This window comes from Saccostrea echinata, unplaced genomic scaffold, assembly GCF_033153115.1.
Source record: "Saccostrea echinata isolate AGI-Se365-2 ecotype Australia unplaced genomic scaffold, CSIRO_AGI_Sech_v1 ptg000029l, whole genome shotgun sequence".
Classification (NCBI taxonomy): domain Eukaryota; kingdom Metazoa; phylum Mollusca; class Bivalvia; order Ostreida; family Ostreidae; genus Saccostrea; species Saccostrea echinata.
Genome location: NW_026889778.1, coordinates 1,162,322 through 1,234,410, shown reverse-complemented (window position 1 = coordinate 1,234,410; position 72,089 = coordinate 1,162,322). Strand labels below are relative to the sequence as shown.

The 72,089-nt window shown below is 34.8% G+C and overlaps 3 protein-coding genes across 4 annotated transcripts in view; 1 reads left to right on the top strand and 2 right to left on the bottom strand.

The window, feature by feature from the left end:
- Positions 1-24,844: 24,844 nt before the first annotated feature.
- Positions 24,845-28,352, bottom strand: LOC133195443 (serine/threonine-protein kinase pim-3-like). Its single transcript, XM_061331286.1, has 5 exons — positions 28,117-28,352; positions 27,897-28,003; positions 27,357-27,768; positions 26,381-26,557; positions 24,845-26,267 (listed from the first exon to the last, which is right to left on the bottom strand). The coding sequence occupies exons 1-5, from the start codon at positions 28,187-28,189 to the stop codon at positions 26,068-26,070; spliced, it is 969 nt and encodes a 322-aa protein (XP_061187270.1). The 5' UTR covers positions 28,190-28,352; the 3' UTR covers positions 24,845-26,067.
- An 11,193-nt stretch (positions 28,353-39,545) lies between these two features.
- LOC133195442 (inner nuclear membrane protein Man1-like) lies at positions 39,546-57,056 on the top strand. Of its 2 annotated transcripts, none has more exons than XM_061331285.1 (14): positions 39,546-40,452; positions 41,183-41,226; positions 41,488-41,542; positions 43,878-43,936; positions 44,286-44,338; positions 47,120-47,277; positions 49,464-49,565; positions 50,181-50,283; positions 51,792-51,912; positions 52,093-52,129; positions 54,320-54,416; positions 54,586-54,691; positions 55,194-55,272; positions 56,406-57,056. In XM_061331285.1, exons 1-14 carry the CDS (start codon positions 39,561-39,563, stop codon positions 56,555-56,557), a joined length of 2,058 nt encoding a protein of 685 aa, XP_061187269.1. In that variant the 5' UTR covers positions 39,546-39,560; the 3' UTR covers positions 56,558-57,056. The 2 variants fall into 2 exon arrangements, with proteins under 2 accessions (XP_061187269.1, XP_061187268.1); XM_061331284.1 differs by having other exon boundaries at positions 41,180-41,226; positions 56,406-57,055.
- Positions 57,057-66,539: 9,483 nt separating this feature from the next.
- LOC133195441 (uncharacterized) overlaps positions 66,540-72,089 on the bottom strand; it is a 20,629-nt gene continuing 15,079 nt past the window's right edge. Inside the window, exons 10-13 of the mRNA XM_061331283.1 lie at positions 70,941-72,089; positions 70,487-70,695; positions 68,589-68,734; positions 66,540-68,468 (exon numbers count right to left, since the gene is read on the bottom strand). The exon at positions 70,941-72,089 is cut by the window's right edge and continues 70 nt beyond it. Of these exons, the coding sequence (XP_061187267.1) occupies positions 68,347-68,468; positions 68,589-68,734; positions 70,487-70,695; positions 70,941-72,089 (1,626 nt within the window). The 3' untranslated portion in view covers positions 66,540-68,346. The remainder of the gene's footprint in view (positions 68,469-68,588; positions 68,735-70,486; positions 70,696-70,940) is intronic.

The following is a 72,089-nucleotide window of genomic DNA, read 5'->3' as shown; positions in this document are numbered from 1 at the left end:
TTGAAATGGCGCTTTTGGCATATAAGAGAGTAATTGTAGCCTTAATGACCTCGTATGTAACAAGATTTATAGACATTGTCAAATTTTGTTCCTTGTTTGATAACAAAACTTGGTCGCCTCATCTCGTTCTCCGAAAAACGGCGGAAATTCACCCGCGAAGATAAGCACCAGGTCACCTGCGATAAAGGTCACGTACAGGAAAAAGCATTCGGTTTTTTGTAAATAATTGGACACAAATATAATAATCTTCTAACTATATATTGAAAACCTTAATCGTAATCTGAGGTTATCTGAGAAGAGTTAGAACTAAGCGACGATCAAATACAAATAGTGGGATTCCCTGCATAACGTCGTAACGAAGTGTTTTTTTTTTAAATCAATTTTATTCAGTTTTGTTTAATTATATGTACGTAATGTTATTTAATTTGATACATCTAATAAACACATATATTGATTTTTCAAATGTGTTATATTTGATTCCCTATTATCTTTTACTACCTCTTTCTATGACATTCCGAACCAGTGGAGTAAGTGTTGTAGATGTATAATTTTACTGTGTTTGTGATTAACTATAAACCGGTATCGTAATAAGTAGTTAACAGGTTGGGAACAAGACAGATTTTTTTTTTTTTGGTGAACCTCACTCGCAGTTCTAGTATACGTGTCCCAGACTGTCATCCAAATTATCCCAATCCGAACGAAAATTAATGTTAATGTTGTTGTTGTCTGTAATTGACTAGGCCACAGGTGCGCAGGACGGTCACCTTCAGGGCACTATCGGGGGTCAGGGACAGAAGGGGCGGGCATTCCGAAGACCTTCTACCTCAGAGAAATTAATACAAAATCCATATACGACAAAATAAAGATGCTGGCGTATATATAAGGCAAAGAATTTAATAAACAAATTAAAGTGGTTGTATTAATTAAGAATTGACTTATAGTATTTTCTTTATCTGATTAAATATGGTACATTTTTTGTACTACCGTAATTACAAATCGAGGTGAAAGCTTAGATACAAATAAAGGAATAGCCATCTTTACAAATTAAAGATTGGTGAGAGAGAGAGAGAGAGAGGAGGGGGGGGGGGTGTTGAGCATAAGTATAGTGAGGAAAATCCGTAAGAGAAAAGGCATAAAATCCGGTTTTAGTTTCGTCATCCGCTTTATACAAGTTACAAAGGAAAAAAACCCTACACATTACTAGGTTCTACCTGTCTGTTAAAGACAAACCCCGGGGCATCTGTTGTAAAACATCTAAACATGGGATGGGTTTGCTGTGTTAATGCTCACGGTACAGATAACAAAATCTAAATTCAGCAACAGATTTTCAAAAACGGCACAGTTGAATTCTTTGTGATATTAGTCATTGTTTTGGCGGAACTTTGTATCAATTCCAAAAATAAACTGCCCATGTTTCGGTCAGTGGTGTATACGACATTTTTAGGACCCAAGTCATTTGACGACAATTAACGATTCTATTTTGGGACGACAGGTCTATAAACAACCTCTGGTATGTAGGACAAATAAGTAATTAAGGGCATTGTTAATAATGCATATAATTATTAATGCTACATTTGGATTCCAATTTTATTAAGCTAATTATACGGAATTTAGAATCTGTGTTTTTATTGGATAAGTATACGTGTGAAACTAAGGTTGTTCCTTGAAATGGGAATTTTGTGTCGTGAAACGTGCGGAGAAGCTAAGCAAACCATTCACGTAGATCTAGAAAACAAAGAAGTATTTCAACGAGTCCTAAAAATGTAATTTACACATAAGTTCAGGTCTCAGCCCCCTCCCCTTTTATTTTTCTTTTATAATATTATATAATAGAACAAAATAAAATAAATATTTAATACAGCTACGTTGGAGAAATAAACAAAGGTAATTTGAACAAAATTACCAATTTATTATATCTTGCTTTTTCAAACTATGAAATTTGTGAATATACATAAAATACATGTATATACAAACCCAATACCTATGAGTCGCCAACACCCGCCATGGATGTAGAAGTTCGTGTTATAAAATCTTCACATCAAACAAAAGTACACAAAAGGGGCTATGTTCATTGTTTTCAACGATCCACCGAGAAGCTAGAACAAGAGGGCGCTGAAATTTACAGACACCAAGTGACCCCCGTTCGTCGATTTTTATAAAAGTACAGCAGGCACGCGATGTTTGATGGGTAACCGCCGTGGGATCCAATGATACTTCATGTGGCACGATTATGCATATTGATTAACTTATTAAATTTGCAATTAAAGTGAAAATCTCACACAAAATCTCACGAGATTTAGGAATTCAGTCACGGAGCCCAGACTTTGAACACTACACCTCTGCATTAGGGCCTAAAGCACTGACACAATTAAAGTGAAAATCTCACACAAAATCTCACGAGATTTAGGAATTCAGTCACGGAGCCCCGACTTTGAACACCTCTGCATTAGGACCTAAAGCACTGACACAATTTCTGAAAGGTGCAAACCAATTATAAATGCACCTAATGTCTGATTGATCAGCTTTAATTACGGATATCTGTGATTGAGTGGCTCTTTACTCTAAAAAGCGTTTGAAATGGTTTCCCTTACAAGTATCCATTAATAAAGTCTCACCGATGAAGACTGATACTGTACCACGGTAAACAGAAAACCTTATCAGTAACAACGAGAGATACAAGTATAGTATTACACTGTATTTTAGTGTACAGTACTAGTTGTACAGTAACTTTCTACCAGCACAAGTTGTACAGGAACTTTCTACCAGCACAAGTTGTATAGTAACTTTCTACCAGTACTAGTTGTACAGTAACTTTCTACCAGCACTAGTTGTACAGGAACTTTCTACCAGCACAAGTTGTATAGTAACTTTCTACCAGCACAAGTTGTACAGGTAACTTTCTACCAGCACTAGTTGTACAGTAACTTTCTACCAACACTACTTGTACAGGTAACTTTCTACGTACTAATTGTACAAGTAACTTTCTACCAGCACTAGTTGTACAGTAACTTTCTACCAACCCTAGCTGTACAGGTAACTTTCTACCAGCACTAGTTGTACAGTAACTTTCTACCAGTACTAGTTGTATAGTAACTTTCTACCAGTACTAGTTGTACAGTAACTTTCTACCAGCACATGTAATACAGTAACTTTCTACCAGCATTATAGTTGTACAATAACTTTCTACCAGCACAAGTTGTACAGTAACTTTCTACCAGCATTAGTTGTACAAAAACTTTCTACCAGTACTAGTTGTACAGTAACTTTCTACCAGCACTAGTTGTACAGTAACTTTCTACCAGCACATGTAATACAGTAACTTTCTACCAGCATTATAGTTGTACAATAACTTTCTACCAGCACAAGTTGTACAGTAACTTTCTACCAGCATTAGTTGTACAAAAACTTTCTACCAGTACTAGTTGTACAGTAACTTTCTACCAGCACTAGTTGTACAGTAACTTTCTACCAGCACTAGTTGTATAGTAACTTTCTACCAGCACTAGTTGTACAGTAACTTTCTACCAGCACTAGTTGTACAGGAACTTTCTACAAGTACTAGTTGTACAGTAACTTTCTACCAGCATTAGTTTACAGAAACTTTCTACCAGTACTAGTTGTACAGTAACTTTCTACCAGTACTAGTTGTACAGTAACTTTCTACCAGTACTAGTTGTACAGTAACTTTCTACCAGTACTAGTTGTACAGTAACTTTCTACCAGTACTAGTTGTACAGCAACTTTCTACCAGCACTAGTTGTACAGTAACTTTCTACCAGTACTAGTTGTACAGTAACTTTCTACCAGTACTAGTTGTACAGTAACTTTCTACCAGCACTAGTTGTACAGTAACTTTCTACCAGCACTAGTTGTATAGTAACTTTCTACCAGCACTAGTTGTACAGTAACTTTCTACCAGTACTAGTTGTATAGTAACTTTCTACCAGTACTAGCTGTACAGGTCCCTTTCTACCAGTACTAGCTGTACAGGTAACTTTCTACCAGTACTAGTTGTACAGTAACTTTCTACCAGTACTACTTGTACAGTAACTTTCTACCAGTACTAGTTGTACAGTAACTTTCTACCAGCACTAGTTGTACAGTAACTTTCTACCAGCACTAGTTGTACAGTAACTTTCTACCAGTACTAGTTGTATAGTAACTTTCTACCACCACTAGTTGTACAGTAACTTTCTACCAGCATTAGTTGTACAGTTACTTTTTACCAGCACAAGTAACTTTCTACCACCACTACTTGTACAGTAGAATCACTGTTTGTCCAGTATATTCATGATAATAACTACTTGTACAGTAGAATCACTGTTCGTCCAGTATATTCATGATAATAACTACTTGTACAATTTAATTACAGTAACTACAAATCCAGGCTGCTCTTTATAACTATACAGGTACATTATGTCACCAGTCACTGCATGTATACAAGGCACTGTTCTAAAGACTATCGCCATTATATAGTTAGATAGTATCTTATATACATGTACTTACCCGATCACTGAATTACTTATACAAACAAACTACCCGATTTTATTCAGTACAATTACGCTAAGCTGTCAACATTTGTGAACTATATCAGTTTATATTTGGAAGTTGATGAATGTGTTCGTATTGTTGCAAAAATTGAAATGCCATCTATATATTGGGCAGTGATTTAGAATTATTCCTTGGTTTTGTAACTTTTATTAATAACAAAATAAGGTATGAAGAAAATTGACGAATCAATATCAATAAAATGTTGCACAACTGATGTTTATTTTTCTCTCTGATCATTTAACATAATGTTAATCAGACTCTGGTCCCTATAGAGTGGATTAAAAAAAAAAACTCTGTATACGTATCCAAATAAAGTAACAATTGTATCAATCAGTCCATACAGCTTGTTTTGATTTATTTAAAAGTTACGTTGGTCTGTTTTTTTTATATAATTCGCTTAAACCAAATACTGGGAATAATGGTTTGATCGTATAACTAGATGAGATACACATCTCCTGTTTATGTATGTTTTACACAGAAAAATGGGAGAAGGTCAAAAACATCAACACATTAGTAAAGACATAAGTAAAATACTTAGAAATGTTTGTTAGACACATACAACAGTTGAAAGTAGCCGTGCAGTAAAATTGTGGAAAGGGACACAGATAATCAAAAATTTCTTTGCAACTGTTTCTCTCTCTCTCTCTCTCTCTGTTTCTCTTTCTCCCTGAAAAATTGAGCTAACTGCGACCAATTAGTACAAAAAGAAGAGAAAAAAAAAACACTATGACAAACTTTAAACAGTGAAAGTTTAAAGTCCTTGGATGGTTACGCGATCTTTTTTTTTTTTAACCGGGGGCAGTAAACACAGATCTATCAAGATGTACAAAAAATGTTCAAAATTCCACATCGTCTGTCTGAAGTGTAGGTAAAAAATGTTAGCCAGTTATTAATGATTCTTTGTCTATAATTAATCACCGTTTTATTTTCTCCGTAAAATAAAATGCGCTTTTCATTTCACAGCCAGAATTTCCTGGTTGTGTCACATAAACAAATACCAGACAGCGTGAAATCTTTTGATCGCTTGCATGCATTATTGACGATTGTTTACTTCCGCGTATACAACAAAACAAAAAGGGAATTCTTATACTCAGACAATGTGTTTAGAAGTAAACAGAGTTTTATGTGCATTCCTTGACATTCAACATCAATAAGGGAGATTACTCATTGGCTATACAGTCATTGACCTCCCTTGATACCGGGTCGCGCTATTTACGCTCTAGAACCATAAAAACCACTGACCAGCGCGTTCACCAGGTATAACACTCTCTGAATGATGGTTCTTTATTGCGTTTAGATAAGACAAAACAATAAAATATCTGCGCATTTGAGATGATTGAAACACATGTTCAATGACATTTCTCTGCAGAAAAATAAATGTTCTATAAGGTTGATTCATACGATGTTTTTTTTTCTTTTATGACAAATTCATTATTTGTTAATTTACACCTATAGGAAGTCGTAAGTTCGAGTATCGGGTATTAAAGTACATACACCTTAAAATGTTTCCGAGCATATCATCATGTATTCCCGGCTAAATACATGTATTTGTGAAAAAAAAACAACTCCTGGATTCAGTACAAAGGTACTACATATCTGTACTGCATGATAAACAACCAAAGAGTAAACATTAACTTTGTGATCATGTTGTTATCAATTACAAGTTATTAAATAAAAAAAATGGCTGCCTTGTTCATGTTTTAGAGGTTAGCCGCGCAGATTCCTCGTGAACAGGAGTGATGTCCCTTTGACCTGCGCCGTGAATGCTTAGATAGGTGATAGAATCGGGCCACAGTTGATTTATGGTCACTGGTCACTTTCGGTCAGAGATTCCCGGAATGAGGTCAGGGGGCCAGGTAAGCCATGATACGGTTGTCACTCCCCTTTGTAACAGGAATGTAGTGGACAAAAATGTCTGCATATCGAGAGCCTGGCCCGGGCGAATCCTGTTGAACAGAAAATGAGCTTGGTGTAATGTTTCTGGTAATAAATCAGGTATATCAAAACGAAGCAAGGTAACAGTAATACGTCCATGCATTTTCAAATTCCTGCAATCCAGTAGCGTACAAGTCTTATATATAATTATCTACGTATGAAGGGGACATTCATTTTACGTAATCAAAGAGTACAAAATAAAAGGACGATCCACAATATTTTGTTATTGTAACTTATTACAAAGGAAACAATGCGTGTAATTGCAAAATTTTAACAAAAGCAACAAAATTGAAGCAAAGCACTGAATTTGGTTTGAGAGAATATTTCACTCATATTGGGGTGCCATCAATTGCATCTACTGCGACACCGAACGTTGTGAAATTGCGCCAAAGAATTAAAACATATAACCTCTTATTTTCTATCTACGCAGTCTGTCAGAAAATCCGATAACCCCATTTAATGCTAAAAGACCAACGAAATAGACTCTCTCACGCAGAGCTACAGAACTGGGTTTATGGACCAGGATCGCGCCACAGAGTGATCCAATCCGAGAACACGGTGTACTTGATGTAAGAGACTGATCGATCCAACACTACAGACTTCGGACTCCTACAATAATGCAATCAAACGCACCACTAATTGACTTCGTTTTACGCAACAACAGAAATAAACGACATCCGGAACATTCTACAACGGGATTTAAGATAGAGTATTTCGAACAAAAGTAAACAAAACTGTCTTTTATTCTCTAAATTCTTTCATCAACTGACATTTTGAATGGACAGCCTTGACATACTGATCGAGCAATCTATTTAGGAGAAAGCACTTCATGGTGTATTTATGAAAACTTATTCAATTTTCTAATATATGTAAATTCTAGATGCCTTCCGGGGAATTTTTTCTCTCTTCCGGTTACGTCGTATGGGTGTTTCGTTAGATAACCCATTCGCACGTCTGTCTATGCCTTGTAATTGATGGGCGATCGAGGCTTACGGGTTCATTCATTCTGGACGAGAGTCGTGCTTTCCCAGCTCCGTCATTACTCTGTATTATACAGCGTTTTCACTGCTGGTATTTCATTACCCACCCATTGACAGAGAGACTATGGACACGATTTTAGCGCGTCTCCACCTGTCTTTGGCCGTAACTAGCATGAACAAGTGCGCAGAGGTTGACCAGTAGTTGTCATAAATCTACCGTTATCAGTAGGTGAGTGGAGGACAGGGGTCCTCTGTCTCAATTATAAGACCATTGAACAATTGAATGGTCACGTACTTCTAATGCAAGGTACTTACAGTGAGTGCGCTAAGGTTTCTCAGGGAGCCGGAAATAGGGATGCTGAGGCTGCGCGTGAGAAGTCGAGGTTATTGCGTGATTACATGGAAAACAAATGAATAAAATGAAAATACATTCAAGTAAATAATCAAATACAGATAAAAGTATACTATGTATATGGGGAATCAAGTCCTCTTTTCCTAAGTGTGGGTCAGTTTTATCTTTAATGGCCAGATAAATTTCTGTAGATAAAAAAGCGGCTCTGTGTCAAATTATTTTAATCTAGAAAGGTCAGAGGGGTGTATATATTTAGACCTATCTGGGAAAGTTTTCTTCAGGACGTCACTGTCGTCCTTTCTCTTTTAGATAAACACAAAACAAGGACGGGTCATTAAATCGCCACGCTCACTAAGTATGGCCGTGCTTCCAGGTTCCATGTTTTGGTATTTTCTGTGACCATTAAGAGGTTTGTCTAAAAATAACAATTTATTTGTTTATTCGGTTTTGTCGCCAACAAACATACGGACAATCCTTGATAGGTGTCAGGACCTTTTGTGGTCCCAGAGAACTTCTCCAAACATTACTGACCCCCTATAAGCTGGACTTAAGAGGTCGCGACCATTATTTGACATCATAAGAAGTAAATTCACGCCTATCCTACACTTAATTCTTGATCTGTGTCCTGTCCAAGTTATGTGTGGAATGTATAAGAATCCATCCATATGATTGAATGACCAAGGCAAGAACAAAAATCATATATATTTTATCTATTTATCTGTATATATAAATACAAATATGAACATGTACTGTTACAAATAGACAGAACACATACAACCCTTATCACCCCCACGCCTTATCTCTACATACGGTTTTATAACACTAGGTCGATTCTGATTTCCTTGCATGAAAGACATTCTAAATAGTTTAAGGGAACTGATTAAATGAATAAGGACATCGCACGTGATGAGAATTGGATGTAGACATTTTCTATTATTGGGCGTAAAGTGAAATGATTTCACATTGATTGATAACGCAGCAGTCCTAGTTTATCCGTAAGGAACTTCTCCAGTCAATTCGATATATACTGTGTGCATGTATATGGGCTTAAATTTTCCTAGGAGTGTTTAGTCAGAAATTTAAATCACACGTGAAAAGTTGTTTAAACAGAGAATTACATTTTTTTGTTCACCTATCATCACCTTAATGTATGTGTTAAGAAAATAAATATATAAGGAGATATTTAAACTAAATCGTGTTAAATGAAAAATATTAGAATCCAAACACAGGGTATGCGGCTAATCCGGAATTTCCACCGACCCGGTCCGGAATTTAAGCTATTGTCAGGTGTGGATTTTTTACATTCTGTAGAGCTACTCGTCCGTTGATGGCATTTTTCTGCTTTAATTTCAGATGACACCGAGATAATGGCGTAAATAAACTCCTATTGCATTTTGAAATCTTGATAAGAAGGTGAAAAAGAAGCTCAGAAGTAAACCCATAGCACAGACGAAAGCCCGGAGCATATTCAGACGAAAGTCCAGAACAGATGATAACCCAGATGAAACCCATAGCACAGGCGAAAGCCAGGAGCACAAACGAAAACCCATAGCACAGGCGAAAGCCCATAGCACAGACGAAAGCCCATAGCACAGGCGAAAGCCAGGAGCACAGACGAAAACCCATAGCACAGGCGAAAGCCAGGAGCACAGACGAAAGCCCAGAACACAAACAAGGTCAGATGAAAACGCAGATGAAAGCCCCAAACACAGGCGAAAGCCCAGAACAGATGAAAGCCCTGAGCACAGACGAAAGCCTAGAACAGATGAAAGCCCGCAGCGAGTGAATTTGTATAGAACTGAATGTTTCTCTCAACATTCAAGACCTGGTCCTCATCGCGTGTATTTGTTTTTATCTTTAATTCATGAACTTTCCGATAAAATGCTTTTCGTGGTGTTTAAATCGACAGTTTAGTGCTATTCATATTTTCCGAATTGTTAATAATAAAACTTTGAAACGATGCTTATCTTAGATATGCTCAAATTTTGCGTAAACGTCAAATTTCAGGGTGTTTTATTTCTGAGCTGATCGCATTACACCTGAAAAGCTGGTGAACGTGTCATTATGAACAATTTTGGAATTTTTCTTTTGTCCTAGAATTTCTGTGACATCTAAACATGACTCGGTCAATTAGCTTGCTTCAACATTGTTAGCCCACATTTTAAACCTTTTGTTTACATAACTTAAATATTTCGTCACCATTTTCGATTTTCTGGGGCAGGTGCGCACGCTCGATACGGAGTCAATGGATGTGATGTAACAAACATTACTCTCGCTATTTTTTCCTATAAATCAAGGAGAAAAAAGACCCATTACATCAGTGCAAACAATATAGCGCAAATTGATCAGCTGTTGGTACGGCTATTTAAAGTCGGGATTGATTTTTAATTAAATAAATCGGGATCGTTCTACACCCACAACATGTCGGAAACGTCACAAGAAGTAAACTGCGTTTTTGTTTTTTTTGTTTTCATTTTTTAAATAGAAATGTTATAGTTATCAAACACGAACATTTAAAAAATATATATATATATTTGCAGGGGAATATGCCCCACTGAGAGTGACGTTTATGAAAGCACCACCGCACCCCCCCTCCCCTTCCAAAAAAAAAAGTGTCGTAATACTCAAACTATTGTCGTATTTTTGAGACATCTTAAAACATGTAACAAAGAAAGTTTTAAGAAATGAAACTTATTTGAGCACTTCACTGGTCCTAAAATTCCTTTAATCGAGGAATTTAGCTCTATGTATTTGTTAACTCTCCTGCATTGTGGATACATCGAGGTCTGGTATATGTATATACAAAGGGACATTTTTTTTGGGGGGGGGGGGTTACCTCTTACAGACTTGAGTACATGTATAGTGTTTCAAAAATAATCTTACTTATATTTTATTTTTAATCTATGAAATGTAAAATAATTTGTTGACCAGGAAATTACCGATTCCAAGCTGGCATGCATGTGATTATCCATCATGTACGATATTTGTAAAAATTAAAATAAGTACTGGACTATAAATTATAATCGTGTTCTAAAATTTCGATTTAAAAATAATCAGTCCTTAAACGAGACGTGTACCTGTGATTTGATTATACTGATATAAAGGAAACAAGGCGGGATCGTGTTTGCATGGCGAAGATGGGTTCCCAAATATTTCAGGGAATGTTCCACATTTTAATTTATTTACCGTGTAAATAGGCACTGTTTGATAAAGAGGCGAAAGTCTCGGGTCATACCCCTCCAGGGTCTAAATTTAGGGGTCACTCATTCAGAGTTCCACGAAATAAGGTCTTGTTTACACACGTATACAATGTATAGTACACGTGTCCTATAATGTCGTTCAATATCCCACATTTTTAAATATCTATCAATGAATAAATAAAAAAAAATATCCAATGGCATCTTTTAAAATGAGAGTGTAAATAACCTTATCTCTAATAGTTCGTTTCAAGTGAACGATTAATTAAAACACAAAAATTAATGAAAATGTTCTGATTCATAAATCATATACACGCGCAGCTCTAGGAGGGGTCCACATCAGCTCTTACAAATGTCAGACTCATAAATTTTTTGACAAAAACAGGAAAGAAAAAAAACTTGCTAAAACCTAAAAAAAAAAATTATTTGGTGGAAAGGGGGGATATAGACACTTTCCTTAGTCAATCTTACACATGACTCTTCTTTCCATTTTAAGAGGGGTCAAATAACCTGGAGGGGGTATTTTTTTTATTATTATTATTTTATACACAGAAATTTAACTCTTAAATTTTAGGGGGCGGACTCCTCCCCTCCCCCACCTCGATTCGTGATGTATGAAGAAGCCAGTCAGCTATCTGGCTTCGTTTACCTCAAACGACAACATGAATCTATATCTATCACTAAAAGACCCTGTCATCAAAATATGCAGCTTTAAAGTAATATACAACTCCTGTATATTAACAGTATTAGTGCCCGAAATTAGAATTAAGTACACTGTGCATGTGTACACGAATATAAATAGTTTCCAGAAAAACGATGGGCGGATCGCACCGGGTGGTTTGTGTGTGTGTGTGTGTGTGTGTAAACAAGATAAAATATTATTATTACTATACAGTTTTTTGATTGCTCTTCGTTTCACCTTTATTTCGGGATAAGAGAACAGAGATTTTGATTGAATAGAGCTCAATTTTAATACTCCATTAACCAGTTACCGTGGGTAAAGCGTATCAAATCACGGAATCAGGTTCAATTTCTAATGAAACTCAGTGGAGCATATCCTACACCTTTCTTAAGCTTTTTGTTTACAAACTTTTATCAAGAACTTCACAACAACAATAAAGCCTGCTGTTTCCCGCCATGTGGACCGGAAACATGTACCCTTAAGACAAAGGGCAGGAAAGCAGTAGTGACGCGCGGGGCTGTCAAAAACACGAAAAACCGGAAAATAAATAAACAGTATTTCGTCAAGACAGTCCAATTATGTGACCCATTGTTCATCAGCTCGTGTAGCTAGATTTTGATTAAAGTCGGAGAAAGTGCTGGGCAGCTTTTGACGTCGATTAAGATATTTGAGTCCTATTTATTAAAGAAGATTAACAAATGGCTTGTAAACAAATCTTGTGGTTATGACCGTAAATCTCCATAATACATCCTGCTGTTACAGAATGATCCCGGATATCACTTATTGTTTCAGAAAACGTGTATCTTCGTCATACGTGTTTACAAATGGACGTAGAATTTTTCAGATAATCTTTCAACACTTGATAAAAAGATATGAGTGATTGTTAAATATTTTTTAATGATTGCAAAATGTACCGTTTCTAATTTCTTTAAACCAGGTTTTATTCTTTTGATAATGGACAACTTCTCTCTCTCTTTCTTCCTCTTCTCTTTGAAGTCTCTCTCCCACTCCTTTCTCTCTCTCTCTCTCTTTGAGGTCTCTCCCTCCTTTCTTTCTCTTTCTCTTTGAAGTCTCTCTCCCTCCTTTCTCTCTCTCTTTCTTTTTGAGGTCTCTCTCCCTCCTTTCTCTCTCTCTCTTTCTCTTTGAAGTCTCTCTCCCTCCTTTCTCTCTCTCTCTCTTTCTCTTTGAAGTCTCTCTCCCCTCCTCTCTCTCTCTCTCTCTTTCTCTTTGAAGTCTCTCTCCCCTCCTCTCTCTCTCTCTCTTTCTTTTTGAGGTCTCTCTCCCTCCTTTCTCTCTCTCTTTCTCTTTGAAGTCTCTCTCCCCCTCCTTTCTCTCTCTCTCTTTCTTTTTGAGGTCTCTCTCCCTCCTTTCTTTCTCTCTCTCTCTCTCTCTCTCTCTCTCTCTCTCTCTCTCTGACCCCCCCCCCCTGTGTGTGTGTTACAGACATGAGATTAACTAGTTATGAATAATACCCAGGACATCCGATCTGTGATACACTGATATGTCAAACAAAGTACTAACCATGTGTGTATACAGCCATAATTAATCTATAGTAGCATATTGCTCTCCATCGTCTCAGGAGGGGGGGGAGAGAACATACTGGGGGGGTTACTCAGGCGCCCTCCTTCGTTAACTCAATTATCACAAGACAAAGATACACGTATCTTGTTATAATTAACCTATTATTAACCACGATCAGCGGGTCACATGTTATTTGGTATGCATGATTAAACGTCATTCTGGGTGAAAGGGAAGTGATATACTGAAATAACGTTTACATATCACAGTATTCTTCTTATTTATACAATTAGTATATACTTGTGTATAAAACTATCAGTGTCACGCCATTGACCATTATCCCGACCCCCTGCGAACACCAGCTGGTCTGCACGTGCCAGCAGTATATATGTATACATGTACATAACTCACTCATTAGTGACATGCCTTTTCAATTAACATGCATGTACCGCACGTGTACGTACTACAGATTGGTTGTGTTATCCTAATTGAGAGTGTCATCCCCCCCCCCCCCCCCACCGACACATACAGACTTGTGTCCAACAGGTGCGTGACTCGGACCTAGTACAGGTCGGAGAAGTCCCATGTCTCAAGATTTGTGAAGCCAAATGCAGTATTTCTTTATATACATGTATAAATAGTATGCACTCAGGAAAACTTTCCTTGTTTGTTTGGGGTTTTATATTTTATATGTTGTTTTCAAAAACCAGGAATGTTTATGTTCAAACAATTGTCAATTCATCCAATGAAAATACCATATCCTCGATAGTATAGGAATTCTGATAATGGAATCAACATAGCAATACATACGGTATCGTGTGATTTGTTAAGAAATCCAGGACAATATTAACTAAGAAAGATATAGGCCCATTATAATTTCGGACGGACGGTAAAGTCGACGATAGAACTATGTTTGTAATTATAGACATTTTACAAATTAGCCACTCTGTATTGTCAACACACGGTGTGACGGATTGGACATCATAAGCTATAGATACAGAGGGTTGACTTAGAAGAAGCTATCATTTGCCCCATCCCCCACCCCCATCCCCAATCTCCCCTTCCCAATTGTACTTTGAAGGCTTTATGTATATATTCACTTTGACATTGATAAAGGGAGAGGGTTTAAATAAATTATACCTACTGCCCAATCCCGTTCACATCGTTTAGATAAAATATTGTTGAATTAAATTATATGTAAATTAAATTGATTGATTCATATCTCCCTTTAAGTTCAATTTATCAGCAGGGCATGCCACCTGTATATCGCAGTGTGAACATAAAATAGTTTACAAAATAGTTCCCTATACAGACTGGAATTCCCCGTGTTAGTTCAATGTCCTTATTTCACACACAATAAGGCGGAAGTTAGCGCTTAAATACGGATGTTTTGACCTACTCCAAAATAAAAACATCTCTTATATTTATACAATATTATGGGAGCTTCTAATGTTATCTGTTTTATACGAAGGAAGTGTACCAAATTGTCAGTATATTTTCGAAATTTTGCGCATGTTTATCACTTCAGTATTTCAAGTCGTGAAAATAATTTTATAAAAAATCGGAAGAAAGCATTTTGCATGTAAATAGGGGCGTACATAGACAGTGTTCTGTACCTAGGGGGGCGTGCATAGACAGTACTCTGTATGTAGGGGGCGTGCATAGACAGTATTCTGTACATATAGGAGTGTGCATAGACGACGTTTTGTACCTAGGGGGCGTGCAGAAATAACGTTCTGTACATAGGGGGTCGTGCATACACAATGTTCTGTACATATAGGGGCGTGCATAGACAACGTTTTGTACCAAGGGGGCGAGAGGAAATAACATTTCGTACACAGAGGGCGTGTCGAGACAACGTTCTGTACATATAGGGGCGCGCGTAGACAACGTTTTGTACCTAGGGGGCGTGCAGAGGCAACGTTCTGCACATAGAGACATGCAAAGACAATGTTCTGTACATTGGGAGCTGCAGAGACAATGTTCTCTACATTGGGGTAGAGAATATTCTGTACATAGGGGCCTGTATAGACAACGTTCTGTACAAAGGGGGCTTGCATAGAGAATGTTCTGTACGTAGGGGGCGTGTAAAGACAACGCTCGGTAAATAGGGGGCTGCATAGACAATGTTCTGTACAAAGGGGCGTGCATAGACAACGTTCTGTACATTGGGGGCTGCATAGACAATGTTCTGTACATTGGGGGCGGCATAGAGAATGTTCTGTACAAAGGGGCGTGCATAGACAAAGTCCTGTATATTTGGGGTGTGCATAGACAAAATTCTGTATATGCGAGGCATGCATATAGTGTTTGTATACAACTGTATTTTGGAATTAAAACAATTTTATGATTTTCTTTATTTTATTTTACAATATTGCAAGTTGAAATAAAATGTTCAAATTTTATTTCTATGCATTAAATGCATATCTGTCTTTTTTTCGAACTGAGGCTAAATTTTATGTACAAGTTAAAAAATTCATATTAATTTAAAACTAAAAGTAAACAAACTGTTGATAGACATGTAGATATAAAGGAAAAACAATATGTAACTATATACATGGTAGAATAATTATCACCTATGTAGTATCTCCAGAATGTCAATAGGCCATGGTCGTCAATAATGCGAAGCTCGCGGGATAACATATAATTTGAACACAGACTTTGCACTGTTGATCTGTGAGCACTATGAATTACTAAGTTTTATCTACAAGTTATGTAATGTACACCAAATATCTATCATTATATAGCAAAGTACACTCTAGTATACTTGTGGTTAAAATATGGAGGAAAAACAAGTGACATTAAGTGTGGTATTATATACCTTTGGAACGTATGAACTATGTTATGTTGAAATTGAAATATCGGTGTAAACAAGACGAGGGAGCCACACCATGCAAGAGAAATATTCAAATGTTTAATATTGGCCATTATTTATATATAAATTTATGTAGGTATTTTACCCTGGTCAGGACTTGTTCCGTCTAATAAACTATAAAATGTCGATGAAAAATAACCACTAAGGAGCAAAAGGGAGTAAAATGTATGATGAAGTCATGACTTTTAGGCGAATTTTTTGTCCAGTTTTATGTAGTAATTTGGATATAAAAGATACCGAATGTAATATAGCAAACGCGGATTAGTTTCCTCAATAAAAAAAATTCCAAGAAGTGAGAATTATCCGTTACACGGACCTGTGTTTCCTTATATATCGGCCGTGTTGTGTTAATTTTGACACAGTCTGCAACTAAAATATACACTTCCAGCTATTTACATAATAAACACTACCAACTATTTGCATAGCTTCCTCGTGAATACTTGGAAAAAATACAAAAATAAGCAACACACACCAATTAACCTGGTGTGAAAGTTTGACAATATATGTCATTAATTTAAATAAAATTTTAAAAATTCGAAAACAAAAGGACGATTCTATGTCAGCCTTTACTGCAAAGATATTTCATTGTGAAAGAAAAAAGACTTTAATTGCGTTTCGTGTGAAAACTCTAAACATGCTTCAGAAAACCCTCCTCAAAATGTCCCATAAAAGTCTTCCTCTTCCTCATTCTCTCGACCAATCAGATTTCTCCTTACATTGACACGCTTATTTACTATGTCAAGTGTTAATTATACTCCAAATAGAACAAACTAATTGATTTTATCTATTTATGGGAAGTTGTCCTTAAATTTTTATTTACGTTTGTTTTATTCATTATAAAATTATTTTTACTGTATGTTTTTCAACATTTATCGTGCATTAATAGAGCAACTATATATTAGCATGTAAAATGACCATATAGGCCCATTTACACAGGCTTTGGTTTCTAAATTGAAATAAAAAATGGCATCATTGAAGTGCATTAATGTGTCAAGAAAGTGATGAAAGAAAAGAAAATTAAAATACATCCTGCAGATAAAGCTGTCGGCAGGAGTTTGTGGTCAGAGTAGGACCCTCTGACGTCATCCATTAAGGGGGAGTTTCCGCAGTTAATCTGGAGGCCACTTTCAACAACAACATTTACGTAACTTTTATCATTGGACAAAGTAAGTTTACCGCGGGGTAATTATTCATGTGTCTCGTCATTCTCCTCTCCTGTTTTGCATATGGGGGTTGGGTTGGGGTGGGGGTTAAATGCTTACTGTTGAGTGAAATCAGATGTGCATTTTGATATGCATTTCCTATCCTGCAGATAGATCATTTATCTTTGTCTTCCTCCATTTTGGGATGGGTGGGTCGTGGTGGGGGGTGGAAATGCCTATTGTTGAGTTAAATCAGACGTGCATTTTGATATGCATTTCAAATCCTGCAGACAGATCATTTATGCAACAGACAGGGAGAAATCGGTCAGCTGGATTTAACACGCCCAGTTTCTGTAACTTTTGGCCGCACTGTGACCCTGATGTTCATAAACAACGATTACATCTGGCCTTCTAATGACAGTGGTGGGTAGCAGCGGTCAACTGTACCGGCGTATATAAATAACTACAATAAGACAACAATTATTCACATCTGGTTAGCGGATTGTAAAGCACAAAGAATCGTTCTAGAGGGCCATATGTACATGTACATATATAAGTCATCCCCTATACCTCTAGTCTTACAAAATGGAATTTGTTACAATAAAGAAATATATATAGTGATGAACTGAATGCATGAATAGGAGACCGGAATCCTGTATATTTAGGAGTAAGATTAATAAAATTGTGGCATGTCAATGTTTAGAAGCTTTAGTCATAACTTACACATTAATTATCCCCTCCATCTTTCTACAGACGGAGAAAACAAACGTGAAAACATCAATTTGTGTAACAAAACTTCAAACAGACGCTGAACTTTGTGTATCATTTCGCCAGCAGGTATGTTTGTATACTCTTACGCCCCCAAATCTGATTCACGATTCGCGGGGCCACGCCCCTGTTAACTTTCAGAGTTTATGTTGTTTACGCCCGTTCATTCACAGATATCCTCTTCTTTCCCACCGCGTTTGTTTTTGAAATCCGATTTTTTTTTTCAACTATCTGAGATCAAATGTACATGTAGCTATTTACAAACCTGTTGGAGGATGGATCGATTTAAAAATCTGAATACAACCGGCATTTTTTGAAAGGGGATCTGCGTGTTTAGGGAAGTTGTTTTAACCAGCTAAAATGAACGCATGTTATCTCTACATTTGAAGAATTCTTACATGCATGTGAATACTTATTTTTTAACAACTAAAAAGTTGGACAATGCGCCAAAATGAAATAAATATAAAATGAAATAACATAATTATGTTGTAATATTACAATTTAATGATACAATAATTTAAGATGTAATAATACAACAATGTAATAAGATATAATAATACAACAATGTAATAATTTTACAATGTTCCACATGTAAACTTTATTTTGAAATATAGGGTGTTTATACGTATGATCTGAACCTTATTATATTGTTATTAATAATTTGAACATTTTAGTACATAATCCTGTTTTTTATAACTTTAGCTAAGTCTTATCTTGTGCAAGTTAATATTACTGTCTTTATACATACATTTAGATTTATTTTAATCCAAAGGCCAATTCAAGTGGTTTAAAATTTAAAGAACGTGAAGAGAAAACACCCTTTTATTTCTATGGTTTACTAAATACATGTACTGATGCTGTGACGACCTGGTAAACACATGGAATTCCAACAATTCTCTCTTCCCCTCCCAAGCAAATCTAAGTGTGTGCGTGGGAGGAGTGGGGTGCATGGGGGGGGGATTAAGTCTAATTTTGATATACCGGGTCTTACAGTGAATATTGGGTATCGCTAGAAATGTCTGGTCAAAATGTTGCTGAAAAACTTAGTATGAGAATTCGCGAAACATTACAGATGTCATTTAATTGTCTGATAGTAAACATACGGAAGGCCACGCAAGAATGGCCGACTGTCCGCGTGTATAAAGCCGGACTTTTGATTGTCCACCCTCTTACTCTTGTGCAGATAAAAATTAAATGACACAAGATATCATTCAAAATCTCACACGTATGTTTATTTTTTCTTCTTGGAGATTGATTGCAAAATGACTTTCTGTTCTCGTGTTAATCTGTTTATTAATCCCAAACCGTGGGACTTAATATTTAAACAAACATTCACTGAAGCATTTTCTCCAAAGCAAATATTTCTAAAAACATTCCAGCTTTTTGTAATAAATTGTCACGAGGTGTTGCGTGCGAAAATCTGCACAGAAACCTGAGGGAGGCCATTTGAATCTATACGATCGTGTCATGACGTCGACACGAGGTTGTGCTTGGTATTTTTAATGCTTTTTTTTACGTTCTAACATTGTGTACATTTTCCAATGATCAGAAAATGGGGGTCATGGCGCAGTTAGTTCCAGACCGACAGCTGCTACTGTTTATAGTTCATAAAACATTAAAAGAGTAGCCTCACGCTCTTACTTCTGATTTCAACATTTATCAAAAAGACGATCGTATATATGAAAATATTTACATTTCCAAATATTTTTCCTTTAGATTCTTTGCAAATTAGAAGACTGTTCATTTTCTCATGAACTATAGCATGGATGAGCATGAATATCTCCATTGTTACGTCATAATACCGCACTCGACGTCAAAACTATAGTGCAAACGGTTTTGCTTAAAAAAAATGATAGATGAATAGCGTAATTTATGGTGACTCATCAGAAAAATAATGTTAATATAAGAAATGAATTTAATTTTTGAAGATTCATGAGGTACATGAACTACAACGTTTCACGCCGGCATATTTGTCATGAAGCGCTAACGCGCTTCATTAAATATGCCGTCGTGAAGTGTCGTAGTTCATGTCCTCATGAATCTTCAAAAATTAAATTCATTTCTTAAATATATATCTTAAGAGAGAGAGAATTCAGAAGAGGAGAAATCTCGCGCGCCCCGCTCATGCAGTCTTCTTGTAATTTTGCACGGCATGCAATCCGCGAAACTGAAACTGCCATACACTAGCTAAAGACGGATATGCTCTCAGGATAGGAAACAAATCCTTACAATGTAAACAAAACGATGATATCTACTTCCGGTATTGTCGATATGGTGACCTCTGATTGGCGGAAGCTTCCTGTAGCGGAGCAATTTGAATGGCGAGGCAAAAGGTCACGTGACCAGAGGAGGAAATACTGTGAAGATAGCAACAATGTAAAACAATATTAAGTCATTAAAAAAACATAATAATAAGCGAGTACTCTTGTACCCAGAGAGCGGTCAATCACTTAGCATAAAGTTCTATAGGAAACTCCTCAACGTTGCGTTATCAGCGACGATTCATTCTATGACGTCATAATTTCTAGATAATGATTAATTAATGAAAATGTTATATACTGCTACTTAGTGTTATAACACTTACAAAGTTACTTAATTCTTTACTCTGTGGTGCAGTGTATTTAACTGAGTGTCTTTGCAGTTCAGTGAAGAGTTCTTAGTTTTCTTGTGATTTGTTAAACCTTGATTTAAAAGCATCGTTCTGGTAAATTCATTTTTTTTTTCTTCAGTATACATCTTTGTCATCTTAATGCATCCACTAAATCCAGTGTAATTCGAATTGTCCCACGTGCTATGAAGTTGTTTATAAAGTCCTCGGGGTAACGTTCTAGAAGGCCATCTCTAGAGGGGTTTTTAACCTGAAGTAGACATGCAGGCTTAATATATTCGTCATCTGCGGGGTCTTCGTTAGATAGATAAGAACATACATTATCAGTTTTCAAAGGAAATCATTTTGAAAAACACATTCCTCGAACTTAAACCATACTCTCCCATCAGGAGTCAATGAACATGTTGTGTCCCTCTGTAAAGGCTGAACTGTGACCGAGGACACGCGCTACACTGGTCCGCTATCAAAGAATGCTTCGATGATCGCGCGGGAAGACTCTACAGAATGCATTCTCATCAGCGTGTATAGGTAAACTGTCATTCATTAAAAACCTGTTCCTGCAGTTCAGTGCATCAATATGATTTAAACCCCGTGACGGGCGTAGACCTGGCCGCCATAAACAGAAGTCAAGTAGGGTCAAGAGGGTTCATGAAAGCAATCTCATTTAATAAGGTTCATTCACGTTTTGTTTCAACAAGTTGTGATTTAATGGATTCATATCCATAAATATTTACTCCAAAAGAGCATCGTACGTTAAGAAGTTAACACTAAAAGATTGCGAACTCAGGGGTCGGGCTCGCGTTACACAATTAAATGTCCTGGACGGAGATACCTATCTCGAACTGAAAGAGGAAGACCATTAATAAGTTTCATATCGGCAAAATTGCAATTATTTGTATCGGTTATCAACCTTTAATGGGGATTATGTGTCAATAAAAACATGAGCACATTGATATCCCTGCTTTAGTAATTTATCTGAACAAGGTACGGTAAAGTTCGGCCCCTTGTCGTACTCGGTACGCTAAGAGAAATGGAGTCACTTGCTTTGGAATTTAAAAATCAATTACCAACATGGAAATAATTTGTAAAATAATGATAATAAAAACAGATATACCAGACGATGTAATTAAGGAATCATTCTTGGTGTAGACAATGACTCATGAGAATGTTTGGGTGAAGTTTTCCTTGTATATTTTATACGCATGAGCACTTGATTTTATCAATGAAATTCGGAACAAGTCACGATATTCTCTTACCTTCCTAGACAAGTCAGTATAACAGGGGCTAAATATAAATCTCTTTCTTTGCACTTAATAACACGACGGATTGAAATTTAGGATAAGGAGCACCTGCCCGTCCCAACCTACCCCCAGACTGACCCAATTTCTTTACTTCTTCCAGACTTTCGCTTCGTTATCAGATAGATACAAGTATATGCTGTAGATAAGCGTGTTTGTTCGCGCAGTTCCAACCACGCAACGAACCCGGCGACCGTGGTACCGGTCTTTATGTGACCCAAGCTTCTGGGGACGTCTATCCCGTTATGTATACAGCAATTATCGGAAATTCAAGACATCTTGGTCTATGCATAGTTTAAAATCAGCGCACAGCGATATTGGCGGTGAATGCTGGAAACGTATATCTGATAAGCCTCTTTAGAAAGAATTGAATTTTTCTGTCGCACAAGTAAACATTTCCCAAAATAAAACATCCTAAACTGAACCTCGATAAGTGCGCTATTTCTCGCCCATTGAACTTCAACATTTTGTTTTTAAAATAGACAAGATTAGTTATAAAAATACGAAATATTTACGTTAAACTTTTATCGAAACAAAGAAAGCAGAAATCTCTTTTATTTAGTAACTTCTTTGTTACTTAAAGTACACACAGAGGTGGAACAAGGCCTAAGAATATTTGTTCATCGGACATGAGATTGGGGGGAAAAAATCCCACACAAGTACTATATGCATTCATAAATCCTCAAAAGTACAACGTGGGTGAAAAACATATACTGTCATAAAGATGTAACCAACCATTAAATTTCGATACTTTGGAATGGACTTAAGTCGTCGTAAAAATTGTGTTTTATGTCGAGCAAATGTTACGAATAATTAAGAAATAAATAAATAAATAAAAATAAAATAAATACAAAAGTAGTCATGGAAATCGCGATGAAAAAGTAATGAAGGAAAGTCATAGTAAAAAATGCTACTTTTGTCGATAAATTTTGGCAAATATGCATTTTGAAGAATAATACTGTTTCTCTCTCTCTCTCTCTCTCTCTCTCTCTCTCTCTCTCTCTCTCTCTCTCTCTCTGTGGGACATTAAAACATTTTTTTTCTGCAGATGAATTCTTTTTAACATATTTAAGTGCTCTTTTGGGGGAAAAAAATGCGCAAGTTGTGACCTTTAATTTTTTTTAGTACAAGGAAGAGAAGAAATTCTCGGAATTTTAAAAAGCTAGGACGCGTCGACAGTTGTTGAAACAGGATCACTTGACCGCGATTATTTGAGTAATAGATCTGATAAGCGGAGATAGATTTCTATATGTGGGGGCAACGCTGCAAAACGATGCACGCAATTCGTCTCCGCATGCACGAACCATGCAGACTCGATCTTGGAATTCTCGGTTATGAAACTGAAAACAAACATCATGTAGTCTGGCGCAGTTCTCTGACAATGTCGTGCATGAATATTCCGATCTCAGACTACTGACTGTCAATGTTCCCTGGAATGTCGTTAATTAAATAATCCCCATCTCTCCCTCCCTCCCCAACGCCCCTCACCCCATCCACCCAGCCTCAGCCTTTTCCGTGAGTATCACCTTTTATATACGTGAAATTCCTCGTTTGTTGTTCGCTTTCTTTATTGTGATATTTTTTTTTCTTCTTTAAAATTCCTTTTTATTTATTTTTCAATGGAACAAACATAAAAATGAGACAAACATGTTTTATTTATTGAGAATCCTGTCTTGTAATAATATACACATACATGTATACATGTAGATTTTACATGTTATTTGAAATTCAGACGACGAAGCTTGTGCATGTCATATAACCAAAGTCCGGCGATCAATTGTCCCCGAGGTCCGGTATATTTGAACACTCGTGGTCATTACGTATGTGTCCTTATATCAACTCAGTGGACCCGACTTTACTCCAGGATACAAAGGGGGACACAAGGGGGAAGTACTTCTGTGGATTGACGTCAGAGAGAGAGAGAGAGAGAGATGCAGCTTAAATCAAAAATCTTTTGTAAACTAATCTTTAGTCCCACTTTGATGGAGTTTTTTTTCTTTTTGCTTTTAAATTTATTTTACGCTTACAATTCTATATATGCTAAGAGAGAGAGAGAGAGAGAGAGAGAGAGAGATGGGGGGATGTGGGTGCGGGTGTTTCTAGCATATTCCAAATCGTATGAATTTTGTTTTCTTATACATATGAAGTGTACACTTAAAGTATTCTTTACAAACAAACAAACAAAAAAAAATCTAAAAATTAATAATAACAACAATAATTAATAAATACTAGTAAATGAAAAAAAAAAGTTCAAATATTTTATATACAAATTAACTGCATTAAAAAATGTTACGAAATCCCGATATGGACGCGTCTTGTTGGACATCCATTGTCCTTCACCCTGACACACTTTGAGCCGTCCACGGTTGCGTAAATACTATGAAGTCCGTTCTGTGACCTACTTATAACCTTGTCTGAACGCTATATCACGCTTCTATAGCCTGCCGTATATGTTCTATATTAATCCCTGAGTCGCCCAGGGTTCAGTATTTGCGCAGTTCGTGTATATAAACATTGTATACCTACCTTTGGCACGATGCCAAAGAATGTCGCGATAATGTATTCAATAAAAAAATCCGATTCAAGTTTTAGAGCTATAGCATTTATCGACGGGCATATTTTCCCCGTGGCATTTTTTATCTTAGTTTTTTCTGGTTATATAATATAAACAAACATTCATTTTACTCACTTCTGACATACTAGCATTTCTGGTGAAATCGGCTAATCGCAGCGCAAGTTTGACGCATGAATTTGATGGAATCCTCTCATTTTTCAGATCACATACAACTTTCTCTTCAGAAAACCACAGAAAAGATTTTTTTCTTGAGCTCTGCTAACGGCGCTGATAAACATATATTCTATATTTAACAACGTCGCGTGAAAACTTGAAAAAACTCTTTCCAGGAGCTTTCTGTCATAAAATAACACAACAAGCATGTAATTTTAAAATTCAAATTTTATTTTATTATTTTTTAAACCAAGGATTTTTTCCATTTATTTATCATTCATAAAAAAATAAGTTATATACAATGATGCAATAGTACAGGTTTATTGACCATCAATAAATTAACTCCCGCTCAAACACACTCGACATTTCATGTCTTTACACAACTCAGCATTTACAACAACTCCCATATAAAAAAAAAATTCTTCCGCGCATTTATACAATAAATTAAAAATGGCTATTTACAAATGAAAAAGAAACTTTCCGATACAGTATCCATTCCGACTTGAATCGGAAAATAACGAGGTGTATGCGGTGTTGATGATTTGTATGGAGAATCTGCATTTCTGAACAATGAATGGAAAAAAAATAATGGGAAAAAAAAAAAAAATTATCGGGGCGAAGTAAAAAGGGCAGAATTGTGTCAGGTGATTTAATCTATTTTAAGAATATTTTAATGGTAAGAGTATTTGTTATTTTTCTTGGTTTCTTGGAACAAAAAACCAAAACGTCGAGAGATAGAGCATATTTCAATATAGCGCGTCTGGCCTATAAAAAAGCCAAGAGCACCTTGTCAGATTTTAACTTGAAATATGCATACATTAAAAATAGTATGCTGCTAGACGATTGATAGCACCAAACTGATGTGTAAACATTTTTTGAAAATGCTTTCAAAAAAGGGGAAAATTGTTCAGCAATGCAGAGTACCCTCTCCTGCATTGGAATGGCAGTATTTGGCGAAATTCATATCCAGAACTTGCACCTTGTTTAGTTTTTGCAATTTCTTACAAAAAAAATTTTTCCTTTCAAATGAATACATAATTTGAGCATTTTGTTTTGCATATTTCAGAATCAATTGAATAGACATTCTTTTTTTTTGACCTTTGAGGTTATCATTAAAAAAAAGTCTTTTTGTTTCAATTGTCTTTCTTTCATCTGAAATTCTTTGGCATCCAGTTTTTCTTTCCAATCACATTTTTTAAAAAAGAAAGTTTCTTTGAGAAATCCTTCTTCTGTTTTTCCCGGGGAGAAATTTTTCGGTACAGTAGTATCCATCTGACAAGAAAATTTCCCTGAGATACGGAATATGCAGTGTTTGAACACTATCATTGGTTCGTGTGTTTGAACACTATCATTGGTTCGTTGAAGTTTATTTCACTGTCTCTCAACAATAAATAATTTGAACACTACTGGGGGCCTAAAAGTTCCTGCTAGCGTCATATGCTTTCTTGGCTGCTCATACTCTCCCCATCCATAGAGCCTGTTGAAGACATGTTGTTATTGGAGGGGGTACGAATGACAAGCTTATCCACAGACAACTGGGTGGGGGCCATCCAGGGGTGACTGAGGATGTCCTCTAAACTAGGGCGATCCGATGGACGGATGGATAGACACTTCCTTATCAAATCTTTTGCTTCTGAAAAAGTAAAAAAGACCCATTTTTATAAACAAATTCATTTACTTTTGTTAATGTGGAATATATATATAAATATTTTAAATTTGGGATTGCATAATGAACATTTGACGTACCATGTGAAAGCCTGCCCCTGAAGCAAACTTCAGCTTTCATGATCTGCTCATCCTGTTCAAAAGGGATGTCTCCACACACCATGTCAAACAAGAGAATACCCAGAGACCAGACCGTCGCAGAACGACCATGGTACCGATGAAACTTAATCCATTCTGGTGGACTATACACTCTTGTTCCTGAAAAACACAATTTTATCAGAACAATTAAAAACTTGTTATTAATTAATGGACAGGTAAAAACGTTGATTTGTTGAATGAGTCATTAACGGCCCAGAGAGCACTTAACAAAAGGGCTTATTTATGAGTAATAGATTCTACAGGTGGAAACAATTTCTGCTTGGCATCACTGGTCTATTGAGTGAAATTTCTAGGACAATAGTCACGCTTCAGTGATTAAAGGAATATCAAACCTACTGCGCGGTAAAGTACTCCATGACCATATGCTCAAAATTTTCGACCAGAAAAAAAGAATATTAAATAACTGGTTGTGTCAAAATCAATGTGCCTTTTATTTAAAAGTCAGATTGACCCTCCGGCTATTAAATGACCAAGCATTTAAGAATGAGCTCAGGTGTAATTCAAATGATTTCGTCACATGGCGCATTTCACAATAGCAAACCCTACTGTGTTGGAAGTTTATAGCAACTAGAATTTAAAGCCCTAGTGCCAAAGAATGCTAGCGAATTTGACCTTAATCCATAGCACATGTATTAATCCCGCGGTCAATTCGGGTTTAATCAAATAAGAGCGATTAGATAACGCAGGCCAAGTAAAGACTTGGCTGCTGTGCTAAAAATAGCACATAGTGCGCTGCTAGATGCTGATAAATTTTGACCCGCTCAGTGCATCTGCCAACTCGCGTTCTATTGGGGTCGGGAAAACCTAATATGGAAGATCGCACCGACTTTAGAAATTTACACAATCCAGTAATGCCATTACAGAAAAATCACAAAATATTCACAATACAGACACTCACCATCAAAAGTTAAATACACTGTGTCTCTTAAAAAAGCCCCAGAGCCGAAGTCAATTAATTTCAGTTCTCCAGTTTTCAAGTCGATTAAAATATTCTCATCCTTAATGTCTCTGTGAACTACTCCGTTTTTATGAATGGCGATTAATGTCTCTACAATTTGTCGGAAAAATTTTCTGCTAGTTTCCTCGTCTAATGCACCTTTCTCCGTGATGAAGTCAAATAAGTCCTGTACATGCTCAGGCTTTTCCATCACTATCACAAAATAGTTTTTCATTTCGTACCACTCAAACATTTTTATAACTCCATTACACATAGACACCTTTTTCAGTAGACATATTTCCAGAGGAACTTGATGTCCGTTGATGGATCCCCATTCGATGACTTTTTCTCTTGCTATCAATTTTATAGCGACCTAAAAACCAAGAGCAAATATTTTTATAAGCGTGTCATAAAATTAATACAAAGTAACAAACTTTGAAATTTGACACATGCACTTAATGACGTTTAGCGCGTCCCGATTTTTTCCGCGGGAAAACTTACTGGCATATTGTCTCGTTTCCGTGTTCCAGCGTACACTGTGCCGAACCCTCCGCTCCCCAGAGTAGGGCCAACATTGTAAGCTTTGGTGAAGCTATCCTTATCTCGTACTAAAAAACAAAACATGAGTAAATTTAAATCAAGCTGTTCTACTCCATGATCCTTAACAACACTTCCCTAACATATTGTACACAGTTCCATGCATAAAATACTCAAAACCTACCTTTCACGTCCTTTTCCTGAGGCGTATTTCCATTACAAGAAAACATATTTAAATTTTCCTTTTTTGAAAACATATTACACTCTAAAACATTGTCACTGTTTTGTAATGATCCGTGTACGAGAGAAGCAACGTCGTTGCGAGCGAATCGACGGCTTGTTATTATCTGAGCATACAAGGCTCTGTGTTTGTACTATGAAGTTTCAAATCAACAATTGCGGGAATTAGAACACGATTACTCCGCAGTAAGAGTCCTGCCCACTTGGCGTCGTTCCAAAAATATTAAGACAAACTAAAACAGTTTTTCTTTTAAAATTAGTGGTATTTTGTGAAATTGAAATTTTACTGAAATTAACAACAACGAAAAACACAGAAATTTCTTTCAAATTTTGAGTAGACAGGGGAACTACATCTCGCGGAGTTTTTCTGTCTGGATCTAGCTTAAACTATATTTTGGCTCCCGGCCAACACACTATTGCGCTTCACTGCATTCATGGAATGCGTGTTTACAGATCTTAGCCAATCAAAAGAGTTGGCGCGTTTTAGATCAATTGCATTACGTATCGATTCATGCCCACCTCGAAACCAAAACAAAGCGGCGTGGTTATAGAAAATACAGTAGTTATGCATAGCTGGAAAGTCAGATATATATGGCATATAGATCTTGTTTTTTTTAAGCTGTATATGATTTTCGCTTCTTTTTTTTTTTAAATTCATATATATATATATATATATATATATATATATATATATATATATATATATATATATATATATATATATATATATATTATTTTACCTGTGTCCCATCACAGACCTAAAGCAATTGTCTATGATTTGATAATTGTTTGATAACAAAATGATTTACATCGTCTAGTTGATGAGAAATTTTATTGAATATTGAATGCTATATACAATATTGCCTTTAACTATCAAGAATTTTAAAGCGCGCATAGATCGACCACATTTTTTCCCACGGGTAGTAGCTAAGCTAGGTAGAGTGAAAGGTGATAAAGAAATACCTTTGTACCTATCTACCTACCCCACGCTATTTATAGAAGTTAAATCAACAAACAGTGTTACTGCGTGACGCTAGGTGAATGGTAACGCGGGCCCGCTCTCTCTCTCTCTCTCCGTTCAGACCTCAGTCATGGGACACACACGCTGGCCTTCTGTCAACTATTTATTGTTATGATCATCATATGTCTACATGCTTTTTATAAAATTCCCCCAGATTAAAGTCTAATCTAGTCTTAAAGAAGAGGCTTGAGTATGTTTTTCCCTCGATCTCTTAAATACTATTGTAAAATGATGATGAGATTCAAATAAATAAATGAACACATAATCACATGTGTGTCTACAAATATTACATAATATGCTTCCTGGCCTAAGGGCAGATAACTTCCTTGTCGTTACGCTCAAGTTTTACATATGGTCAATGGGAAATAACTCGTATTTCCTTTTAGAAAACTTGATATACCAGTTGTCTACGTTGGGTTTTACAAGCACCTATCCTGGGGCCTTGAGAAAGGCGTAAACTATTTAAACAGATCAAAGCAAAAACCGGCGTCTTCCTTAATGTGAAATCCCACAGCAGAAGTCGGAATGTTGTTAATGAATTTAAAAATTACCGTATAGACTCTTTTTTTTAATACAACAAATGTCGGATGATAATGGAAGCAAACAAATTAAAAAAAAATATGAAAGTTTTCGTAATAAAGGTTTATGTACCGCGTTTAGAGAAGGTGTTGTCATATTTTATGCAAGATATATTTTAGCCTCGTAGTATATTCGTATAACACTGTATAAACTGACTTGATCCATGTGATGAAGTGCTTATAATATATATCAGTATATATCAAAATCGTACAAATTTACTTGAAATGCGCGGAGTCATTCATTAGTTGATTGATACGAGAGAGAGAAAAAAAGACACGATCTGATTAAAATTAGGGTTTACACGTCTACAAGTTTCAACAATAGTACGAAAGCTCTTCATTTGTCTGTGCAACTTGATAAAAAGAAATGCTTCATGTGGTAAGGGAGGCCACTCGCAAACGTGTTCATAAAAGGCCGAAAAAATATTACGATTCAAGTTACCCCGCTTGCTTGTTCCTTCAGCATTAATCGGTTTTAATGTGATATACGCTACACACGACCGTTGAAACGGGGATGGGGGTTAGGTGGGGGTTAATTTTGCTAAGACTTAGCTAATTTACAGTTGTGCCCCGACAATAGTGTAGCTTCTAAGGTTTTTTTGGCTTGTTAAGAAATTTTTGTTTCCTTGTGCCCGCCTTCTCAAAATTTTCTAATGACTTGCAAGATCAAATACCGAGGAAGCGATAGATGCCAAACTAATGACAAATTGGCTAATCACATGGTTTGCTGACAATTAAACAAAACTTTTCTATATAACATTGACCAAACAGCTTTTTGCATGCATATTCCACTCTATTTTTCTAAATTGAATAAGAACTTACTTTTCATTATTTTGTCTTCGTCCATATTGTCACATGTAAATTTCTTTTTCCTGAGTAGTTTTCACAGAGTCGTCCAGAAAAGCGTGCCACGTTACAACAAGAATCCCTGTAGAGTTTTTTGTGACACAACTCACTCTAGCGGGTATATATCAAGTCACGTGACCGATAATGAGGAGTCACTCAACCTTGACCGAGAGAAAGGTGTTGATACCCACACTCTTTGACACCTCGGTCATTTCTGTCCAACCACTTACACTGACGTCAGAGAATAGTGTCAAATCTAACTGATTGTTTCACTTATTTAACGCGAGAACTAGTTTTATTATGCTTTGATTATTAATATCATGTTTGCTTAAGGAATTATTATGACAGATTTGCAACAAGGAACCACCCGTGTTTCTTTTAATAATATTATTCAAAATCTTACAAAGAAATGTTCATAATGATTATGAGAGAGAGAGAGAGAGAGAGAGAGAGAGAGAGAGAGAGAGAGCAAAAAGTGACACGTAAACGTAAGGAACAAATATTTACTCACAAGACTAGCTACGACTTGATTGCATCTCACTAAAACTGTCATTTATTTTCCCGCAATATCGTTAGTAGCCCCAACTGTGGCGAGATTGAAACTTCTGAACATTTCCTCCTACATTGTCCTTATTTTGAAAATATCAGAGATAGATTTATTTACACACTTCCTCAATATATAAACACCAATATATTATTATTTGGTGACCAAAATCTTTCCATTCGCAGAAAATGTTGCAATCTTTAAATCTGTCCAAAAATATATTGTAGCTACAAAAAGATTTATATAATCAGTTTTTTCCCTTAGTAGACCTCCGCCGTGGGTATGTACTTGTATATTCTCTTAAGAGTGTGTTTTTATTAATTCATTTAATTTTTTTTCTTCAGCTGTGTATTAATATATATTTTTACTACTGTACCACTCCTGTATTTCTTCTTTAATTATTTTTTTCTGTGAATTCAACCATATTTTGCTCTCTCTCTCTCTCATACATACCGTACATAAATACTCCTGTACAGTTCTTTTTTCATATATATATATATATATATATATATATATATATATATATATATATATATATATATATATATATATATATATATATATATATATATATATAAATTAATACGGAAACGGATTAGTAGAAGTTTATTAAAACTTGTTTCCGGAACCTTTTTGATTGTGTGTACTACTTGCCTGTATTTTCTGCTTGTCATTTTTAAATAAAATATGGTTTGAACTAAAAAGTGACAGTCAACAAATGATTAAATCATAATTACTAATAAAATATTGAATCTAATTATTATGAGTTATAAAAAATACGATGGAAACAAATAGTAAGTAAATAATAATTATTACAAACATCAACTAATTATAAATCACTATAAATTATTATTCACAATTTATGATCATTTCAGAAATTCAAAATTCATTAATGATTATGAAAATGGTATTGAAATTCTCCTTTTATTTTGTTCTATCGATATAATTACCGCAATGAAATCTCTTTTACTTTGTTCTATCGATATAATTACCGCAATGAAATCTCTTTTATTTTGTTCTATCGATATAATTACCGCAATGAAATTCCTTTTATTTTAAATATACAAACTAAATATATAAGCTCAATTAATTCATGTTGGTTTCACAAAATTAATATAAAATATCTTTTAACAACAGCTTAAATTCTTATTATTAACGAAGATACATGTTAACCTAAATGATCAGCCCCCTCCCCTGTTTCTGTTGTTAGGGTGTTAATTAAAGTCATCCACCGAACCAGACGATAAAACGCAATTTAGAGCAAAGACCTCGCTTATCAAGATCTGTCATATTAAAATCAAGATATAAACAGTGGGGGGTAAGGTCCCCCTACAGACGAGGGACCGGTCCCTCCTCAATAAATACAGATCGTAAATATGCCGGACAATGAACAGGCATATTCACGTGCCTCAATTTATTTAGGAAATTATCCGGAAAAACTGGATTTTGACACTTGAGAAAATCGCCACGTGTGTTGTTAATTGAGCGAGTAATTTTGTACAGGTGTGGAATGCTTCCATTGGAAATGTCAAGTCCAGATTATGAGCATTTAGGTATAATTAGAACCATCAAATGGACAGTGATGAGGCTAAATAAACTGTCTTTTAGCCAAGGTCAAACAACAAGGTTACTGAACACAAAACTAGAATGACTTTCTGTGAAAAAAAAAATACTAGTCACTAATAACTAAATAAATCAATATATCATTTAAAAAGTTGTCTCGTAATTATGACGTATATACATTGTATTTTTTTTAAACTTCTGTCTGTTTGGTAATCGTAAAAAAAATCTCAATTTGAATGAATATTTAGAATTCTCCCTTGAAACGCATCTATTTGAATGAGAAATCTTTGGCCATATCAGTAAATGGGGTCGAAGACTGTCATCAACAGCTTTTCCGAAAATTTGTACAAAAACTGTGCTAAAAATGTTCTAAATTAAAGCATTCTCACTACCATTTTAGATGACGCATTATTATTTACAGTAATGTTCATTTCATTTCTGAAGGGGCAGGGAAAGAGGCTGGGAGTCATGTAGATACATATATTAGAAAATAACAATTATAATGCAATAATTTTAACAAATATTTATCATATCCTTGGACTAGTTTCATTTTTATCCATATGTTTCAAGAAACAGTTTTTGTATACCGGTATTGTACAATTAGGGACCTAGCATATTGAACCTACATGAACCGCTATACAAACTCGCATAACACAGGCCCGTAGAAACCGGGGGGGGGGGGTCCAAATAATTTTGCCAGCATATACCATACAATAGGAAACAAAACCTTATTTACAGTTGTTTCATTTCAATTTTGCCAGTATATATACCTCCATGTTTATTTTCGGTTTGCACCCCCCCACAAATAATGCCTGATGATGAAAGGGCAAGGGGAGCATTTGATAGAATATAAAATATTGGGTAAAACAATATGTTTGAAATCAGGTACATCAAGTACATATACCACTATTTAAATATTTATTTTTGTATATATCTATCGTGGTTGTACCGTAATTATTTCTTAAGGACATACGTAACGTACCTTACCTACTGATAATTTTTTCAAGATATTCTTAATTTAAGATTAAAGTGCCATCAGATGTTCGAAGACAAAAAATCAGCATGCATTACCAGGGGTTTTGAAAAGATAACAATTGATGAAATTTCTTGTATAATTCAAAGAAAAATATACAAAAATTACTAAACATGTATTCTAGATGTTTTGTTTTTCCAAACTTGTTTTAGAAGAAGTGTACAATTATAGCATATATAGACATTAAAATGTAGCACGCAGTTCCTTTAAGTATTGGAACTCTCCTACTCCAAGGAAAAAGACAATAAATTTCAAACTACGTTGCGTATGTCCTTAACAAGACAATTCTTTTGGAAAATATACACGTACGACGTGTCATAATATTTCATGTTGGGCAAAGGATGTTCTCTTTCAGTTACTAATACTTGCAAATGGCAAACAACACTCATAAAAATGAAAATAATGCATGTACATCACTTTCCCACTTTCCCGCAGTTTACCCATAAATTTCTTTACCAGAAAATTAAATAACCGTAAGTAATTAAAGAAGGTAAATATATAAGACAGTGACGTTGCTAGGCAAAAATAATGTGGTTGCTTTTCTGACTGCAGGGGGGGGGGAGGTCTGGGCTGCTTTGAGACCCTAGCTACCTAGCAGGTCCAGGGGAGACGCCCCCCATCCGCCAAAGTTGACAATATTTAGTAGTGTTCGATGGAGTCCCGAAATGTGCAGTATGAAGGTAACGCAAACCAAATTATCTTTGATAAATGAAGTACGCTCTTCCCTCAAAAATGTTTTTAAAATTTATTTTCGAAAAAAAAATATGGATGCTTTGGCATACAAGCACACGTGGTAGCTACGCCACTGCAAGAAATTTCGTTGTATGCGCCATAATTTTTAAAATATGGATAATATACTCATCAATGTACACATTTGAAAAAAAAAACGTTCCTGGTCACTCTGCAATCGAACACAAATCTATCGACAACTGAGGTACATTGTTGTTTAACCTTTCAAAAAAAAGAGTAGCACTTGTCCTTGAAGTCTTATATTTAATGGTCAAGGTCAGTGAAAGTATTGTGGATACAGTTCAAGGCTGTTTTGTCGTGTTATCACGCGGACTCATGTCAGGCCCATAGGAACCAGAAGGGGGGGGGGTATAGGGGCGCCCAATAATTATATGCTATAATATATATACAAAACAAAACAAAGCTATGTCACTACCTAAACTGCTCCCACAATAATAACGATTGTTCAAGTAATATCTGGTTAATGGGCTTGATTGGCAAGAGAAAGGTTGCAATCCCCCCCCCCCTTTTTTTTGAAATTGCTTAAGGTCTGCATATTTGATTGATTGTGTGTGTTTTATGTCCCGTTCGAGAATTTTTCACTCGTATCGAGACGTCACCATATACCGGTGAAGGGCTTCAAATTTTGACCTTTACTCGGCACTCAGGGCCACTGAGCAGTGAGGGTTCTTTATCGTGCCAACGCCTATCGCGATACGGGGCCTCGGTTTTTAAGGTCTCACCCGAAAGACCCGCAACTTTCACTCCAAAGTGTCGAGCGCTTGACGAAGGAACAGTTGCTACCTATTTTTTTTATCGACTTAGGTCAGTCGCGGCCGTGATCGGAACACACGACCTTCCGATCACGGAGCGAGCACTCTACCTACAGAGCTACCGTGACGGTTTCTGCATATTTGATACACAAATGCTAGATGCAATAAGAGGTCATTGTTGAAGGTTCAACAGTACTCTTTATCTATCATATACGTGCATGTTTATATGTGGGTGTGTCTATCTGTGTGTATGTAACCTTTCATTCACAATTTTCTATCTTATCCTTGTAAAAAGCTTGTATGCCTTCTGTTCTGGGCCCAAAATTGAAAAATAAAATTATCTTATCTTATATAGTTGGGAAAGTATCAGTGTATTGATCAGAGTTGAAGTGAGATGATCTGTCCTCAAGTGAGATGACCTGTCCTCAAGTGAGATGACCTGTCCTCAAGTGAGATGACCTGTCCTCAAGTGAGATGATCTGTCCTCAACTGATGAGGAAAAAACAAACAAGCATTCGGAGAGTACTGCATTAGCAATACTAGTCCCCTACCGGCAAGTGTAATCTGGTTCCCGTTACAAAAAATGTCATAATACCGTAAAAAATCATTGAAGCGGAATGAAATGCAAACTTGTTCTTCACCTAATCAAGGTAAAGTAATATACCATGATTCAGCTCAACACCTGCAAGCATTAGGAAAAAAGTGCGGAAAACCAAGTGGGACAGACTGACAGACAGACAGAGGGACAGCTAGACGCGGAGGAAACCTACAGTCCCCTCGAAATGGAATCTGGAGTTTAGCGGTTTTCCTTCTTCATTTTTTGGGAGGGAAAAAATAATCTGTCCTTCACTGGCATGAGAATAAATATTATCTGACTTCAAAAAAAAGGCCCCCGCTCTCAGAATCTTAAGGAAGAGAGTTAATTTTAATATATCCGACTATGACATTCTGAAATATTTTCTCTTTGGTTTTTTGAAAATTTCCATAGTGTTTCTTAAAAAAATTTAAAAGTAAACTAAAACAGTTAACGTTGTTCCAATATATGGTACAGTAACACGAAACACTAAATTGTATTAATTTCACTTAGCAATTAAATGGAAGGAGGGGGTGATAGAAGACGCAATTTTCATTCCCCCCCCCCTCCTTAAAAACATTTTAAACAGTTAAAAAAAATATAATACATGTATATCAAACCACGCACCAGTAGGAAGAGGTAAATACAATCCTGTCTGTTGCCCGATCCATTTTCTGATTTCATTTGATTAATAAGTATTGTTTGAATTCCTTTTGTATCAATTACTAAGTACCTAAAGTTAGTCGTTTCTTATCCTTGTAATTCGTATATAAATATATAGTTCGTATATAATTATATAATTCGTATATAAGTATAGTACAGGTAAATTATTACCTACCTCGTCGCTAGAATCAGTGGAGGTGTTCTACCCGTCTGACAGCGAGAATCTCGATGTGGATTTCACGCTGTTACTTAAAATAGATCTTCTGCAACAATTTTTTTGTGCATGGTCGTTAATTTAAAATCTCTTGAAGATATAATTTATCGCCACAGTATATAAAAATACCTAATCTTGTTTTTTGATTATGATAATTAATAAATGGTAAGCGAAACATCACATGCAATATAATTCCATTTCACAAAAAGCAAACGTACGCAGTAATATAACAGTTCAAACAGAGATTTATATTCGAAAGTGTAACTTTATAAAATCGTCTATATCCCTGTAAACACGTCATATTCTTTCCTGTAATCTAAAGTATGATGTAATGTGAAGCTATTTCAGGATCATTGTGAGTCATCTATGAAGCCGCAGCAAATGTATTGATTGTCTTTATAATTCAATACTTATATGATGAAAAATCACCTAACCTTAATTCAGTAATTAAAATTAAAAAAATGATAAAAATTCGGAAATTATAAAAAAAAATTAAAAATGTGTATTTGCCAGAGGTGATTCAGGGGTTTTAAAAATGATTACTTAAACTCACAATTAATACATGCTGACACGATTTTGATATTTGACGTGCCAGGAAAACGTCATAACCGACACCATTATGAAAAGTGGTAATTTTGCCTCCTCCTCCCCCCCCCCCCAATGAACTTGATTTTTGATACTTTTAAATCGAATCAAACGTCAAACTCACAACTTAGCAATAACACAATGCTTCTCAATAGCTCTCACTGGTATCGCTTAAAAGAAAATATCACTCCACATTTCGATACAGGTCTCACGGCGAGATTTCAAATTGCACGAAATCAAAACAAACCTCGGCCGTCTTATAAAATGTTTTTCACCAGCCATTTTGTACAACAAAGAAACAATAAAGGCGATATTAATAAGTACTAGAAGCATTGTACTGTTGATAAGATGCGAGTTAGACATTTAATTCAGTTTGCATGTATCGAAAATCGACCCGAGAATGTCGCCTCCGGTGGGCACGTCAAAAAATTGCCTAGAAAACGTCAGATATTTAGGACAACTCCCTGATGTGAGTGTACATGTTATAGTATGTTTTATGAAATTTTCATTTAATTCTAAAGGAAGTTGGGGTGGGTGGGGGTAAACGGGTTTGTCTTCAAATTCGATATCTTGAATATCGTAATTAAATTTGTTCATAGTTTTTGCAACGGTATGCCTTCAAATCCGATATCTAATACGATTAAATTTATTGTATTTTCAACTCATTGATCTGAACCCATAAATTTTATATCAGATTTAGATAATGTCATCTTAAAAAAAGATCCCTTTACAACTCTCAAAATATTTTTTTTTTAATTATAATTCAACGGCGTTACGTTCTTTTAATTTATGCGCCGATATTATGAATTATCTATTTTATTAAAGTAGGGTGTTATAAATATGTGCAACCACAGAAATTATATTGGTAAATGTTTTCTGATAATATTTTGATATACGTGTAGACTAATCCTATAGATTAAGATTATAGTTGTTTGCACCTATAAAACCATAAAACCATGCATTGTGAACTTCACATTTTAAAAAATTGTTAGATCTATACAAACACATAATTTTATATAGTAATTTAGAACGATAATCAATAGCAATCCATGAAGGGTAAATTGCACACATGTACAATACGCTATGAAAAAAAATCTTCCTATGAAATTCCTGTCTCTACTTCCGTACCATTTAGCCTATAGTCCGAAATATCTGACGTTTTCTAGGCATTTTTCACGACTTTGATATATGACGTGCCGGGTTTTCCTGGCACGTCAAATATCAAAAATCGTGAAAAATTCCTGGAAAACGTCAGATATGTTTTGGACCAGCCTATATGACAAAGAATCAATGCTTGAACTTTGGTATATTGTCATATCATCCTTAACATTCAGGCGTGGATGCAGGAATTTTTTCCAGGGGGTTCACCCAAGTCCAAAAAATTCCAACCGAAAAATTTCTTGACAAGCAAAAAAAAAAAAAAAAATTAATTAATTAATTAATTAAAAACAAAAACAACAACAACAACAACGTAAATTCCATTTCCAAACGTGAAAAACACCTATTTAGTGGTGGCGATGGTGGGGTCCACATTTTCTAAGGGGGAGGGGGGGTTCAAAAGTAATATAGTGATAGTTCTATGCTGTTTTAATTATTATCATATTCAAATTAATTATACATTAATGAATATGAAACAAATAAATTTTAAACAAGTTTCTTCTAACAACAAAAGAAATTGTACTTTGGTTGGCACAACAAATGAAGTTTCAGTTGTGTTTGAGGGTACTCGCATAACATCACTTGTAGACACTGGTTCATCAATTTCTATCGTCAGTCAAAGTTTTTATGAGGAACACCTCAGTCATATATACCCTTACAATCTTTATCAGATATTTTGCACATAGAGTGTGCTGATGGTCAAACATTACCTTACTCTGGCTATGTTCAATGTTCTATAGAAGTCAGTGGTATTGCTGATGATACAATTTCACTGACTTCTATAGAACATTAATGAATATGAAACAAATAAATTTTAAACTTCATTTGTTGTGCCAACCAAAGTACAATTTCTTTTGTTGTTAAAAGAAACTTGTTTAAAAATTTATTTGTTTCATATTCATTAATGCATAATTAATTTGAATATGATAATAATTAAAATAGCATAAAACTATCACTATTACATTACTTCAAGCTTCTATAAAAGTCTTCGAATATTTTGCGGATTATAAGCATTTTGATGTATAGCGTATAGTGTTTTGATCCGCTCCTGCTATGCAGGACATGCGTATTAATTGAGTTTCTTAACTTCCGGTGTAAGCCGCAAAGATGGCGGAAAAAATTACAGACGAGGAACTCGTAGAAGAATTGAAAGCCTATGGCGAGGTGGTAAAAGTGCCGATCGACAAGAAAAAGCGACCGATATTGATAAAAAAGTTAAATCATTTCAGGGCTCGAGATAGACCTGCCAATCAGGGAAAGAAAACGACACCGTCTCGCTCCAGACAGACAAAAAATGTCGAGTTCAGCTCTGCAGAAGAAAGCGAAGATGAGACAGTCGTTCCAATCAAGCGCATGACCGCGAGACAAGCTCCACAGAAAGAAGCTGTGTCGTCATACTCTAAAACAGACACGATAGAAATATCCCCGCCGCGGACACGAACTGGATCACGACGCAGCACAAGACGAAGTGGGGTGGGGGGTAGTAGCAGTGATTCAGTGACCCCGGCCCCGAGTGTGCCATTGAAATCATTATATCCTGACTTGTCTCGAGAAATAGGCGGGGGTGCCGTAATAAACTCCTCAGTTAATTACTCGTATGAATATCAAAATGAATTCACGGACTCTGATCCCGATGAGAGTATGTATGAAGTCGAAAACAAATCAATGAACACAACTTTTCAGTTACAAGACAGTTTTGTTGATAATTACAAGTCGCCTTTAGGTCATTCTGTTAAACAGCGCAGGTCAGTTGGAAGGGGAAATTCCAGGAAGACAGAAAACAACACCGCATGGCCTGAGTATTCTCGTGGAAAATTGAACAATATCACTGACAACAGAGAGGAAGATGAACACGATAATCATATTGATCACTCATACGAGCCTAAAGCTTCATTCATTTCTACCAGCATTCTGTGTTTAGTTGTTTGTTTCTTTTTAATTGTTGGAGCAACATACATTTACCTTCGTCAAGACATAGGCAGCACACATTTTGGACAGGGTAAATTATTATTCTCAGAGTTGTAATTGTTAGTCCTGTTAGCAAGGCCAGTAAAAATAATTTTCTGGAAAACATCGGACCAAATGATCTATTTGAAAAAAAAGCGGACAAAATGCAAAATCTGAATATTGAGATGTGCATGTGAAGGTCAAATAAACAAAGGAGATGGCCACATGGCTGTTTAAATTTGTTAAGGGCCATCCAAAGAAAGGAAAGTATGAAATGGAAAGCTGTTGAAATCAATGAGGGTGATCTTATTTTTTTTATTTGTTTTTCTTTCTGTACAAAATAAAGTACATGTATCTGGTCTGGTAAAACTTTTTCAGTTCTGACAGAATATGTTGGACCAAATGTCTTATATATGTACAGTTGAACTTCAGTATCTCGAACACGGATATCTCGAATACCATGGATATATCATGATTTTGAGGTTCCAAGTGCTTATTTTTTAAGTATTTTACCCGGGATATCTCGAATCCTCAGATATCTCAAAGTATTTTCTTAGTCCCGTGAAGTTCGAGGTAATGAGGTTTGACTGTATTTTTGTTTTTTACTTTTCTATCCATATCATTATGTAAGGTTTTAAGTCATTTTTATAATTTTATATTCAAATAAATATTATAATACTGAATATAGGATGAACATTGACCTGGGTAACTTGTATGGAAATATTTATTTAAAAGAAACTTTGACTTAAATGTTTTATTATTTGATTTTTTTTCTTCAGCAGGTGATGGTGATGTGGTATACCCTAAGGGAAGAAATAAGATAGAGGTAAAAGAAAATTATGAAAAACAATTAATGATATGGCTTAGTAATAAAAATAGTACTTGATTAATAGATTAAATTCAATAGATATAAAACACTATGATTTTAAATAATTGAATGGAATATATATACAGATGCTGCATAATATGCATTAATTATTTCATAAATATTCAAATAGAACAGATAGAGTGTTATTGGTGAATAATTTTTAAGAATTAATCTTTATTGTAGACACTTACATAATACGATTGTTACTTTTGTTATCAGTATGAAGAGGCTCATCAGACTGTAGTGAAAATAGAGGAATATCTACGTAATAAAGGTGAGTGGGATAGGAAAGACACCAGAAATAAAATCGCAGGCAGGGAAAGGGTAATGGTAATTATCAGAATTAATTACAAATTTCGATGTACAGTGAATTATACTTATAGCGAACAAGCTTTGTATGAGATTTTTTCAGTATGGCAGGGAAAACCTTCAAACATGATAGATGTAGTACTAGGTTAGTGGACACATTATTGGAAAATTTTATTAACATGTATTGTAGCGATTTTTTCTACCCATTGGGAAAGGGTCCGGTACCTGTTCAATTGGGAAAAATAGCATCGAAGTAGAACAATGGAGAATTTTCTGTCATTAAAACAAATGAAACATATTTTGCGTCTATTCCAACCTCATTACCTATTACTCCGTGTTTTAAAGAATAAACAACAAGTATTTATTGTTTTTCATATCAGCGTCCCTTGTTTTCGCATTTTCATGCTTTCAATTTGTCAAAATGTATGACACTACGCTGTCTACACCACAGGTCCCGCCATATTATGACTAATCTCTACTTTCGAAGTGAACCAATTAGTCAACTTGTACAATGTTTCATATAAAAAGAAATATGATGTCATCGTAGTCTGTTGCTTGGCAGTTAAATTGGGAATTTTTAGTCTCAAAATTGGAGAATTTAACGTTTTTTGGCATTGGAAATGGTACCATTTATTGGTACCAGTTATATACGGAAAAAAAACGCTGTATTGTAAACTGAAAAAAGTATATTTAAATCTTACATGAATATAATGGAATATTTATATTGCTTTTATTTATATATATATATACCTCCTGCTTTAGTTTGATAAAGTGTTTTCTTAAAATTTAATTTGTAGTTTAATTAATACATATGCAAAGTAAATGTATCTTAATTACCTGCTTGCAGGTTCAGATATCTGAGGGGTACAATTGTAATTGTTAATTGTCTTTGATAAAGCTGTATGGAAATTTTCCTCTCCATTTTTTACCTCACCTGAGCCGAAGGGTCAAGTCAGCTTTTCTGATTGAAATTTGTCCGTTGTCTGTCATCGTCGTTGGCGTTGTTGTCATAAACTTTTCACATTTTCATCTTCTTCTCCAGAACTACTGGGCCAATTTCAATCAAACTTGGCACAAAGTATCCTTGGGTGAAAGGAATTTGTTCAAATGAAGGGTCACACCCTCGTCCAAGGGGAAATAATTATGAAATAGCAAAAAATTAATGGCATTATTGAAAAATCTTCTTCTCAAGAACCAATGGTCCAGGAAGGATGAAACTCATGTGGAATTATTGTCAGGTAGTGTAGATTCAATTTTGCTCAAATCATGACCCCCTGGGAAGGGTACGGCCACAATGGACGATCAAAGTTTTACATAGGAATATATAGGAAAAATCTTCAAAAATCTTCTTCTCAAGAACAGCAAAGCTATGATTGGTCATATTTATGTGGAAGCATCCTCAGGTGATGTAAATTCAAGTTTGTTCAAATCATGACCCCAAGGGGTAGGGTGGGGCCACAATGGATGATCAAAGTTTTACATAGGAGTATATAGGAAAAATCTTCAAAAATCTCTTTCTCAAGAACAACAAAGCTATGATTGGTCATATTTATATGGAAGCATCCTTAGGTGGTGTAGATTCAAGTTTGTTCAAATCATGACCCCCAGGGGTAGGGTGGGGCCACATTGGACGATCAAATTATAACATAGATATATAAAGGAAAAATCTTCAAAAATCTTCTTCTCAAGAATAGCAAAGCTATGATTGGTCATATTTATGTGGAAGTATCCTCAGGTGGTGTAGATTTAAGTTTGTTCAAATCATGACCCCAGGGGATAGGGTGGGTCCACAATGAACGATCAAAGTTTTACATAGGAATATATAGGAAAAATCTTCAAAAATCTTCTCAAGAACAGCAAAGCCATGGTTTGTCATATTTATATGGAAGCATCCTCAGATAGTGTAGATTCAAGTTTGTTCAAATCATGACCTCCAGGGGTAGGTTGGGGCCAGAATGAAAGTTCAAACTTGTAGAGAAAAAAGTCACAGTCAAAAAATTATGTAAGCATCCTTAGTTAGTGTAGATTTAATTTTGTTCAAATCATACCCCCACTCCCTTTTAGGAGTAGGTTGGGACCACTTATGCATTTAAGCTTTTCAATACTAAACTGATTTTTCCTTTTCTCCTAGCCACATGCTCAGGTGAGCGATGTGGCCCCTGGGCCTCTTGTTACATTTGGTAAATTTACAATTTTGAATCTAGTGAAGTTTAGGACTCTCTTAATGCTCGTAATTTTAATGTGCATTCCCTTGTTTGTACAGAAATCAGATATAAACAGTCTGTGTTTTTTTGTTTCAGGAAACGGAGAGATGATCAAATGGGAAACATTGAATACATCAGTGACAGGAAGTGAATCGGTAAGGCCAAAAATTATATAGGCAGTGAATCGGTAAGGACAGATGTTGTAACATCTTTCCAGACTTAAAAGAAAAACAAATCTGTCACACTGTTTGACTGAAATAAAATTTTATTGGAGTTATTGCAGTTTACTAACAGAAGACATAAAAGTTGAAAATCAAGCAAATTTTGTTTTCTCTTCTCTGAGGCAAAACGTTGAAAGTACATACATTTGTAAGAATCTTAAAGACGCATTGTCAAAGTTAAACTACTGTTCCAGGATGAAAAATCCATTTAAGATGATGCTTGCAAGACACATTTATTTTTTCATTTGCATAAATTATCTGTGAATTACTCTTTAATTTTCAGGAAATGAAGAAAGCAAAAGAACTGATTTTACTAAATCCTAAATGGGGCATCAGGTACAGTCAGGTCTAGTGTGTATAGAGTTATTTTCACCTGATAATATTTTTGCCCTTTCAATCTTGCAAACAATTTTGCCCAGATTTAAATTTGTCCAGACACATTGGTGCATAGAGATAGAGCTTACTTTCTCAAGTTCACCCCATTTTAAATTCACTCACTTGCAACAAGGGTGAAAGAAGTGAAAATAAAGGGGGGACAAAAATTTCCTTCTTGACAGTTGAAGTACCCTGAGACAGTATGTCATGGTACATTTTTCAATGGTTTAATTCATGCTTTAAACTGATATCTTGGTTCAGTTAAATTGGTCCAGAATTCAGTGATTTTTTTTCTACCCATTGGGAAAGGGTCCGGTACCAGTTCAATAGGGAAAATTAGCATCGAGGTAGAACAAAGGAGAATTTTCTGTAATTAAACAAATGGAATGTTTTTTTGTGTTTATTCCAACCTCATTACCTATTACTCCATGTTTTAAAGAATAAACAACAAATATTTATTGTTTTTCATATCAATGTCCCTTGTTTCTGCATTTTCATGCTTTCAATTTGTCAAAATGTATGACACTACGCTGTCAAATGTAAATAAAAGAAATAGCAGAATGACTGTATCTCTCTTCACTCAAAAAGGAAGAAATATTAAGAAAGGCTCCATCTTCTAAATAAGTCAATGACATACATACATGTATCTATGCTCTGAATTGAGTTTACTTCAGTTCCTTGTCAATGTGTCTTGGTTAGTACAGGCAATATTGTCACAGCTTAATGATGTAACATTCTACTACGATTATTGCCGAGATCAAAGAAATGCCGCGGACATTATTCTCCAATAAATCACGAACGTCATCAAAAAATTATCAGATCAGAAACACATGTCAAATCTGTACAGTTGAAATAAATATTTCACTGTATAATCTAATACTTATTTAGACCACATCGATGTGTCGTCTTCCGCAGTCTAAACATGTGTATTGCCTGAAACAGCTGATAAATATCCGTTTTTATAGCCAAGTGGGGCTGTTCTACGGACCTCCCCATAACATTTACACTCCCGTGATTTTACTGATAAATCAATGAAATAGACAACTGGTTTTGTTATTTTTCATTCATAAAAATTAATCAATATATGTTACAAGCAAATTTATAAATAATTAAAGGATATTTTTAATCCAGCAAAAGCTGAAATCGTCTGCATTTTATGCAATCGATTGACCCTCTGGTGTTAAATGGAACAGCGAAATTGCGACATGGTGACCTAATTCGTTTCTCTATAGAGAAAACGATCAACTGTATTTTAGAGCCGTTAGTAGAATAGAAATAAAGTCCTTGTTGTCGTGAATGATGCAGGATAACCTCCTCGGTCTCGAAATGTTGTCTGAAATATAAAAGCCTCGGCTAACGCCTCGGCTTTTATATTTCAGACAACATTTCTCGACCTTGGAGGTTATCCTGCAACATTCACGATAACGCGGACTTTATTTCTTAATTAATCTAGACCTACTTGACAAATTAAAAATTTTATTTTCATATATCTCTAATACATGTAAATGTATTGTGAACTGAATATCTTGTTACCTATTGTATCATGAGGTGGGTATATCATTGCACCTCTACTTAACAGTATGTGATGTCGGTATCATGATATATATATATATATATATATATGTATATATATATATATATATGAAAATTAAAAATAACAAGGCAACAATGTTAGTAAAACGTAAGCGCTTTCATTATACTTCTTCAGACGTTTTACAATTCAAAACAATTCAAACATGTGACGTTATAACGCTACCTGATGATAACGTCAACAACAATGCAATGACGTCACAATGCTTATAGAGGAAACAATTATAGAGTTTATATTTAACGTCACATGTTTGAATTGTTTTGAATTGTAAAACGTCTGAAGAAGTATAATGAAAGCGCTTACGTTTTACTAACATTGTTGCCTTGTTATTTTTAATTTTCATATTAATTACCGGACACTGTGATATTTCTTTTCATTTTTTGGATATATATATATATATATATATATATATATATATATATATATATATATATATATATATATATATATATATATATATATAATTGTTCTTTATTTATTATGAAATGGAGAAATTCTCTAGCAAACCAAGCTGCTCTGATACATAAAACACCCTTATGAGAAGTTACAAAATTATCTCCTTTACATATATACCCTTGCTAGGTAATCACATTTAAAAAATAAAGACCATTAGTTATTAATTATACAAATTAAATGTCAATAGGCAGTGTATTGTAGACAGACTTTTTTGCACATGGGATTAATTTACGCTATGTATGCAGTCACAAATTTTCCTTAGCATACTTAAAGTGCATTTAAGACAAAGTATGGTAATCCAAAAAATCGCGTAATTTCCTACCTGCGGATTGAACTAAAATTGTAATTTTGTGAAAGTATGACCTTGAGGAAAATGTACATTTACAGTAATTAAATGCATTTTCCTTTTTGGAGGAGTTCAATCTGAGAAGGTGCTTATTCAAAGGGATTTCACTAAAGCGTTCAATTTTTGCTAAGTAAACTTACTTGAATTGTAAAATTTCTAAACCATACATTGATCATAGTCAAGTATATTTCATCCATTACAAATGTCCAGTAACTCTTTAATTAACAAGATACAATTAAATCCACAAATCATTACTAACAAGAATGATACTTTTTTTTTGTCTGGTTACAGATTTTTGCAATTTTTTATGCTTATGGAAATTTTTGTTAACTTGTAATCAATATTTCAGAGCATTTGATGCAGAAAAAAATCCAGTTGAAGCATCTGATACACAAGAGAATGAGGACAAAATAACCTATCTCCAGACTGACCCTGACCTAGGTCTGATCATACGGGTCTGGAGATCCATGGAAAAAATCCTGTTTGGACTCACCCTACTTGTTATTTGTAAGTCTAAAACATCAAAATCCTACCTCTTATTTGTAAGTCTAAAACATCAAAATCCTACCTCTTATTTGTAAGTCTAAAACATCAAAATCCTACCTCTTATTTGTAAGTCTAAAACATCAAAATCCTACTTCTTATTTGTAAGTCTAAAACATCAACATCCTACCTCTTATTTGTAAGTCTAAAACATCAAAATCCTACTTGTTATTTGTAAGTCTAAAACATCAAAATCCTACCTCTTATTTGTAAGTCTAAAACATCAAAATCCTGCCTGTTATTTGTAAGTCTAAAACATCAAAATCCTACCTCTTATTTGTAAGTCTAAAACATCAAAATCACGCTTGCTATTTTTAAGTCTAAAACATCAACATCCTAATTGTTATTTGGTCTAAAACATCAAAATCATACTTCCTATTTGTAAGTCTAAAACATCATTTTAAAATCCTATTTCTTATTTGAATAGATTCAAATTTGTTCGATTCATGACCCCACAGGGGTCGGGTGGGACCACAATGGGCGAACAAAGTTTAACAGAGGAATAGATGAGAAAAATCTTTAAAAATCTTCTTAAGAACAGCAAAGCCATCACTAGTCATATTTATATGATGTCATCTTCAAATCATGAGCCCTGGGGGTAGGGTGGGGTTAAAATGGTAGATCAAAGTTTTACAAAATATGATATTAGGAAAATCTTTAAAAATCTTCTTTTCAAGAACAGCAAAGGCATGAATAGTCATATTTATACAGTAACATGTGAGGTAGTGTAGAATCAAGTTTGTTAAATTAATGACCTCTGGGTGTTGGATGGGGTCACATTGAGTGATCAAAGTTTAACATAGGAATATATAGAAAAAAAAATCGTTTAAAATCTTTGTCTCAAGAACAGCAAAGCCATGATTAATCATATGGAAGCATTCTGAAGTGGTATAGATTCAAGTTTCTTTACATTATGACCCCTGAGGGTAGGATGGGGCCACAATATGTGATCAGAATTTTACATAACAATATACATGATATATGGGGGGAAATTTGCTGATGAAGAACAGCAGGTCTATATTGACTCAGGTGAGCATTGTGACCCTTGGGCTTCTTGTTTTATAATACTTGAATGAGTTTCTTTATTCAAATCTAAATCATGCTCACATACTGATGGGTCCCATATTTGGTTTGAAGTTGGGAGATCTCCAAACTGCATTTAAGATCCCTCTATTCAGTGCACACTAAAGAGTTCTAATTCCATGGTATTTTTGTGCAGTTAGAGTGATCTGCCCTTAGAATTAAAGTGAAATAAATTGAAATGTAAAGTTTTAACTTAACTTGTATTCAATTCCAGCATTCTAAATATTTCATTTGGCCTAGATGAATTAATTGAAGATTTTATTTGCATGTACATTTCTCATATGAGTAAGCAACAGTAATTTCAGTTCAACAGTACTTTATTTCTTTGAATATTTTTCCTGGAGGTTACCAGTAAATGGCACATACTCTGTTAATTAAATAGATAAATTCCATATTTACTTCTTTATATGAATTAATTTCCTCAGAGTCCAAAAAACTAACTTATTCTCCTATAATATTTCAGGATTTTTAGAATTACTAAATCTGTGCATAAAAAACTGCAGAATCATCATTGTGGAATACCAATGTTCATGGATTTTGTTGGTCTGCCATTCCCATTAATTTCTCTCCATTAATTATCTCCATGAATATGTCAACTAATTGGTTCATTTAATCATCCATATGTATGAGTTACCCATAAACCAGTAGAATTTTGTGATTTCCCACAAACATTAACCCTCAAGAAGTAAAATAATTCCATGGTATATAAAAAGTTACAATCATATAACTAAAACATTATTAGGGACACATTTATTAGATCTGTTGAGAATTCCATCTATTTCTTTCCACTGTTTTTAACTAAGGTGTAGGATAGGTGATTGTGGGGTATTGTATGTACAGTACTTTCAGTACTTTGATTTGTACTACAGGTGTAGGATAGGTGATTGTGGGGTATTGTATGTACAGTACTTTCTGTACTTTGATTTGTACTACAGGTGTAGAAGTGAAGATTGTAGGGTATTGTATGTACAGTACTTTCAGTACTTTGATTTATACTACAGATGTAGGAGTGGTGATTGTGGGGTATTGTATGTACAGTACTTTCAGTACTTTGATTTGTACTACAGGTGTAGGAGTGGTGATTGTGGGGTTCTTCAGCTGGCGCTACCACAGAGGTCAGGTGGAACGGGAACAGAAGTGTGTGTTTGAATTGGTGGAGAAAATCATAGGTATGTGTAGAGAGAGAGAAAATCATAGGTATGTGTAGAGAAAGAGAGAAAATCATAGGTATGTGTAGAGAGAGAGGAAATCATAGGTATGTGTAGAGAGAGAGAAAATCATAGGTATGTGTAGAGAGAGAAAATCATAGGTATGTGTAGAGAGAGAAAATCATAAGTATGTGTAGAGAAAGAGAGAAAATCGTAGGTATGTGTAGAGAGAGAGAGAAAATCATAGGTATTTGTAGAGAGAGAGAGAACACATAGGTATGTGTAGAGAGAAAATCATAGGTATGTGTAGAGAGAGAAAATCATAGGTTTGTGTAGAGAGAGAAAATCATATGTATGTGTAGAGAGAGAAAATCATAGGTATGTGTAGAGAGTGAGAAAATCATAGGTATGTGTAGAGAGAGAAAATCATAGGTTTGTGTAGAGAGAGAAAATCATATGTATGTATAGAGAGAGAAAATCATAGGTATGTGTAGAGAGAGAAAATCATAGGTATGTGTAATGTGAAAGTTGTAGGTGTGTGTAAAGAGAGAAAATCGTAGCCATTAGGTATGTGTAGACAGAGAAAGTCATAATCTGGATCAACTAAATCTGCTTAATCCTGGTTTTTCTTTACAGATTTAGTGAAGGATAATTATGAACTTCACCAGGAGAACAACAGACATCCAGAATTTATCGCTGTTTCCCATGTCCGCGACCAGCTGTTACCACCAAAACAAAGGTATGAAAGTCTAGGATCAGCTGTTATCACAAAACAAAGGTATGAAAGTCTACGACCAGGTGTTATCACAAAACAAAGGTATGAAAGTCTACGACCAGGTGTTATCACAAAACAAAGGTATGAAAGTCTAGGATCAGCTGTTATCACAAAACAAAGGGATGAAAGTCTAGGATCAGCTGTTATCACAAAACAAAGGTATGAAAGTCTAGGATCAGCTGTTATCACAAAACAAAGGTATGAAAGTCTAGGATCAGCTGTTATCACAAAGCAAAGGTATGAAAGTCTAGGATCAGCTGTTATCACAAAACAAAGGTATGAAAGTCTAGGATCAGCTGTTATCACAAAACAAAGGTATGAAAGTCGACAATCAGCTTTTACCACAAAAACGAAGGTTTGAAAGTCCCAGATCAGCTGTAAGCACCAAAACAAAGGTTTGAAATTTTGTGACCAGCTATGACCACCAAAACAAAGGTATGAGGACTTCCTAATGGGATTCTAGCTTTCTGTGTCAACTCTTACTCCTCAGGGATTTTCCACTGCCCTGTGTAGGGCCAAATATAGGCCCCATTCCCAATTGCAAAATCTCTCCCTTTTCCCCCAAAATGAACCCACAAAGTTGACTTGATCAAAGTTCTGGTAAAAAAAATCATGGCCAGGTATGGAAATCTGAATGAAATGAACAAAATGTTAAGAAACTTGGCTTAAATTTTATTATGATTGATCTTTTCTGATTAACAGTTCTGAATAATTAAGTAAATTAAACATCAATTTTATTCATCATAAGTGTTTATTTCTCTAAAAAATCATGCAATAAAATTTCCCAATAAGGGATAAAATGTTGTAAGTTAAATTCCCAATTCCAAAGGCCTGAGCCCCATTCCCAAAATGGAGTGGAGAATCCCTGCTCATGCAACATGGGTGTGAAATCAGCAAATGGATTTTGCTGCTGTGTAAACTGTGATTACATCACAGGAATAATATAATGGTTATAAAAGAAGACAACTGATCTTCAAAGTCTTCCTATTGCTTTAGTGAAATGTGAAAATAACAAACAGAAATTAGTAATCATTTCATTAAAAACCTTGAAAATTTTGACCATATTTTATTTATCTTTGTTTAGAATGGATTTATGAGATGCAAGGGGAGTGGGGGCGGGGGCTTTAATAACATAAAATGGGTAAATTCATGGTAGTTTAACAAATATGGGACATGAATATAAGGCTTGAATTTTGTTGTAAAACAGGAGATTGTCAATAAGTAAATGATACATCCCCATATTATTTTTACAGAATTATTTCTTATCTCTGTGAGGTACACAGATATGGATTATCTGGTATGTCTTGATCACAGACATTTATTTTCCAATCATGTTGTTTTGGTAGTGTGTGTATTTAAAACTAAAAACTGCAAATGGATGTAGTATTCCTGTCTTGCATTACATGACTAATTTTCATTTGACAACTTTTATTGACAGCAGTGATATTTATATATTTTTTTTCTATATTTAGACAAAAGCTGAGGCCGCGCTGGGAGAAAGCAGTAAAGTTTATTGAGGCGAACGAGTCCAGAATCCGAATTGAGAACCAGACGGTGCAGGGAGAGGATTTCTTAGTCTGGAGGTGGCTCCCGGTAAGATAAGTCTGGAAGTGGCTCCCAGTAAGCCAATAGTGACTTTTTGTCTTGTGAAAAAAAAACTTGAGAGAAATACTTGTATATGTGTGATTTCCAGTAGAACGTAAATAAAAGGCAGGTGAACTTAACCAGAACTCAGTAGTTACTGTGGTAACTGATTAGATTTTTTCCTTGTAGGCTTGCTCCAATGGAGGAAAATACTGGCAGGGTCAAGGTAAATTCAGTAACTTTCATTTTTCTTTAATTTTGCTCCGCTGTTTTGTTTTTAAGTATGTTTTAGGGGTATAGTAAATCTGTTCTGAAGAACTCACTTAAAAAGGAAAGCTCATTTAAAAGGAAAATTTTATAACTCCCATAGAGAATCCTTCACTCTCTGTTCTGTACATGGATATAAAGGAATAAGCTTATAAAAAAGCTTAATTCCAAGTGCCTATGACTTCCTTCAAGCCAGTTTTACTGTATTTGTAAAAAATTTACAGTCAATTTTTTGAGAATATCAAGATGGGGCAATCTATTTTAGGCAGAGTTGACCTGTTGTTTTGAATTAGTTGTTTTAAATTAGATTTCAAGCATACCAATTTCAAATGAAAAGAAAGTTCATTTTTAATGATAATTTTGAAGCATTTGTGTTAAAGAATGGAGACTCAGACTGTTACATTGTAAACATACTTTTTTCCACGAGGTCAAACTTCCCCGGAATCACAATTTCTGTTCAGTGGGGTAGAAAATTACGCAGAATTCTTGAATTGCCTGTAATGAGAGATAGGTAAACACATCTGTACAGTACAAACTTTATATCATATACCTAGTAGTGTATCAGCCCTGATAAGGCATTTCGGACTAGGTGAGACAGCCTCTTGGAACTAGGGCTGCCTCGCCCCCAGGGCTGAGATATCTCTGTCTCAGCCCGTTGTCAAGGGGCTGTCTCGCCCTCAAATTTCAATCCATTATTTCTGTTTAATTTGTGTGAATTAAGAGTAAAATTTATATTAAGGTGTTAAAGATAAATATTTTGCATACTAAAACTAGTCCTGAATATCTAAGAATTATTTATTTATGCTAGAATATTGAGAAAATTGTTTTTAAAAAGAGCTCCAAATGATGGTAGTTGTGACGTAAGAGAGGTAACTTTTACTGAGAGTTGAATGTTTTGAACAGAAATGGACGTTAATTTGCTTTGACAGTAAGACAATATCAAGTTTTCTCTTTTTGTGTCATTATTTATTTTAATACATATCGTAAACAAAACAAACAGTTACTTTAAATCTCAGACCTGTAACAATTTGTTGAACATGTAACCCGGTTATCCAAAGTGAAAGTAGCGTTATCAAAAGTTTGGGACCTTTAAATCTTAGCAATTAAATGTGCCCTTGATTGAAACATGTTTTAAAACACCAAGACTCATCTATTAATTTTAATGACCAAATCAGGCAAATCCTCACTTTACCTTTGTCAAGCAACATCTTTACCTATCTGAAGATCGATGAACATCGAAAATAAAGAACAATAACTCATTTTAATTTAATACAACATTTTACTGGGAAAAAGTCTTAATATCTTTGGTTTTAGATATATGATATAAACAACATCACACTGCTGTTTTGATCTCGTCCCTGGTATCAGCCCTCATATGGTCTCGGCCCGCGCCCTCCGGGCTTGGGCCGATACCAACCGCTCGGGCTGATACCAGGGCTGAGATCAAAACAGCAGTGTGATATTCTATATATCTAAAACTGACTCAGTATTTACATGGTAACAATACACAATACAAAATACACAATGATGCAATCACTGTTACTAGGTCATCACAATTATGCCATCATAGCCAGGAATGTACACTGCACATTATATGTCACTCACGTCAAATAAGTTTAATTGTTATAGTATTTATAACATTGCTGTTGCATGTCTTAGATGCACTTAAAATTCACTGAGACAAATTTCTGCGGAAATTTTTTGACCGTAGATGTGTAGATCTGTAATGTAGATCACTTAATTTTCATGAACACCTTATTTTCACGAGATAGTCATTGACTCTTTATTAGCAAGACACAATTTTCACAAATTGAGGTTATTGCTCTATATTATCTTTAGGAATGCTAATATACGAGAGAATGAAATTTTTGTGAGCACACTGTCTTGCATAATTACTTGAAAATAAAGTTATCGTGAATAAACTGTAATTTACAGTAGTGTAAAATAATGCGACACAGAAAAAAAGGTATTTCTACAGTATTGTATCTTTTTTCTAAGACAGGTTTAACAGTAGAGCTACATTCTCAACAAAGACTTTGGGATTTTAGCATTTTTTGCTGCATTTTACAATAATGTAGAATAAATCAGATTAAGGTTACAGTTTTAGAATTTGTCTTTGCAGAAGTGTTCATTCATTTTGTAATTTCAGCATTTGGTGAGAATAACACATCATCAGGAGGGGGAGGGGCCCTGTCCTATAGCCCTACCCCATGTCTGAAAATCAGGAACATGTTTGATGCAGAAATGTGAGTCTGTTACCTCAATCTAAGAAGCTTTACCACTGTGATTTAAGATTTTTATCAATCTTTTCATTGAAGTTTCAAGTTGTTTTGTTGAATCCTTCAGAATAGTAAATTATAAAAGCTCTGAGCTTCCCTAAAGAGGATATTTTACTCGGTCAGTTTTTGTTGCCAGGGAAACAGATGAGGATTGGGAGGTGAATGTACAGGACGCCATCTTGGAAAAATGCAAAGGAATCAAGGGAATTCTTCATATCTATGTGGATTCCAACTCTAAGGAGGTAATTCATTACAGCACCCTAACAAGTGCAAATATATGTATTTTAAACATACTGAAATTGCAAACTTCCAATAAATACACTATTTCAAAAGTACTGCACATGAAGCATAACTGACATTTTATATCATAAGAAGAGAGTCAAAAAAAATTTTTTCTCCTGAAATATTCAAACCTATTTTAGTTTCATTGTAGACTTTGTGTATATAACCTTGTGTATATAACCTTTGTACATTTATCATTTACAAGGGTTTGTTTACATTGAATTAACAAACGGTCAGACAAATACTTCACATATGTAGACGTGACATTGTATCCCTTGTTTTACAGGGCTGTGTGTACATTAAATATAACATTATTTCATTGTTTTACCGGGGTGTGTGTACATTAAATGTAACATTGTTTCATTGTTTTACAGGGGTGTGTGTACATTAAATGTAACATTGTTTCATTGTTTTACAGGGGTGTGTGTACATTAAATGTAACATTGTTTCATTGTTTTACAGGGATGTGTGTACATTAAATGTAACAGCTGTGAGACGGCCTACAGTGTGTACAAATCTCTCCACGGCTGGTGGTTTGATGGTAGGTATATTAGAACTGATAATTAGCATCATTAAATTATCATCATTTAGGCCAAAAAAAATTAATAACTTGGTTCTCAGGCCAGTTTTCTCAAAAATAAATGTGGGAGGGGGGCATTTTTTTCCCTTTTTATCTCATAAAAAACAGATGCAGGATTTTTTATTTTTATTTTTTTTTTTATAATTTCAAAACTAACAACTTTTAATCAACAGTGCTTCAACATCAAGTGTAGAAATCAAGATAATTTATTTCCTGCTTCTTTCTCTTGCATATTCTACATTCTGATGATTTGTGCAATGAAACAACGGCATCCTAAAAACCAGACGTGTTAAACTTACAGAACCCAACACCTTTAGTGATGCATCTGGTCAATTGCTTATGTAACACAACTAATCTAAGTGTTTCAGCACTATAAAAAGGGCTTATGATTTTATTAAACATTGTCAAATTTATCTGTCTTTGGTATACCCACACTACCAGTAAATGAAATCTGCAAATCTTGCTGACGTCCAAGTTCCGAGGTAGAGGGAGCCGTCTTTGATAGCTTTATTGATTGAGTTCTAGCACGGAAAAACCTTCAGAAATCTCCACTTTGTACCTTGGAAGTATTACAGTCATTCCCTTATGAATTTGCGCTGAAATCAATGCCATCTGCGCATGAGAGAAATTTTATTTTATTCATATGAGGATAAAAATGGGTAATGCACATTGTTGAATGAGATGCGGGCGGGCCTGAGAACCAAGTTATTAATTTTTTTAGGCCTAAATTATCATTGTTTAATAAATTTTGTGCTTTATTTTATTCAAAACTTTACTGTGTAAAGCACATCTGTTTCCTAAGACAGCTCTTAGTGGGGCCCTTGTTGAGTGTGTCGGTTAAAATTTTCAGTCAATTTAAACTCTAAATTTAAATTAAGTTACAAAACGGTTCAATTTTAAAAAGTCTTTACTGGCTCTATTAACCTGAATGGGTCAAAAAACAAGTGATATACATGTACATTTGTAGGATTATTTATATAGTTGTAAATGTAGTTATAGTTGTACAGGGGTGTATGTCAAAAATGATTTTTGTATATTTTGTACAAAATTTGTAGATGTATGTACTTGGATATACAATTTTTGTAAATTTGTAGGTCGTTTGGTGACGGTTAAATATTTGCGACTTGAGCTCTATCACAATAAATTCCCTGACTCCAGACGAGCGCAGAAATCCCTACAGCCATCCAACAGTAAAATGGCGTCTCTGGCTCAGCCGTATCATCGCTCCACCCTGGAGATGACGTAACTGTGTCCAGATTTGGGTGTTGACATCTGAGTGCCTTGTAGACATGTATAACACTGATCTTCCTGTGGTTGTCTGTATGAGTGGATGGCTCTGTCACTACTCCCATCAGTACTGTCAGTACTTTGATTCTGTTTGTACATAACTCATTCGACTGAGATACTAAGGTATTGTGTGAGAAATATATAGGGCATAAAAAATACAGGACAACAGTTTGATGATATGGTTTTAATTATCAATGATTTTTAGTATGAGTGACATATCTTTGTATGGACATATATTCATTATAAGATTTAGTTTGTAAAGAATTTGATAAAACATATTTTCGAATGATATAAAGAATGATCATGTGATTGTAAGTGAAATATTCTGAATAAAACATATATGTAATCAGTATATCTCAATATCATGGACAGTAAACCAACCTTAATTTCCTCTGCCAGTATTTTTTCACAAGATTCTTAAAGATTTGAAGTTAATATTTTCTCAAAATTTCTGTATAATATCACGACTTATATATTGCAATTGCATTTCACACGAAAATATAGTTAAAAACTTATTTTATCTGGAAATTATTGGAACTACGAATTCCTGGACGCGTTTGATTAACACATCCTTGCACTTTCACAAATTTTATCTTTATCTTTAATATTTAAGAAAAGAAGCGATTTTGTTTTGTATTAATGAAAAACATTACATCTATAATCCAGAAATTTCAGAGTAGAAATGTGCTAGAGCAAACCTCCTCACTAATATCGTCAGCTCGTGCTCAGTGTTGTGTACAAAGTTTAACAAATTGAATACACCCGTGGAACGTAAACTGTTTCTGTAAACAGGGCACGAGCTCTGTTATTGTTAATGTTTACGACTCACCGGGTGTGTTCAATTGTTAAAGTCTGCACACACCACTGAACACGGACTGACAATACTGTGAGTGGGTTTTGCTTTCGAACATTTCTACTCTGAATTTTCTGGATTATAGTTTTAATACTTTTCATTCATACACAACAAAACTGCCACTTTTCTTCAGTATTAAGAATAAAATTAAAAATTGTGAAAGTGCAAGGATGTGTCAATCAAACGCGTCCAGAAATTTGAAGTTTCAATAACTTCGAGATGAAATAAGATTTTTATTATATTTTAGTATGAAATGCTATAGCAACATATAAGTCATGATATTATACAGAAAATCTGAGAAAATATTAACTTCAAATCTGTGTCCAAGCACCTTTAAGCTTTTTTCATTTACAAAAAATATTGTTAGTTACAAACTACCATGTCACGTGTATATTCTAAGGATAAATATTTTGCAACTTGATCCTTCAAAGCATTTTCTACAATTTTGCTATTACATTCAAGAGCATTACCAAAGAATTACTTGAAATTTTGAAAAAGTGGTCAACTGCAGAAATGACATACCGGTACATGTGTAGCAATTTTTCTGTGTTGTTCCAAAGTTGATATGACAAGTCACATGTAAAAATGACACAGCAATTTTTCTGTTGTTCCAAAGTTGATGATTGACTGTAGAAACCACAGCAAGAATGGATGTTGCTTGCTTAATTGAAATCTTTTTTGTGTCTGTCACAAATAAGATTAGGTTTAAATGTTTAACACAAATAAAAATGTATATCGGACTCCTTTTTTTAGTGTCTACATTATAACATGTGAGTGGATTACATTTGTCTGGTTGTAACAAATCATTGTAACCTAATTAATCGTTAAGATGATATAGGGTCAGATTATTCCTGATAGTAGACCAGAGGTATACTGTAAACAGATAATAGATGAAGGTTTTGTTTATGTGGAAGACATTGCAGCTGATTATCAGAAAAAATTATCATTTAAATACGATTTGAAATATTCTACATTATTTTTTGCAAAAAGCACATGCATACATGAGAATTCTGTAATTTTTTGGTTGGTTTTTGTCTTTTTCATTATTAATTTTAAAAATTAAACTGCATGTATCAGGATTGTGGTATTAAGTCTACAATAGATGCCTGGTAACTTGGATTACGTCTGATACTAATTTTCATCTTGTACGTACTCTGTTCTTACTCTTGGACTCTTTTATGTGAGATGCCATTCTTATCCTTACATACATTTATATTTTTTGTATCAACCTGTGGTATAAATTTTCTTAGCAAAGATAAACAATGTTGGTAATTAAATGCATTTTTTCCCCAAATTATTTTTTTGATACCTGAAAGACATTTATACTTGTACATGCCAAGACCACACATCTGTACACACATGCATTACATACACATAAACACCTGTAGATTGTGTACACACATGACATACACGTAAACACCTGTAGATTGTGTACACATGACATACACGTTAACACCTGTAGATTGTGTACACACATTACATACATGTTAACACCTGTAGATTGTGTACACACATTACATACATGTAAGCACCTGTAGATTGTGTACACACATTACATACATGTAAACACCTGTAGATTGTGTACACACATTACATACACATAAACACCTGTAGATTGTGTACACACATTACATACACGTAAACACCTGTAGATTGTGTACACACATTACATACACGTTAACACCTGTAGATTGTTACACACATTACATACATGTAAACACCTGTAGATTGTTACACAAATAAGAGGTCATGGATGAAAAATCAAGTCAAATTCTCCTGAAATGACAGTTATAGACTCTGGTATATCAGGCCTGTAAGTGACCTCTAAAATTTAGGCGCCAGCTGGCGCCTTATCAAAAACATTTAGTCGTCAATGCAAATTTTTAGTCGCCAGGCAATTTTTATAAGGCGCCAACTTTAAAAGTTAATAGAATATAGGGACCCATGACATGCCTAAGAAAACCCTACATGTCCGTGCTAAAAATAATTTCCTCTTCTTTTAAATTTCTTTTCGCTTTTTCTGAAAAATTGTTAAAAATGTGAAAATTTCCGAAATTTGATGATTGCCAAGTCAATTTAAAATGATCGCCAATTTGGCGACTTATGGAAAATTTTTTAGGTGCCATGGCGACTAAATTAGTCGCCAATTAGAGCCCTGTACATGTATTTTGTTTGCTTCTGATTCAAATTGAACTTGATCATATCAGATAGACCAAAACAGTACTCATCACAAAGGTGTACCTCTGAATTCTTTTCATTGTACATTGTGTGTGTGTGTGTGGGGGGGGGGGGGGGGACATTTTCATGGATTGCTAGCATGAACATCTTCTAGAGGATGTAATTTCGTGGTTGAAAGTCTTGTTATAAAAGACATCACTATAATAATAATAAATCACTAAAATAATATTTTATTATAATTATATTAAAACTTATAAACCTTGAAAATTGAACCCCCAGGAAAGATAGCAGTACCAAGTGTACAATTGTAAATGTATACATTGCAAATATTCATGAGTGAAATTACATATCAAACCCAAGTGAAATCTGTTGATGATTTGTTAGGATTTAGAATCATAGCCTCTATGTTTTCATTCTTGAAATGGGTGAATTCAAAAAAAATGACCACCAAACTGATTTTTTTTGGCAAAATTCAACTATTTATAACATATTTTTCACTTATATCATCATATTGCAAATGCATTCTAGTTTAAAATCCTGAAGTGGCAATAGAATAGACAATTGGATTAAAAAGTTTCAGAATTTTTATGAGTAAAATTTCTTTTGAAAAAAGAAAATATCATTACACCTTAAAAGACTTTCTAAAATACATAATCACAAGAAATTATAGTTTTTTATGCTTCAAAATGGTAAAAGGGGTATAAATGATTAAATCTAGACCTTGAATGAGTATCTTCTCTTGTACATGTGACAAAAAATTGGCTTTTTGATTGTTATTTTACATTATTTTTTCAATTCTGGTTTGAAAAGTTTTAATGTGAAAAAAATATGAAGCAGTAAAATTCCATAAAATTCACTTTTTTGTCCGTTCAAGTCAATTCTTTAAATCTAAGCCAAAAAAGAATTGTTATATACGAGTTCTCTTACAAAAAATACTAGATTTTGGAGTGACCCTACGTTACATTATTGTGTTGCACTCCTGACATCTGATATGTATTTTATTTAACGTTGTTTTAAAAATTATAACACACAATAACCCACTCTTACTTTGTAAATCAATTTGTCGTGTTGATATTTTTCATTGTTTACGACAGGTTTTTCATATTTTGAAGACCTTAAAACATGATTATTTGCAAAGTGTAATATATATAAATTTTATTTAAAATATATGTGAAATGATGAAAACTATTCCCTGAATTGACTGTAAAATTTCTGTAATTTGTTGATAGACATAGTGTTTTGAACATAAATAGAATCAAGCATTTTTTTTTTCAACTTATTTTTTAGTAAAGCTAGTTAAAAAGCATCGGTAATTATGAAACAGTTTTGTTGCACTCCTGACTGCAGTAAAGTTTGAACTTAAAACCATAGAACACAAAAATTCATAAAGTGTTGGCAACATCAAGTGGTAATGAAATTGTGCAATACTTATAGTCCAATACTTCGTAATTAAAACAGATGAAAGTATTTAAAATTCGCATTTTATCTGGAATTATACCCTATTTTATGCCCAAAAAACTAGCTTAAATGTATATTTAGAAGATAAAATATATTTTAAAGCATATTTTCCATTAGAGGACAAACACAGTAACCCACCAGAAAAATTCTACTCATCATTTTCTATTTATTTTTATTCTTAGTGGATGATTTATAATTCTAACATATTTGTTGCACTCCTGACCAAAAGCACTGGGGCCTTTAAAGTAGAATTGTGAAGTGAAAATTACAAAAGAACTTGTTCTGTTGTTTCAGTGAAGTTGAGGAGGAATTACTTGAATTTAATGACAATGTTTTAGTGTGTTTATTTTTAACGTTCATTAAAAAAATCACAAAAAGATAAAAACACATCTGAATTGATAAAATTGAAAAAGGAAGAATTTTAATAACAAAACTATCAATAATTTAGCATTAAATTATGCAAAAAGATCATTATTAATTAATTAATACCTCTAAGCATGAATAGAAGTCTTTTCGACACACAACTTGAATCTTTAAAAAAATGTGTTGCACTCCTGACCATAGAAATATGGATCTTAAGCACAGACAGATCCTGTAATTGATAAATCTATTTGGTAAAAATGTTCTTTGTGTCTTTATTTTCCAAAATAAAAATCAGAAAATCATATAATGATAGTAGTTTTTTCATGCTTGGGAGCAAAACATCAAATGTTGCACTCCTGACATTATTGGGTATGCACATATACTTGACTCTCATTAATGCTTCTCGTGATTTATATATCATTTTTAAGTTTTAAAATGTATATCAGTTATTATTTTACACTTCCAAAATTTTTTTTGGTCTTAATTTTCTATCAGAATTTTACAATTGATGTTTTTTTGGCAACACTACATTTTTTCTGTTGCACTCCTGACATGGTATAACATTTTTTTAAACATCAGTCATGACCACAACTTGATTAAACAAAAGTTATGACAGTCCACATTTAAAGCTCAATACTTTGAATATTATCAGGAAAGTCTTTATTTTCAACATGAAGCATTGTTTTTTATTTCACAGATCTCCAAAAAATATTGAAATTTCAAAATGTCACAAAAAGGTGTTGCACTCCTGACAATTTTAGCATCATTTTTGGGCATAACTTTTTTGTTAATTGAGATATCAACGAGATATTTGGCAGTTATTTAGACACTATCTAAAGACATATGCTGAGACATAGAAATCTATTTTTATTGCCTGTATTTTTAGTGTCGGTTGATAAATATGCGTTTGGTCATTTTTTTTTAATTCACCCAAATCTAACATCAAATATGATAAGTTGTTAAGGTCATACACAATGAACATTGACCTTACAATCTACAGTACTTACTGATAATCTTTCAAGATATTCTTAATAATTAAAAATCATAGTACCATCAGACATTCTTAGACAAAATACATCAGCATTCATTACCAGGGGTTTTGAACAGGTAATTGTTGAGTAGGTCTTGAAAAATATGAGTTTAAGCTGGTATTGCCTCAAAATTTGATATAATTATAGAGGTGTATAGCATCATAAGGCATTATGAAAGTCGCACAAAGGTCCTTCAGTTGTCAGAACTCTTAAATTATACAGGGAATAAGTAAATAAAGTTCAAAAACTATGTTGCATATGTCCTTAAATCATTTATTTTAATCAGTGGTTAAATGTATTAATTATGCAATCTGTTGAAGAAAAAAATGAGTGCAAAGAGAAAATTCAATAAAATGTAAGCTTCACTGTGAAAGAGATCTTGTAGAAAATGCTTTAAATTTGACATCATTTGTTTCTGTCATCAGTGTTTGTGATTAAGAATGCTTGTATTTTTTTCCTGAACATGTGTAATCACTAATGTTAGCATTGAAGAAGACTGGTTTATGTGTATATGTAGACAGGTTCAACTGTTTATGTGTATATGTATGGCAAATTATAAAAAAAAAAATACCTGAAGCCGAGTGTAAAGTCTTTTGAGTGTTTGTACGTCATATTTTAATATAAAAAGTTCATCTGTGGTTGCTGACTTCAATTTGTTTTATATGAAGAGGATAGCAGTGTGTTAATATTAAGAGACTCCAAGGCAGACACTGGTCAGTATTTAAACATAAGCTTGAATGAACAGTCGCCAGCTTGGTTTGGTAAGAGTCCCTGGGTTACAATATTGAGATTGTTTTGTTTTGTCTGATTTACTTGACAATTTTGAAGTAACAGAAACATGGCCGTAAGAACCGAGGGGGGGGGGATCCCCCTCCCCATAATTTTGCCGATGTATTGACTATAGAAAACAAAGCAATTTTATGCTTGTGCCCTCTCAATAATAACGTCTGATGACCTTTTTTTTTTTGCTTGTCAAGGATTTTTTTTAATTTTTGGTATTGCCGCCCCAACTGAAAATGTTTGGTTGTGCCCCCTCCTCCCCCCCCCCCCCCAAACTGAAATTGCTTCCTACAGGCCTGAGAAAGCTGACATGAGTTCTTTGGGAATTGAAAGAGGTATACTAGTAGGATTAGTAAATATCTGGAACAATGTCATGGATATATTGTGGTGCCGTGTTTAACAATAATATTGATTAGTCAATGACTTCCAGTTATGTAGGGAAACTACAGCATGCTACACTAGACCAACAAACTCAGAAAGTCTGCTAATCATAACACAGACAAAACAAGCAAGAATGAAATTCTTTGTTAGACTAACATACAGAGAAAGTCAATCATCTGCAGGGTTCTCACTAGGATTTTGCTAACTTGAGTCCCAGGACTCAAGTTTTCTGAGAAGGTTGCGTCCCAGCTAAATTTGATGCGTCCCAGAAAAATTATGTTGAGTCCCAACTAAAATATTGCAGTATTCTTCCATCCAAACATCAATAAAAATCTTTATCATTTTATCAGTTTGTTTACGCAATATTAACATATTCAAGTATATAAACTAGTAATGCATTCAAGCCATATTCTAAAATACACGCGTAATCAATTGCCATAAAAATAACTTGGTGTTTATAAAGCTAAAATTAACTGTTGCATAATCAACTAGTACCCAAAAGTTGACTGTGTACAATCACAGGTGTCATGTGCAATGAGGCGTAACTAATCCTGTCGGTCGTCTGCACTGGGTGAAATTCACGAGATAAGCAAGCCCCATTGTGTATACAAGCAGTAATTATGGTTTCTGCATGTAGATAACACTCAAGATTCAAAAGTGTTTTTTTTTTAAAGTTTGGCATGCGACACTATTATGACTGGACTAATAAACATGAAATATCTTATGATCAATCCCTGTTTAAAAAAAGTGAAATAAGTACAAGAAAAGTTGTTTCTTGGATAAACTTTATGATAGTTACATGAAGGTTTCGATTAAATATTTCTTTGACAAATCCTAACATCTAAATTCCCCGTTTTCGAAATCTCCCGAATTTTCTCGCTAACGAGGACGCGTCCGATCACGAGTCCGCGGACGCATCGTTTTTAAGAACCTTGCGTCCCAAGGAATTTTGCTGCGTCTAGGACGCAGATTCTTGCGTTAATGAGAACCCTGCATCTGTCCAAAACCATTGAGCATTGATGAAATGCTACATTATACCAACATTTCATGAAATATGCTATATACCGAACACACCATGAAATGCTACATTATACCAATGTTTCATGAAATATGCTATACCGACACACCCAGAAATGCTACATTATACCAATGTTTCATGAAATACTCTATACCAACACACCCAGAAATGCTACATTATACCAACGTTTTGTGAAATGCTACACTATAGGGACACTTCATGAAATGCTACACTAAACCGACATGCCCTGAAAAGTTATGCTATACCCCTATACAGGCACCCTATAAAATGCTATGCTAAACCAACATACCTTGAAATGCTATGCTATACTGACAAACCATGAAATGCTATGCTATACCAACAAATCATGAAATGCTTCACCATATCCACGTACCAAGAAATCTTATTTATTTGGTAGGTAAAATAACTACATATAGTAGTTTAAGAGATCTGTCGATGTAAGATAAGCTAACTGTGGAGGAGCATTGGTACAGTTCACATACAATATAAGCAAGACTTTAACAAAACAGCTAAAATTGTGAACAGGACTATATGTAGTAAGGTGTATTAATTTATAAATATTAATCAATATTATCCAACATACAGTCAAACCTTGTTATCTCGAACTTGATGGAACCGAGAAAAACTTCGATTTATTAAAGGGTTCGAGACATCGAAGGTAAAATACTAGTACTTAAGAAATAAGTGGTTAGGACTTCCCAATCACTTCGACATATCCATGGTATTCAAGGTATCCATGTTCGAGATACCGAAGTTCAACTGTATTTTTCTTGATAACTGGATGGTGAAAAGGAAGGTTGTTATTTCAACTTTTTTTTTTAATGAAATTGAATTCACATCAGCTGAGCTATTAAACCAGAACAAGTATTATTTAAAAATTTTCAATAATTTTTATTTTTTTTTTAATTCAAAATTTGAATAGCACAGGGCAGGTGTGATCGGTCGGCAGGGGATGCTCACTCCTCCATGGCACCTGATCCCACCTCTGACATTTTAGAGGCCCATGTCTCTGCTCCTGATTTGTATTGTTTAATGGACATTTGAGCTTGAATATATACTGTTTGTTATCTCCATATATTTCGGTACAATATTAGGGTTTTCCACTCTTTTTCATAAACTTCCATTACACTTTCAGTATTATTTAGTATTCATACATTATTGATGAAGGGAGCAGATATCAATTATATTTCAGTATACAGTCAAACTTGGAACTCAATGGGACCAAGTAAAAACTTCGATATCAGAGAGTTCAAAATATGGAGGGTAAAATACCTAAAGAGCTAGGGATTTCCAAATCGATTTGAAATATTGACGGTGTTTAAGATATCTGTGTTTGATATACCAAAGTTCAGCCGTAGTAACTCATAGATATCTTACCTCATGAAGGACTCTGTGTATTGATAAAATTCTATGTTTACATTGGGTGAGCTATGTTTACATTGGGTGGGCTATGTTTACATTGGGTGGGCTATGTTTACATTGGGTGAGCTATGTTTACATTGGGTGGGCTATGTTTATATTGGGTGAGCTATGTTTACATTGGGTGGGCTATGTTTACATTGGGTGAGCTATGTTTACATTGGGTGGGCTATGTTTACATTGGGTGAGCTATGTTTACATTGAGTGAGCTATGTTTACATTGGGTGAGCTATGTTTACATTGGGTGAGCTACATATATAAAAAGACCCATATTTTATCCCTACTTTCCCCCTTTTACCAGATGTTTTACCAAATTAATATAATTATTTTCTACTTAAAACAAAGTATGACAAAGGTCACAGTTATCATCTTTCTATTATGATACAAGCCCCTCCTTATCAAATGGTCCCAACTGACCAAACAGCAAGAAGAATCTGTGTCAATGTTAAATATTATTTATTAACTGGATTTCCTGTTATAAAAAAAGAAAAGAAAAGTAAAACTATTGGTAGTTGTATAGCAAATTTAAAATATATTTATAATTATTTATATATATACATGTATTACGCTGAAGACATAAATCAACTGTCAATCAAGAACAATTCATGTATGTAATTCAATATACAAGAATAGAACAATTAATTTGCAGTAAATAAAGCTACCTATAAAAAATATAGTTATTGCACTCTGTAATTGGAACAGTCTCTCCAACACACTCTTTCCTATGTAAATTAAAAAAAACAAAACAATGGTAATATGACAATTTGTGTATTACCTGTATAAATTTTTATTACATAAAAATCATTAAACATTTAAAATCGTTCAAAAATTAATAATAAAAAAAATAATCACAAAAAATCATGGCCATTTAGCATGATAGAAAACGTAAAATCACACAATCATAAGAATGTGAGGTTTTCTTACTTGGTTTTACATAACTTATAATCAACAATTTAACAACTTTATATGTAGATAATAACTTTTTTTAAAAAAAATTCATAACAATGCTATGAAGGCGGAATGTTCAGTTAGGTTCGATAATGATCCAAGTTTTTTATGGGTGGATCATATGTTCAATAAGAATTGCTAGTGATCCAAGTTCTGTGCAGGTAGATATTAATGTAGACAATTAAAGGGGTAATATAGAAATATTTGGGATCCTTGAAAAATTCCATATTGGACAAGGTGAGGTGTAAGCCGATTTTTCTTCAAAATTTCATAAAAATATATATACAGTTGAACTTCGGTATCTTGAACAGAACATGGATATCTCAAATACCATGGATATGTCGAAGTGATTTGGAAGTCCCAACCACTTATTTCTTCAATCAGTTTTTTACCCTGGATATCTCATATCCTTGGATATCTTGGAAGTATTTTCTTGGTCTCATCGAGTTCGAGATAACGAGGTTTGACTGATATATATTTATATCAAGAGCTGGTAAGAGAATTGATCACAAGTATACCCCATATATGATGAATAACAACAGATTAAGATTTAGGTGACCAAATTAAAAGTATTTGTCAAAAAATTTTCAATATCATATTAACACTTGTGTAAATGCCAATACATTTATACAAAGAACAGTCATTTTCAAACCATACAATCAAATCACATTCATGTACAGATAATAACCGTTCGTAAAACAATGATTTAAAGTTAACAAAAAGCTGAGGAGCAGCCAATGGTAGAAACTACAGTAAACCAAGTTCCACATAGTTACTGCACCGTAAATTAGCATGTTGCAAATGGAGTGAAAATATAAAGTCATGATCTAGATTTGACCAGTTTTTTTTTTATTACTAGTAATTTTTTAATATAATCATTTATAAGCTCATTAACAACTTCCCCTGAATATTAAGTTCATGAGTACAAAATACTGTTGCCTAGCATATAAATAATTTATGGCACCTCAAACTTTTAGTAAAATGTTATTGATAGTGTAACATTTCTATAAAACTTAACAAACAATTTTATATTCATTAATGTTATTGTTTTCATACATGACCTTCAGTGATTCAAAAATCTTCAAATACCTGCCTTCAACATATTTTGTACAAGTCCAGAACAAAATTTAAAAAATAAAAATTTTAGGTAACAGGTAACAGGTTGGTGTCAAAGATCTCATTCACCACCCACTTCCCACTTGTTTCTGTATCGGGGGGGGGGGGGGGGGGGGGGGGGGGGGGGGGATCTGAAGATCTGGGTGTATTATTCTATAGGCGGTCAGGATTAGATGCACATTTCATTCTATGGGGATGATGTCATTCACCACCGTGTGAAGTTCCTGTATTGCTGGTATGTCTGTCTGTAGTACACCTGATAATTTTGAAATAACCCCCTTCACCTCCTGCAGAAATATGGGCTCTGTCAAAAATAATTAAAAATGAAAAAAAAATACATGTAGATTAATATCACAAAAAAATTATGAAAATATGGGAAATGCTCTAGTGCTGTTAATACTGAATGATGGATGGTAAGACACACCTGATAACAGAGACAGGATATGCTGGTTCTGGAACACAGAGGTCAAACAGGTCAAGGCCACCTTAAGGACATCAAGGCTGTATTTACCAAACATACAGTTCATGACCTCAAGGACACTCTTCTGAACAAGGTCATGAAAGAGAGATCTAAAATAGCAAATTTAACATCAATTAATATGGAAACACTTAAAAATATACAACACAGTACTTCAGTGTACACAGTTAAGAAACTTCTATACACTTCTAATTACATAGTGTTTTTTTGCTATTACTTTATAATCTCCCCTTTGATTTAAAATATCAATTATTTGACATTTCTATTTAATACCTTTCATGTATCTGTTGCCATCAATTATTGGACTAACCTGTATCTAATGGCCTTAGTTATTGGACTTACCTTTATCTGATGGCATCAGTTATTGAACAAACCATATCTGATGGCATCAGTTATGGTCTTACCTCTATCTGCTGGCATCAACTATTAGACTAACCTGTATCTAAAGGTGTCAGTTATTGGACTAACCTGTATCTGATGGTGTCAGTTATTGGACTAACCTCTATCTGCTGGCATCAGTTATTGGACTAACCTGTATCTAATGGTGTCAGTTATTGGACTAACCTGTATCTGATGGCATCAGTTATTGGACTAACCTGTATCTGCTGGCATCAGTTATTGGACTAACCTGTATCTGATGGTGCCAGATATTGGACTAACCTGTATCTGCTGGCATCAGTTATTGGACTAACCTGTATCTGATGGTGCCAGTTATTGGACTAACCTGCATTTGATGGTGTCAGTTATTGGACTAACGTGTATCTGATGTGTCAGTTATTGGACTAACCTGTATCTGCTGGTGTCAGTTATTGGACTAACCTGTATCTGGTGGTGCCAGTTATTGGACTAACCTTTATCTGATGGCATCAGTTATTGGACTAACCTGTATCTGATGGTGCCATTTATTGGACTAACCTGTATCTGATGGTGTCAGTTATTGGACTAACCTGTATCTGATGGTGCCATTTATTGGACTAACCTGTATCTGATGGTGTCAGTTATTGGACTAACTTGTATCTGATGGTGTCAGTTATTGGACTAACCTGTATGTGATGTGTCAGTTATTGAATTAACCTGTATCTGCTGGTGTCAGTTATTGAACTAACCTGTATCTGATGGTGCCAGTTATTGGACTAACCTGTATCTGATGGCATCAGTTATTGGACTAACCTGTATCTGATGGTGCCAGTTATTGGACTAACCTGTATCTGATGGCATCAGTTATTGGACTAACCTGTATCTGCTGGTGCCAGTTATTGAACTAACCTGTATCTGCTGGTGTCAGTTATTGGACTAACCTGTATCTGCTGGTGTCAGTTATTGGACTAACCTGTATCTAATGGTGTCAGTTATTGGACTAACCTGTATCTGCTGGTGTCAGTTATTGGACTAACCTGTATCTGCTCGTGTCAGTTATTGGACTAAGCTGTATCTGCTGGTGTCAGTTATTGAACTAACCTGTATCTGCTGGTGTCAGTTATTGGACTAACCTGTATCTGATGGTGTCAGTTATTGGACTAACCTGTATCTGATGGCATCAGTTATTGGACTAACCTGTATCTGATGGCATCAGTTATTGGCCAGGACTAACCTGTATCTGATGGCATCAGTTATTGGACTAACCTGTATCTGATGTGTCAGTTATTGGACTAAGTTATACTCTGGTGTCAGTTATTGGACTAACCTGTATCTGATGGTGTCAGTTATTGGACTAACCTGTATCTGATGGCATCAGTTATTGGACTAACCTGTATCTGATGGCATCAGTTATTGGACTAACCTGTATCTGATGGCATCAGTTATTGGACTAACCTGTATCTGATGGCATCAGTTATTGGACTAACCTGTATCTGATGGCATCTATGGTGCTGATGAGAAATGCTGTATCAAGGTCCATCAAGGTTTTACTGTCGTTGTACTGAGATTTGACATATGCCTGTAACCCTTGTGGTGCCCCACTGACCTCTAAAAGACTGTGCAGTGGTTTGTCAATGACAGAAAGAGCCTGAGCATCTTTTCCTTCAAACACCAAAGAGCTGATGTGGTGAGTCACCTTAAAGGTGAAAAAAGTGTTTGAAATTGATGTTTGAATATTGACTATTTTAATGTCTTCCCGGCTAATTGTCTAAAGTTCACTAATCTGCAGATAATTCTGAAAACATGAACCAAAACTTTCTACTATAAATTTGATCGTAAGATTGAAATTTGATTCTTGCCTACTGAGACAGTTTGTTTCATAAGACATTTAAATTCAGAGAGTTACAACACTGCTAAAAATATCTGTTTTTCCATTGATACCTGTGCCCTGATGACCTTTGTACATAACGACACGTCTGACACGGAGTATCGTAACACTCCCGACTCTTGACCTGACTTATTCTTCCTCAACTGAACTTCATCTTCACAAGTCTGTCCATTCTCTTGTGTCCCGAGGCCGTTAGTCCGAGACCAATCCATTGGAACATAATCTTCCTCCTCTGTAGAATCCTGTGAAATCAGAGACAGAGTCTTACTCGTGTCCTGTGGGTTTGGAGACTGAGTCTTACTCGTGTCCTGTGGGTTTGGAGACTGAGTCTTACTCGTGTCCTGTGGGTATGGAGACTGAGTCTTACTCGTGTCCTGTGGGTTTGGAGACTGAGTCTTACTCATGTCCTGTGGGTTTGGAGACCCAGTGTTATTTGTGTCCTGTGGAATTGGAGACTGAGTTTTACTTGTGTCTGATGATTCTTGCAAAGACTGATCTAACACACCATTATCCTCTTTCCTGCCATATTCACTTAGTTTGTTTGTCTGGCATTCGTTAATAGAACACACTTTGGAACTCCCATCATTATTTCTGTTTGTGTCTTCATTTTCCCCTGCTGGAATATCATTCACATCAAACATTGGGTCAGGTTGACAAATGGGCTCGGAGTTGCGTACATGACCTCTACAATTTACAGTAGGACAAAATATGGACACTGGGTTGCTAAGGGTGGGGTTGGTTGCTATGGTGATGTCAGTTTGACCACACTTAGCGACCACCTCCTGTATCTCCCCCCTCCCACTCACGTTAATTTTCATTTCCGATGTATACCTTCTCTCGAGTGTTTTATCGCCTTCTGATTTTTTCCGTCGCATTTGAACACTCTCTATTTGGGAATCATTTTCTGAATTGTTTCCAGTTTCCTGAGATGAGGCAGATTTTAATCTCAGAGCTTCAACAGCTTCTTCACTCAAAATAACAGTCTCTTGTACTTCTAACCTTGCCTTGACCTCCGGGGTCTGAAGGTCAAGGTCAGACTCTTCCTCGTCCTCTGAGCTGGTCATGGAGTCTAGGGGTTCTTTGTCTGCGAAGTGGACTTTGCGATCCAGTGCAGCCATATAACCCTTCTCTTCTGTCTTTTTAAGAATTCCTGCAGGTTCCTCTTCCTGGTCATTAGACACAAACATTTTGGGTGTGGTCAA

Coding starts and splice junctions, on each gene's coding strand:
- LOC133195442 (XM_061331284.1), top strand. CDS start 39,561: ATGGCGGAAAAAATTACAGACGAGGAACTCGTAGAAGAATTGAAAGCC. Junction 41,227..41,487: donor AGGGAAGAAATAAGATAGAG/GTAAAAGAAAAT, acceptor TTTTGTTATCAG/TATGAAGAGGCTCATCAGAC. Junction 54,692..55,193: donor TGGATTCCAACTCTAAGGAG/GTAATTCATTAC, acceptor ATTGTTTTACAG/GGATGTGTGTACATTAAATG.
- LOC133195443 (XM_061331286.1), bottom strand. CDS start 28,189: ATGTTTTCAAAAAAGGAAAATTTAAATATGTTTTCTTGTAATGGAAAT. Junction 28,004..28,116: donor TCAGGAAAAGGACGTGAAAG/GTAGGTTTTGAG, acceptor TTTGTTTTTTAG/TACGAGATAAGGATAGCTTC. Junction 27,769..27,896: donor GGAAACGAGACAATATGCCA/GTAAGTTTTCCC, acceptor CTTGGTTTTTAG/GTCGCTATAAAATTGATAGC.